This window comes from Equus przewalskii, chromosome 21, assembly GCF_037783145.1.
Source record: "Equus przewalskii isolate Varuska chromosome 21, EquPr2, whole genome shotgun sequence".
NCBI classification, from domain to species: Eukaryota; Metazoa; Chordata; class Mammalia; order Perissodactyla; family Equidae; genus Equus; species Equus przewalskii.
The window spans coordinates 35,409,961-35,480,218 of record NC_091851.1 but is presented as its reverse complement, the minus strand read 5'-3'; the positions used below and the strand labels follow the sequence as shown (position 1 = coordinate 35,480,218).

General features: G+C 50.5%; 2 protein-coding genes across 5 annotated transcripts; one reads left to right on the top strand and one right to left on the bottom strand.

The window, feature by feature from the left end:
- Positions 1-41,594: 41,594 nt before the first annotated feature.
- On the bottom strand, positions 41,595-66,662 carry SLC2A10 (solute carrier family 2 member 10). Of its 4 annotated transcripts, XM_070589357.1 has the most exons (9): positions 65,623-66,662; positions 65,310-65,417; positions 61,275-61,432; positions 60,181-60,914; positions 59,486-59,623; positions 50,305-51,588; positions 49,609-49,731; positions 47,384-47,519; positions 41,595-43,792 (listed from the first exon to the last, which is right to left on the bottom strand). In XM_070589357.1, exons 5-9 carry the CDS (start codon positions 59,508-59,510, stop codon positions 43,714-43,716), a joined length of 1,647 nt encoding a protein of 548 aa, XP_070445458.1. In that variant the 5' UTR covers positions 59,511-59,623; positions 60,181-60,914; positions 61,275-61,432; positions 65,310-65,417; positions 65,623-66,662; the 3' UTR covers positions 41,595-43,713. The 4 variants fall into 4 exon arrangements, with proteins under 4 accessions (XP_070445458.1, XP_070445456.1, XP_070445457.1 ...); XM_070589355.1 differs by lacking the exons at positions 59,486-59,623; positions 60,181-60,914; positions 61,275-61,432; positions 65,310-65,417; positions 65,623-66,662 and adding an exon at positions 59,101-59,241; XM_070589356.1 differs by lacking the exons at positions 59,486-59,623; positions 60,181-60,914; positions 61,275-61,432; positions 65,310-65,417; positions 65,623-66,662 and adding an exon at positions 55,063-55,347.
- TP53RK (TP53 regulating kinase) lies at positions 66,394-68,844 on the top strand. The gene is made up of 2 exons (XM_008542489.2): positions 66,394-66,707; positions 68,258-68,844. Exons 1-2 carry the CDS (start codon positions 66,425-66,427, stop codon positions 68,734-68,736), a joined length of 762 nt encoding a protein of 253 aa, XP_008540711.2. The 5' UTR covers positions 66,394-66,424; the 3' UTR covers positions 68,737-68,844.
- Positions 68,845-70,258: the final 1,414 nt, after the last annotated feature.

Sequence of the window (70,258 nt, the reverse complement as noted above, 5' to 3'; positions counted from 1 at the left end):
CTAAGGATTTGACTCTCGGTCTGGCTGTACTTTTCTATCTTCCTCTTTTGCTCGCTCTTTTTCTTTCTTAATCCTTTTTATACATAATTTTAGCTAATTTACATAATCTTATATAAAGGAGCACGCGTCATGATGCATACTTTTTAGTACAGTGCTGGATTCTGTGGTTTCTATCTCCTCCCACTGTCGCCGTCATCATCTCTGTTAGCCCAGTGCTGGGCGACCCACGTTAACACCGCAGAACGTATCCTTTCAAAATATTTTTATTTGTGCTTATGTTTATACCTATGTTTATATTTGTGGGGTACATACAGACCTATGCAAAGGTATTGGGGTTTTTTCAATTATTCTTTGTTTTATAAAAATGAGATTTTATTTTGGTCTCTTCTGCACTTTGTGCTTTTCTTTTATTCAGACATCTCTCATAGGAATCTCTCTAGGTCCACGGAGACAGCTGTAATTCATCCTTGCAAATGCTGATGTGATGGTCTGGGGTGAGTCCGTGCCAGGAAGGACAGCGACACTTCTCTGAGCAGAAGCAGAGGCAGTGGGTCCGAAGATGGAGGAGGAGGAAGCAGGGACCCGAAGGGAAACAGAGAAGCCACAGAGACAGGTGCCCTCCACGTCTGGGCTGGCATGAAGCCCACCTGCCTCTCAGCCTTCGCGTGTGGGAGACCCCAGAGCTTCTTTACAAGCATGTGGCTCTGTAGGGGCTGAAGCCAACTCAGTGGGTATCAGTCAGCTGTAACTACCAGTCTTAACTAATGCAGGAGACTCGGGCAGGATGCTTCACGGGTATTTGGCAGTTTTTTCAGACCTTGGGCAGTGACAGTGGGCTAACTCACCTCCTCAGTTAATGACGTGTTATCATAATTGGTCCAGACAAGCCCCAACCCTTGATTGATGTGTTCATTTGTGTCTGTTCCCCTTTATTCCATCCTCCACTTCCACCTTCCACCACTGTCAGCTGCTCACGCGTGCTTTCTGTCTTTTATTTTGTGTGATTCTGCCTAAAATAACGCAAGCATTGCTTTGTGTGCATGAATTTTAAAATTATATATGTGGCATTATGTGGTAGACTACTTTCCCTCTTTTTTGAGTTTTTGTTTGCTTGTTTTGGTTTTTACCCTGGTGCAGAAGGCTGAGTCAGTCATCCTCCTCAGCTCGTCACATCATCCTCCTGGGCTCTGCAAGGTCCTGCTCCTGTTCCATCAATCTATTTGGTTCTCTAAGCTCCATTCCCCACGCCCCTTCTTCCCACAGGCATGTTGGAGTGTTTTCTTCCATTTGTATGTGTGTTTGGCAGAACACGTACAATTGCTTTGTGGGCATCTAATTTTAACTTCTGTAAAATGGCATCGCGCTGCGCTTTTTAGACTTCTCCACACTCCCAAGTGCACATCTGGGGCGCTGTTTGTGACCATCTCATAATCTTCCGTGGTGTGCAGCTGGCACATTCTACTTACCGTCATAGGATGATTCAGAGGCGTTTAGTTGTTGGCATGCTATTTAGTTCTCATGTGAGGAAGACACACGTTCCCAGGCTGTTTCAGGGAACAAAGGCGAAACCCAGCATTTATAAGTGAGAGGAAAGAACACAAATTGCAGGCCGGCTGGAAACAGTGAATCTCGTTTTGGGGGAGATGAGTGGGATAAATGGATTATCTGGCATTTCGTGAAGAGGTCAGTTTGAAATTGTCTTTGAGTCATCGACTAGAGGAAGCAAAGACCCTTTTGTCTGTTGATGGATTTTCTGAAACCTGGAGAGCGTGAGTGCGGAGCACCCGTGGCAGGCTGTCTCTGTGTGACGGCTCTGCCTCAGTGGCTTCCGTCAGTACCTCCACGCTGCACGGTGGGTGGGCACTGTCCTCCTGAGACCTTCTCCCAAGGTCTCTGGGGAGGACCCCTAGGTTTCTCCACCTCCACCACCCTGAACTGCGCTGCCGTGAACATCCAAACACGTGTGTCCTGTGCAAGGACCTCTCTCCACCGTGCATCCTCAATGGGGATGATATTGCCCCCAAGGGGACAAGAATCAGTTCTGGAGAAGGGGGCTGGAATAACATTACTCTTTTTTAAAAATTGTGGTAAAATACGCATAGCATGGAATTTACCATCTTAACCATTTTTAGGCGTATAGTTCAGTGGCATTAAGTACATTCACATGGTTCTGCTACCATGACCATCTCCATCTCCACAAGTCTTTTCATCTTGCAAAACCGAAACTCTATACCCATGAAGCAACAACTCCCGGGCCCCCTCCCCAGCCCCAGCCCTTGTGCTTTTTATCTCTGAAGTTGGCTAGTCTAGGTACTTCCTATAAGTGGAACCGTGTAGCATCGGCCCTTTTGTGTCGGGCTTATTTCACTTAGCACGGTGTCCTCAAGGTTCATGCATGTTGTAGCACGTGTCAGAATTCCCTTCCTTTTCAAGGCTGACTGGTATTCCATCATATGTATATACTCCATTTTGTTTATCCACTCATCTGTCGATGAATCTTAAAAATCTTACTCTTTATGTATAAAGCACAGCTATACCCACAGCACATTAATAAATGTACAGTGTAGACAGTATCACTGTGGTATTGAAATTTCATTGGGGAGCAGTTAGAAAACAATGTTTAAAAAGGCTCCTTGGGGGGACAGTGATGACTATTGACATTTGGACCAGGTAATTCTCTGTTTTGGGGGCTGTCCTGTGCATTGTAGGATGTTCAGCAGCATCCCTGGCCTCCACCCACCAGATGCCAGTCGCAAGCCCCCTGTTTGGAAAATCAAAAATGCTTTGCAGACATTGCCAGGTGCCCCCTAGGGCACAAGATTGTCCTGGTTGAGAAGCACCACTCCGGGCTCTAGCCCTGGGAGTGGACTGCCCCATCAGAGAGCATGCGCACATGTAACTTTCTCTGAGCGCTGCCTCCTGCTCTCCGAGGGGCCGTCCTCCGGCCAGCAGTGCCTGAGCATCGCTGCTGGGGAGAAAGCTTTGTGGAGGAGCCCAGACCGAGGCATATGGTGGCCCTGAGACTGGAGGAGCCTCGCCAAGTTCACCACAAAAAAACTAGGATTTCTTGGCACAGAGTTCCTGTGGCCTCTGGGTTACCTCACCCAGCTGCGTGACCAGAAACGGCCAGGGCTGTCCTGTTCCTGGGCGTCAGGCTCCAGAGGGCGCCTTGAATGGACTAAGCTCTGGTGTTTGCAACTAACAATACCCCGCCACTCCTCCCCAGCCACATTCTCAGCCTCCTGAGCACACCCGCCGGTTCACACCCCCGTGCCTTGGTATATGGCCATTCCTTTCATTGACAAGGATTTATTGAGCATCTATTCAGTGCCAAGTTCGGAGCTGGGCTCTGAGATATGATCGTGAATGGGATCGGCCAGCTCCCCACTCCAGCCCCACCGAAAGCTTTCGGAAGGCTGTGGGCATGTGGACAGCTGCACCTCCTCCGGCTTGGGCAGACAGGGAGGGAATTCTGGAGAAGGGACAAGGAAGCTGAAACCTCAAGGGCGGGTCCAACCTGCTCCCACAAGCTCTGAACAGTAGCAACAGTTACAACCACAGCGGCGGTCACCCTTACTTATCATAAGCTGCTGCTGCTTTCCCCACCTCTCCAGCGGGGCTCTGAGTGCTGGAGGAGAAGCCGGGGTCCTCAGTGACTTCTGAAGTCGTCCGTCATCTGCCCCTGCCCTCACTTCTCTCCAACTCATCTTCTAGCACTTTCCCTTCACTGGCTCCACTCCAGCCATGCTGGTCTCCTGGCCGACCTTTCACGTCCAGCAGGCCTGCTTCTGCTGCGGGTCTCTCATGCGCTTCTCAGGCCCCTGCAATGCGTCTTTCCTCACCCCCACCAGGCCGTTGCTCCAGTGTCACCTCTTGTCATTCTACGTACTGTCATAATCCTTCTCCCTGCCAGTTCCCGTCTGGGAGCCCTGCTCTGGTTTTCTCTTTTGTGCTCATCCTGTCTAACAAATCCCCTAGTTTACACCTGTATCTTGTCTGTCTGTCTCTCCCCGTTAGAAGGTACATCCCACAATGGCTGGGATTTATCTGTCATGGTCACTGCTGTACTCCCAGCATTTGCCACAGAGCCTGGCACACAGCAAGTGCTCAATAAATATGTGTTGAATCAATGAATTGCATGTACTCCTCACAAAAGTCCTGGGAGCCTGATCGATAATTCTCCAAGTTTAACATGCGCGTGAATCACTTGGAGGTCTTGTGAAAACACAGCTCCTGGATCAGTCGGTCCAGGGTGATTCTGAGATTCTGCATTTCCACACGCTCCCAGGGGATGCTGATGCTGCTGGTCGTGGGCCACACTCTGAGCAGCCAGCACGCAGCTACAACGACCAGCATCCGTTTCACAGACAAGTAAAACCAGCTTGGAAAGGTTGATTAAACTGCTAAAGCCCAAGCTTTAAGCGCTGCGCTGGGTTTGAAGCCTGTCAGACTCCAGAGTCGATGCTGATGTTGATGACCACCCTGCCGTGCTGCAGACCCCCAGGCTGAACAGTGTCCCCTAGGAGCTTGCAAACCTGAACTTTCCACATCAGAAAATCACGGTGCCCACTCCGGACCAGCCCCGTGGGGCCTGTTGCGCAGAGCCATCCCCAGCCCGAACCGAGATCCTTTGCCTACGCACTCCCGTGCTCTCTCTCAGCTCTCTCCTGTGCTGGGATATGGAGGGTGTGTGTGCTGGAACCTTCCAAAGGGCTTTCTTAGCTTATTGACAATGAAGGGAGCTCTCTCTGAGCCAAATCTTGCACTTGGTGAGGGTGAGCTGGTAAACTTGATAAGCAAATAGGGGGAAATTTGCAGCATCTTCTCACTAGAAGGTCAAGGGCCTTGGTCTTCTCCCTCTTACCCGCTCCCAGAGCTCCATCGAAACCCCAAAGAGAACTGCACAGGTGGCTCTTTTATCCAGAGGCTTCTGATTCCGTGCTGCCATCTGAACTCAATATCGCACAGACAGAGTTTCAACGAGAAGTACTCACATTCCCACTCAGCCAGCTAATTACTGAGGCCGCTATTCCCAAATTGAACTACCTTCCCCCACGATCAAAGCACAGTCTCGCCCACTCGGGCAGATCTATACCGCAGCCCGCCCGGCCGCCCCCACCCCGCTGCGGCCGCCAAGCCCACTGGCCAGCACTGCTTTTCCGTTTCTCAGATATTGACCACCCTCTGAGCTCCTCCCCCAAGCCCGAGGACGCAAGCCTGGAGGCAGGTGAAGCCTGGACGACCTGAGAGGTCATGAACCCGATGCCCAAGGGGGCCAGGTGGGTCATGTAAATAAGACGGATGGGTGAGAGAGAGGGTGGTCCCTGGAGGGCTCAGGCCAGCTTCTGAAGACATCCGACGCCACAGCTCCTGCAGGCTGGCTGAGAGCCACCCTGGGGAAGGCCCCCCCCACCGTGTGGCTGGATCTAGACTTCTACGCCACCTCCCACCTGCACGCACCCTCCCGATGGTCAAAGGTCGTGGGCTGCAGTCAGGCCTCACTTAGCAACGGGGACATGTTCTGAGAAAGGCGTTGTTAGGCGACACTGTCGTGCGAACATCACAGAGCGCCCTTACAGAAACCTAGACGGTGCAGCCCGCTGCACACCCAGGCAATGTGGTACTGATCTTGTGGGACCACCATTGTGTATGTGGTCTGTTGTTGACTGAAACGTCGTTATGCGGTGCATGATTGTAATTTGAAAGAATGTTTGATCGCTGCCTGGATCAATGCAGCACGTGTGACAGCCAACTTCAACCCACGGGGGCCACCAATGTTGGCTTAGAAAGCTGAGGAAAGAGTAAATGTGAGTTAACAGGGGTCTGTATCAGTTAGGGTCCAAGGAAGAAACAGGGAGGCAATTAAATGGGGTCATTTGAAGGGCGTTTTCTATTTACAAAGTATGGGAAGCCAGAAGGAGTAGTGCCCCGAACACAGGGCCTCTGTTATCGCCCCAAGGCCTGGAGGTGTGAGGAGAAGAGAAGTTACAGGAGCCTGGATAGAGAGCACAGGGAGAGGCCACTTCCAGAGCCTGACCTCAGCTGGAGGGAGACAGCCAGCACAGGCCGCGCTCAGGGCGGGGCCAGGGACAAAGCTCCCTGCTCACTCGCCCGTCTCCCTCCAGGCCTGCGAAAGCTCCCCATTGGCAGACCCCAACCCGACCCCACCCGGGCCTGGGAGCCTGCTGGCAGGTCTGCGCGGTGGGCCTCCTGGGGAGAGAGCAGGGTGGAGAAAGGCAGGAGGTGAATGGAAGACGCCCAGCCAAGACCCCACGCCAAGGTCACACCTGGCAATTACCATACCACCCAGTGGGCCACCTTCCACCAACTGAATAGAGGCCCCTGCGTCAACCTCACCTCTGGGTGTCCCTGTATTATTTACCCACCCCTTGCCAGCCTGATCTTGTCCCTCGGATCGGGCACATCCTGGGTCTTCCTGGCTATGAACCTGGATCCTTTTGACCTCAAGTCTGATTTTTAAGGTGATATAGAAATAGATATAAGCCTTGATGTCTGCCATCCTGAGTTTGAACATTTGGCCCTGCTGCTCGCCGGCTGTGTGATGCTGGGTGAATCCATTAGCCTCTCTGAGCCTCAATTTCCACCTCAGTCACAATACTAAGGGAGGATAATGATCCTACCCTTAGAGGGTTATGAAAGGCTTAGAGATGATGGTCATATGGTAATAGTTCAGTGCTGGGCACTTCACAGGCACTCAGTAAATTTAGAGGCTGTTATGTTTAATATTATTAGGATTCACTCTCCAATTTAGATCTTCGTTAACATCATCTTTCTTTACCCCATACGCCCCCCAGCTTCCCCTAGTGGTCAGATTGCCTCTTTTCATTTCTTCCTGGCATCCCTCTCCATGGAATGCCCTCCTAACTAGAGGGCACACTTTCCAGCTGCAACCCCCACCCCTACTTCCAGGACAAAATTATCTTCTTGCAATTGCTCACTTTGTCAGATTACTGACTGATTACCTGGGCTCCCCCTGGCGGAAATCTCCCTGATTTTGACCCAAGGAAAGAGCCTGAAATCCAATAAGAGTATTATACACGGAGATGTTCATTTCTGTGTTATTTATCACTGTGAAAAATTAGAAATAATCTCAGTATACAAGAACATGGGATGGGCTGAGCAGGATACAGGACGAGGGCATGTCCTGATGGCAGATTACGTAGCCTTTAGAGATGATATTTACAAAGGTTCATAATAACATGGGAAATGAATACAATGCAGTTAAGGGAAAAAGCAGGGTTCAAAATTACTTTATCTGGTATGACGGGAGCTGTATACAGGGAGTTGTCTATGTGCCCATTACATGCATGTAAACTTACTTATATTCTCTTGATCAAAAACATCTGAAACAGAGAGAAAAAAGTCACTTAAACAGTGCACGTAACTCCTCCAATTTATTGACAACTTGCCACTGATGGAGCGTGGAGCGGGCGGCGAGAGTCTGGGGAGCATCTTTGGGTCACAGTTCTTCGGCGAGCACCTCACCTGCTGAGTTAGCATCCCCCTCTGGCATCTCAAGACATGTAATTTCCATGCAACATGGAAGCCAGCTCCTCTGTGTGTCGACCAAGCCATCTGGGAGCAATTTAGCAGGCTTTCCTGGGCATTTTTGCAGTTTCTCCCCAGAGGCGTTTATCTTTATAACCTAACCCCTGTGTATGGGATGACTCCACTGTAGAAATAAACACAAAACTCTCTGTATAGAAAAAAGATAAGCAAATGCACAAAAAATTCAACCAGTGGTTGAATATGAAGGAGGAGTGTGGGTGATTTTTTCCTGCCGCCTTCTTTCGTTCATTGACGAATATTTATTGAGTAGCTACTGAGTGCCAGATGCTATTCTATGCATTGAAGAAAAAGCAGTGAGTAAAAAAATTGCAAAACTCCCTGGTGGGTGGAGACAGACAGTAAACATCTAAATAAGTAACCTGCAGAGCAGGTTGGGGATTGACATGTGCTTGGGAGAACCACATAAAGCCAGGCGGCGGGGAGGGAGGGCCAGGCTTGGGGGCGGGGCTTGCAAGGTCAGGTAGGGCGATGGGAAGGCCTCATTGAGGAGGTGACAGCTGAGCAACGACTGGAAGGAGAGGAGGCAGTGAGGATATTGGGGGGAAGAAGGTTCTGGTCCAGGAGTGTGTAGGAAGCAGCAAGGTGGCCAGTGGGGCTGGAGCAGAAAGAGGAAGGGGACAGTGGCTTGCTGCGCCCTCTGTGTTTTCTCTAAAGAGAGTATAGCCCTGGTATAGTGGAAATAAAAGCCTTTCATTAACTTGAAAGGAAGAGAAAAGGAGAGTGGAAGGGAGAGGGCGAGGGAAGAAGTCTCCTCCTTTCTGGCTCATGTGGAGCTGATGGTTTTCCCTCCTTGCTGCACCGTGACTGGCTTCCTGGAAGACCTGAACATCCCTTCAAGTCTGCCCTTCCCTGGGTCATCGCGTGGTCAGCGTGAGAGACGCCACTCCCCAAGGGTTTGCTGCGGAGTGGCCTGTGGTCTCAGGACCGTGGGCTGCACTTTCTCCTTCCTGCCACCCGCCGCCCAGGGAGCAGAGAGAAATGTGAGCAAACCACGCTGACCACCGGCGCCTCCCAAGGGCCCCTGGGGTGATGCTAGCCCTGGGAAGGAGTCACCAATAAAGATCGCAGGCGCTAACAAGGAGGTGTCAATCCATTAACTTCACCCGAAGGGAAGAAAAAAAATTTCAATTACGGGTAACGGGAAACAAAATAGTGGGAAATCACAAATGACAAACTTTTTAAGACAGCCCTGGGGCCGTTTCCAGCTGACCCTGTGCATTAACCTGGTAGGGAAATTTTTTACTCTGCTTCTCCCTCCAGTGTCCTTAATAGCATAAAATAAAAAGATTTTAGATAAGATTTCATTCTGTGAATCAATTGGCAAACCACACTAGGCTTCGCAGGGCATTCTGGCCTCAATCTAATGGAAATTATTATTTTTAAATGAGAATATCAATACTAAATTGGATCTTATAGCAGAAAGCATATACAAAGAATTTTATTTCAACTGGAAATCTCTGGCTACTTCTGAGCTTTTCTTAACCCAGTACCTGCCAGCGTCTCAAGCAAAGGATGAGAAAATCTGGTGGGAGGACAAAATCCAAAATCCTTGCCACGAGAGCACAGCCAGAAAGTTTGCGCCCCTCGCTAGTTTTCCACATTGGTCTTTGTTCTGTCCCTCAGACAGACCAAGTGCACCCCTGGACCTTTGCACATGCCGTGACCTCTGCCTGCAGTGCTTTTTCCTGTTGTCCTCCCCTGGCTTTCTTAGCCTTCGACTTCAAAAATCTTCACTTTAAAAATCACTTCCTCAGGGAAACTGGGCTTGACCACAACCCTCTGCTATTATTCATTCTCTCAACATCCTTCGTGACCCAGCACAAGTGTAATTACATGAAAATTTCTTTAATGTTTCTGCTACTTCTGCAGAGACAGGGAGGCATAAACGTATTAATTAATTTCAATCTCCACTTTAGCGGTGGCCAGTGGTTCGCACCAGGAATTTATTCTCCATGAGTGATCCCCTATTATGGGATCAGAGGGACCACACTCCGGAGGCGGTGACATCATCGGCCCTACCAACTTTATGTTTGGTCAACACCGGAGGCTTTGCTAATTGGCACAACGAACGTCAGACATAAGTGGTCATTGGTGAGAGTCACGGCCGGTGATGAGCAAAGCATGTGTCAGAAATGCATTCTCTTCAGTGACTTCAGGGCTATTCAAGATAAGTGGACGGGAGAAAATATTTTAGAGCTGGTCTCTGCCCTCGCACGAGCAGGGTTTAATAATCTAGGGCCGTCTTTATACAGTAGCCACAACCACATGGTGGCTATTTCAATTTCAGTGTAAATTAACCAAAATTAAAATAGGTAATTCAGTTGCTCAGTCAATTGAATTTCAAGTGTTCAATATCCACGTGTGGCTGGAGGCTAGTGTATCGGACAGCCCGAGGAGAACATTCATCGTTGCAGAGAGTTCTGCTGGACAGAGCTGACCTGGGGAGGGTGCCCTTTACCCTGAGGGATCACGCCCTAGGCTTGATCCTAAATGGCTCGGTCTTGCCCTCCATGGGTGTTAGACAAAGCCTGCTGCTGGAATGTTGTTGCCTTTGCCCCAGTGAGGCTTCTGTGTACAGCATTTTCTGAGCCTCAAAAAGGACAGGGAAGGCCAGCAGGGTGGCGCAGCAGTTAAGTTTGCATGTTCCGCTTCGGCGGCCTGGGGTTCACCAGTTCAGATCCCGGGTGTGGACATGGCACCGCTTGGCACACCATGCTGTGGCAGGCGTCCCACATATAAAGTAGAGGAAGATGGGTACGGATGTTAGCTCAGGGCCAGTCTTCCTCAGCAAAAAGAGGAGGATTGGCGACAGATGTTAGCTCAGGGCTAATCTTCCTAAAATAAAATTAAAAAAAAGGATAGGGAGCTGGCAGTCCATGGAGCTTCCAGACCGGCTTGTGTGGCCGTTTTCTGCTGCCTGTTAATACATGTCCATTTGTGGAAACTGGGTGTGGTCTGAGACTCGCTTTCATCAAAACCTGGATGCCAGCTGCCAGCTGCTCCCTTTACTCTTGTATTCACTCAGTAAAGGCTTATTGAACACCTACTATGCACCAGACACCTTTCTGGGTGCTGGGGACGCCGCAGCGCACAGTACACTGAAGTCATCACTCGCAGGCAGATTACATTTTGGGTACAGTGTGGGGGAGGGGGGAGGACAGACATCAGGGAAACAAACTAGTGAATGTGCTCTTGTCAGCAGCGACAAGAGCTGTGAAGACCATCAGGCGGCGGGTGCAACAAGGGGTGGCTTGGCCGGGCATTTAACTGAGCAGACAGAACACTACAGGGAAATCGCTGTCCTGGACGCTGGAGCTCCTCCTTTCGAAGGCTCCCTGCTGCCCCCTGGACTCAGGCTCCCAGATGTCTACACTGGGAGGAAGTGGAAGTTCCTCTGTCCTGGCTCTGCCACTAACTTGCTGTGTGACCTTGGCAAGATCATCAGCCCACCTTGGGTCTCCCTCAGTTTCCCCATCCGTAAACTGAAGGTGTTAGGCCTCTGATTTTCAGACTGTGAGCTGTGACCCATTAAATGGGTCATGCAATCAAGTTGGTGGGTTGTGACCATCGTTTTAACAAATGAGACAGAAAAAAATAGAAAACAGCAGAGTGCATTGCACGAAGAAGGGCGAGTCAGTTTCCTGTAACTTGCGTGTGTGTGTGTGCGCGCGCACACACGCATGTGCTTGTGCGTTACTGGGTCACCGTGTAAACTGCGGTTCTTATCGTGGGCGGCCGTCAAAAGCTCTGGAAAGCTCTGCGCTGGATCACCTCCCTGGGCCTTCCGATTCCAGCATACTACGAGTCTATCGGTCTCCACCCGTGGGAGCAGACAGTTTAACAACACGCTCGTGAGCAGAGTGGAAATTGAATCGGGGAGTCTGTTCTGAGCAGACATCGCCTACATTTTATTACTCCCAATACGCACAAATCACATTCAGGCTCCATTTAAAAACCGGGAATGGTGCAGGAGGCCTGGTATTTCCTGGGGATCTGTTCCTACGTTTCCACCGCAAGGTCTGAGACCCTGCAGTCCCTCTCTTGGGAGGCCGGCCTCTCGGCCCCCTTCACTCCTGTTCTCTCACCCCGTGGCTCTGCTCACCATTCTACCCATTCGTTCACTCACTCACTCATTTATTCCATCACTGAACACCTACTTCTTTTTTTTTTTTTTGAGGAAGATTAGCCCTGAGCTAACGTCTGCTGCCAATCCTCCTCTTTTTGCTGAGGAAGACTGGCCCTGAGCTGACATCCATGCCCACCTTCCTCTACTCTATATGTGGACGCCTGCCACAGCATGGCTTGACAAGTGGTGCCATATCCACACCTGGGATCTGAACTGGCGAACCCCAGGCCACTGAGAAGCGGAACGTGCGAACTTAACCACTGTGCCACCGGGCCGGCACCTACTTCTTGAGCACCTGCTATGGGCCAAACATCCTTCAGGTGCTGGAGATTCAGGTGCCGAACGAAACAGCGAGGGCTCGTTCTCGTGGAGTTTATGGTCGGGCTTGGTGGGGGAGGGGTGGCTGGTAGAAGGTGAGCAGACGAGAAACAGGACCGCAAATCAGTGACGACTTTCAGATGGTGATGGGAGCTGTGACAGAAATGACAGGATGATGGAGGAGAGGATGACAGGAGGGGCGGGGGCTGCTGCAGATGGAGTGACCAGGGAGGACCTCACCTTGTTAAGGAGCCGACATTTGACTTGAGACCCGAACGACCAGAAGGGGTGCGGGAGAGGAGACAGCAAGTGCAAAGGCCCTGAAGCAGCCCCTACTCCTCCCGCCCGGCTCCCCCACTTCCTAGGAGCTTTGTGTTGACCTCATCTGCCTTTGCACCTGGACTAGACCCCCAGAAAGTCTTCTTAAAGATGGAACTCAGTGGTCCTGACCGCCCCCCCCCACCGCCCCGCTTCCTGTGACCTTCGGGACACTTGACATATGTTATCTCATTAATCTTATTAACAACCCTGAGAAGCACCTACTATTTATCCCCATTTTCCAGATGTAGAAACTGAGGCTCAGAGAGGATAGTTGACTTGTCCAAGATCACACAGCTTATATAGTGGTGGAACCAGGGTTTAAGCCAAACTCAGTCTGATTTAGAAGCCCACAGATAGGTTTCAGCTGGAAGCTCGGGGCTGTTTGACAATTCCCTGGTCTCCTCCTCTTGAATCCCTCTGGTCATTGGGTTTATCTCCTTTGCCCGCTCTGACTGATCCCTCTGGCTGCTGGGAGCTCACCACTGACAAGAAACCGCATTCATTCATTCAACAAAGATGTATTAGGCCCCTACTGTGTGCCAGACTCTGTTTTCAGCACTGAGCTTTCACCGGCAAACAAACAGCCCTCATGGAGCTGACATGCCAATGAAAAGAGACCAACGATAAACAAAATAAATAGGGAAACCAGGGACTATGTCAGAAGGGGAGAAGTGCAGTAAGCATGGAAGGGCGATGACTGCAGTTTTAAATACAATAGTTAAACCCGATTCTTCCCCTGGCCGGCTCCTCCTCACCTGTTAAATCCCAGCTCAAATGTCCCCTCCTCCAGGAAGCCTTCCCTGACTGCCTAATGTTGCCTGCCCCCTTCCCACACTGTCTGCCTTTACCTGGTTTTATTTTCTTGCCCTTATCTGACATAATCTATGTATTTGTTTATTGTGTGTACATGAATTAGAACAGGGACCTTGTTCACTGCCGTATTCCCAGGGCCTAACTTATGGGCATATAATTTGTGGGCCGGGTTACTGTCATTTCTGCTGGCTCCCTCCTCGCCCAGGACTTTCTGGTTTCTTTACCATGCACAGGACCAAATGCCCCACCAGTGCTGCAGACCACTCCCTCTGGGGCCACTGGGCTTCATGCTAATTCAGGGGAGTTTGGGACCCACGGGGCTACCGAGAACCTCTCAGCTCATGGAAGACGAGCATCCTTGGTGGCCCAGCACAGCCTTGTTCCTCCAGGGCGGTGCAGCTTCCAGCAGGCCACCAGCCCATCGGAAGTAGGAAACTGAGGACACTGGGGGACTGGCTTTGGAGTTGGGTCCTTTCATAGATGGCCGCCGTCTTTGGCGGAAGGAGGGAGGTGGGTCACGGGAGACAGGATGGGGTACGGTGGTTAAATTGATGGTTAAGCCTGAAAGGTTGAGTCTGAAGAATCCCAAAGCCCTCACTTCCTGGTTGTGTGTGACCTTCAGAAGCTTCCTTAACCTCGACGAGCCTCAGTTTCCTCATCTGTAAAATAGGATAATAACGCCCCTTCTGCGTTAGTCCTCCTGTCCTTGAGCATCTGTTCAGTGGCAGACGCAGTGCTGGGCACACAGCCCGGAACATCCCTGCCCTCGGGGGGCCACTTTCTAGAGGGAGCGAGGGGGATTTTTAAAAGAATCAAAGTAAATTATTAGGATATTACGAGGAGACAAGTGCTGGGAATGTGGGAAACACCAGAGGACAACCAGCCCAGATTCTTCAACAATGAACTGCAAGGAAAAAAGAAGAAACACACAAAAAAGGTGGGAACTTTTAGATTACAGAAGACTGAAGGGACAGATCAACTGTTTGCAATATCTGGGCCTTTTTTTGCATACGAGTTTGAGCAAATAAACTGTAAAACTAAGTTGGACTATCAGAGAGATTTGAACACTGACTGGATTTTTGGTGCCACTACAGAATTACTGGTAATTTTTTTTTTTTAAAGATTGGCACCTGAGCTAACATCTGTTGCCAATCTTCTTTTTTTTCCTTCTTCTTCTTCTCCCCAAAGCCCCCTGGTACATAGTTGTGTATATTTTAGTTGTGGGTCCTTCTAGTTGTGGCATGTGGGACGCCGCCTCAGCATGGCCTGATGAGTGGTCCCACATCCACGCCCAGGATCCGAACCAGTGACACCCTGGGCCCCTGATTTTTGTCTTTTTATTCCCTGCTGCACCCTCAGCACCTAGAAGAGTGACTAGCGCATAGTAGGTGCTCAAAAAAACCTTTTGAATGAATGAATGAGGCACAGAAACAGATATTGATAAAGATATTAGTATAAAGGAAAACTCTAAAAAGCTTCTGAGGGTCTCTGGATCATGGCCCCACTACTCCCCTTTGTGCTGATCTATGTTTTACAAATGTTGCTACAGTGGCTGGTGATTATTTCTGCAATGGGAAAGAGCAAACGATCATCTTTCAAAACGAAATGCAAGGGATTCCTACTTTTACTAGAACAAAACTGAGTCTTTATCCTCCTCTTTCAGCACCACTGCTCTTTATTCTCACTAAGGAAGCAGAAAAACAGAATGTCCTCCTTGGGGACCGGCCAGCGAGCTCTGGGCTCGGGAGCGGGGTGAGCAGGGCAGGCCATGGTGGCTCTTCCTCTCCAGTCTCTGTATAGGGCACCACCATCCCCTGGAGGCACAGAGAAGAAAGCCCTCACTTTACCCCACTTCCCACGTCCCATCCCTCGCCAAGTCCCAGGGATTTTTCTCCAAAACGGGTCCTGAATTTGATCCCACCTCTGTTCACCCTCCTGACCTGGCCGGGCCACGGTCTCTCTTGTTCGACAACCAAAACAGCTCCCGCTGGACTCCTCCTGCAGCTCCCCAGCCCCAAGGAAAAACGTAAAGAGCACGTCACTGCTGTGCATGACCCCCCAGAGACATGCCACTGCTCTTAGAATGGATACTGATGTCCCCTCTGTGGCCACCCACGGGGCTCCCCTGGGCTGGCTGCTGCCCACTCTCTCCTCTTCACCGGTCTCCAGCCAGGCGCCCCCTTCCCAGCCTGTTCTTCAAACGTGCCGGGCACGTTCCTGGCAAAAGCACCGGTCTTGAAGCTCCTTCTCCACCAGCTGACTCCTTATCATCATCCAGGTGTTGGTTCAAATGTCCTGACCCCCGAGGGGCTGTCCCGCGGACCACCCCCCGGGAGCTCCCATCACATCACCTTGGGTGTGTCCTGCCTCCCCGCGGCACTGCTCTGGATCTGAAATGACCCTGGGTATCGTCTCGCTCCCCAGACCTTGGTCTTCTTGCTTGTCACACTCGCCCCACTGTGCACAACACAGCCTGGCATGTGGCGGGAGCCTAAAACACGGCTGTCGAATGGATGCGGACCCCGGCGCCACAGCCATCACTCAGTGACTACAGGTGGTAGGAAGAGGGTGTTAGACAACGGGAAAACCTCCTGATGTAACGTTATGTGAAAATCCAGGCCACAAAATCGCGTGTCTGGGACGAGTACACCTGTGTTGGAAAACTAACAAAACAAAAAAAAAACGTAAACAACTTGGCCTGGGAAAAGGCAGGAAGACATTACTCACTGTTTAAATTTCGAGCTGTCCCTGGGGGCGGGACTCTGGGCGGTTTATGTTTCTTTGTTCAGCTCTTTTGTATTTTCCGCATTTTTTTTAAGGCACACCTATTTCCTTTATAATGAAAAAGCCATAAATGAAGAGGCAGCGAAGGGACTCCTGCGCCCTCTGCTGCTCATCACCTGGTACTGCAGCGCAGCTCCGGGGTTTGCCCCAAGAGGAGCACCTGGGGGTGATGGGGAAAGGAGCCCCGCCGCGTTTGGAAGCGGGTTTTCCCTGTACTAGAAGTGGATGAGAGGCGGGATCATGACAGATTCCCCCACCCCCTGGGCATCTTTCCAGATTCTCCAGTCCCCTCATCCTCGATGGAAGATCCCCAGGACTCCACCCCCACAGCCCATGCCTTCCCATCTTCATGAGCCCCTCCCTGCCAGCCCCCCACCTCCCACCCCCCTAAGAGCTCCAGCAGTGGGAGGCACAGGAGGACAGCAGCGGCGGGCTTTCTGGGCTGAAATTCTGGGCCTGACCCTTCGTGCCTGTGGACTGGAGACGCTCCTCAGCTGCCCTGGACCTGCCTCCTCAGGTGTCCTATAGGGTTGCAATGAATCAGGGTTTCTCAGCCTCAGCACTGTTGACGTTCCGGGCCAGACAACTCTGCGGTGGGGCCGTCCTGTGCGTTGTAGGAAGTTTAGCAGCATCCCTGGCCTCCACCCACGAGATGCTGGCAGCACACCATCCCCTAGTCATGACAACCCAGAGGGTCTCCACATATTGCCAACGTCCCCTGGGGGGCGCAGTCGCCCCTGGTTGAGAACACGGCTCTCTCGGTTTCTGTTACTACACCCCGCACCTCGCTGCAGGTTTCTGCTGGTAGAAGGTGCTCAGAAAACGCCAACATGAATTACTGAGGAGTAATTTAGGGATTATCTGCTCTGATAAGACAAGGCGGGAAGAAGGAAGAGTGGGAATTGAAAGGGAGCCTGACCCCCCTCCTTGCTGGCTGCTGCCCGCATGCAAGGTGACCTGCAGTCCTGGTCCTCAGAAGTGTCCTCGTGCCCCTGCCTGAGCGCCCCGGGCTGCAGAGGTGGGGTGGGCCCCCCAGGCTGCCTTCACGCTGGGCCTGTTGTGCTTGGCGCTCTCTGCCGGCCTCCACAGCCGGGGGAACGTAGTCAATGAACCTAGAAAAGCAACAGCAGTAAGGGTGGGAGTTACTGTAAAAAGAAAGGGTGGTGAGAGAGTCTGGCAAATGGCCCCCCAGTGGGGTGGATAGAGGAGGCCAAATGGCTTGGCTAAACTGGGAGAACCTCAGTGGCGTGGGGTCATTGGTGTCCCCTCGAGGGGACAGGGCCAGCTGGGAAAACAGAGACTTGCTCCATTCCTCGGCCAGTGGGCCTCCCATCCTCGAGTGTGGAGACCCGGAGAATACAGTGGCATCCAGGGCCCTGGGCTCCTCCTCGGCTGGGGCAAGGGAGCCACGAGACCGGCTCGGAAAGTGCCTGCAGGTTTGCGGGTCCTGCTAGGGAGAGGGGAGTCTTACGTCCTCAGTTCCTGGGGAGACAAGACCTTTCTTCAGGGAGCCAGAGATCAGAACAGAGGAAGCTTCTGCTAGAGCTCCTCCCGCTGCGGGGGGAGCTGGGGACACCGCCCCAGGGCCGTGCCCTCTGACGTTGACAACGACACTCAGATCCTGAGTGTATGTTAAGGGCTGGACACTGCTTACAAACTTTATCCCATTAATCCTCATCATCACCTGGTGTGATAGCCTTGTAGGGGACCAGAATTGGCCACCCTAAATGTGTCTCCTTGGCTTGATTATTTTTAAGGACAAAAGACTCTGAAAGAAACTTTGATCTTCCCCCTAACTGCCTGAAAGAATTCCAGATAGAAGGCCTGTCCCAGGAAGGAGCTGTCCCCGTGGGATAACTGCAATGTCGGTAAACTCGGTGTGCAGACAGGAGGCACTAGCAGGCCGTTTTTATCACAGTTCTCCTTCGGGTCTCACCGCCTATAGATGGCTCAAGAAACACGGTTATCGAGCACTTGCTTTTCCATCTCCCTGTAAATTGCCTTCCTCCCCTTTGAAGTCCCAAACCACTGCCCCCAACATCTCCTTTGTCTTTAGCTGAAGATGGTATTTAAGGTGATGGCTTCACCCATTCTGGGGAGTTACTCAGTTTTCCTGGATTTCTCCCACGTATACATGTTATTAAACTTTGTTTGATTTTCTCCTGTTATTCTTTCTCATATCAATTTAATTCTTAGAACAGCCAGAAGGACCTAGAGAGGGTAGAGGAATTGTCTTCCTCCCCTACAGCCTCTAGTCATCATTTATTCATTCAGCAAATATTTGTTAAGCACCTACTGTGTGCATATTTGTTGAGTACCTACTGGGTGCCAGGCTCTGTGCTGGGTGGTAGAGATAGAACGGTGAGAACACAGATGAGAGGGTGCCGAGCAACTGTTAGCCTCCCACGTTGCTGGTGGGGATGTGGGCGGGTGCAGCCTCTTGTAAAGGTAAACACACACTCACCACGCGACCCAGCGGTCCCATTCCTGGGTGTTCGACCTGCAGAAATGAAGACCTATGTTTATGCAAAAAACTGTCCGTGAAGGTTTAAAGCAGCTTATTCATAACCACAAAGTGGAAACAGCTCAGATGTCCCTCCCCTGGGGATGGATGAACACACGGTGGCACATCCACACAGTGGCCTGAGACTCAGCAGGGAATAAACGATGGATAGACGCAGAAACATGGATGAACCTCAAAGCATCGTGCTGAGCGGAAGAAGCCAGTCTCCAGAGGCTGTATACTATGTCGCTCATTTCTCTGACATTCCACAAAAGGCAAACCTCAGGGGCAGAGAAAAGATCAGTGGTTGCCAATGGGCGGGCTGGGAGGAGGGTTTGGCAAAGGGGGAGCTTGAAGCTGTTGGGGAGGCGATGGACCTGCTCTGTCTCCTGACTGCAGCGGGGGTTCCACAGCTCTATGCATTTATCAAAACTGGTAGAACTGAACCACAAAAAGAGTGAATTTTACTCTATGTAAATTAAAAAGGAAAAGAGAGAGTGAGAGATGGAGGCTGCCATCGTGGAGATTACCTTCAAATAGAGAGAGGGAAAATAAACAAATAGGCAAACACATAACACCCTTCTCAAGGCGGGATAAGGAGAAGCACAAGGCAGTGTAAGGGGACAGGGGCAGTTGGGTGGGGGGTGGGTTACTAGGTGAGCAATCAGGGTGGGCCTCATCGAGGAGGTGACATTTTAGCAGACGCTGGAAGAAGGCGAGGGAGGGAGCCTCATGACTCTCTGGGGAAGACCCGTCCAGGCAGAAGGCGGAAGCTTGCCTGGAGTGTTTAAGGAGAGTGTGTGCGGTGTGGAGTGAGCTGAGGTCAGAAGCCCCCAGGAAGCCAGACCTGTGAGAGCCTTGAAGGCCACTGCAGGATTTCAGCTCCGACACTGGTGAGGTGGGAGCTGTGCAGGGGCTGAGCAGAGGAGCGATAGGATATACCCTTCTTTTACCAGGATCCCTCCGGCCGTGTGGGAAGCACAGAGTGTCCAGGTGAGGGTGGAGGCACAGACCATGGGGGAGGGGACACGATGCTAGCCTGGACCAGGATGGTAGCAACGGAGGCCATGAGAAGTGGTCTGACTCTGGGCGCATTTGGAAGGTAGAACCAACAGGTTTTTCAGACAGAATGTAGGGTGTGAGTGAAGGAGAGCTCACTAAGGGGGCTCAAGTATATGGGGCTCAACTTCTGGAAGAATGGGGCTGCACAAACAAAGACAGAAAACTGGTGGAGAAACAGGCGTGAGGAGAAAACCAGGAGTCCTTTTATCCTCCCCAATTTATAGATGAGGAAGCTGAGGTCCACAGATATTGACTCCTTTTCCCAAGGTCCCACAGCCATTGTGGGATGTGGATGAGATTTGAAACACACCTGCCTGGCTCTGAGCTTTCCCCAATTGGCAGGCTCCTGCTCTAGATGAAGAAAGAGCTGAGACCCACGCTACTGTTAGAAAGGCAGGCTTCTTGGGTTCTGCCCAAGGAGGCATTTGGCGTGTGCCTCATGCTGTTCACAATGAGCATCACTGTGAGCATCATTGTATCATCAGCTGTGCTTTTGGCTGCAAGTAACAAATCATTTAAAAGAGGTTTAAACTCTAAGTTTCCTGGAAAGTGTGTCCTATAACAGGAAGTCATGAATTAGTTACAAGGTTGGCTAATTCAGCAGCTCAATTATGTTGGACATGAAGGTGGGGGCCTCTGCAATTCTCTTGCTTTTCTCCTTGTGGTCACAAGATGGCTGCTGCAGCTCCAGACATTCTGACTACTTTCAAAGATAGGACAGACAGAAGAGAAGTTTCTCAAGGGCCTCTACTCTATCACACAGGAAAATCTCTCCCAGGAGACACCCACTTACATCTCACTGGACAGAACCAGGGCATCTACCCATCTATAAAGCAATTGCTGCCAAAAGGGAGTGGTTTAGACCAACAACACCTGGCCCCCTGGGACTGGGGGTGGAGCATCTCTCCATTGAGCACATTGCCGGCTGCTCTATGCTGGAACACGGGGGCGTTCTCTCAGCCAGGAAGGAGGGAGGAGGGCAATCTGTCCACTGCAGGCCTCCGCGCCGGCCTGAGTGTATTGTCTTCAAATCAGCTTATCCCCAGTCAGGGGGAAGCTCCGCCAGGATCCACAGCGGAGGACATCATGGACAATCCTTAAACTTGGGTCCCACTATTGGACTGTCTCTGCCTCTAACTAGTACCGTTAGGTTGTGTTGTATGTGTGTGTGTGTGTGTGTCAGAGCCATGAGTTTTAAAACCCAACCCTATAAAAGTGACTTCAATTTTGATAACTCTATTTTGGGCTTTTTTTCTTTTCTCCACTCCCCGCCCCCCCCCCGCCCCGCCCCAAGATAGAACTAGCTCAGGCTTCTTTTGCTCTCTGAGGGTCCCTGCTTCATCCTGGCAACAGCCCCGCGAGCTGGGTTTACGACCCTGTTGCGTAGACGAGAACGCTAGGTCCGGGGGTGGGAGGAGCTCCGGAGGTCCGGGGGTGGGAGGAGCTCCGGGGCGGCGCTCCCCTTCGCCGGCCCCCTCCCCACGACCCCCGGAGAACGGACTCTCCCCCTGGTTTCCATTAGGAAAGCATTCAGGAAACGAGCCCTGGTATTCCGTCGAGGAGGCTGGCCGACTGGACCAAGGTGGAGCCACGAATCGCCCTTGTCCCCTGTAGTACCCCCAAGATTGTTTTCCCCACCGCCCCTGTTCTCTCAAAATTACAGCCTCCCAGGGCAGCCGCTCCGCAAACATTTGTTTCATAGCTGCCTCGTGCGCCCTCCTGTGCCTCTATGGTGTAATAACATCGTAGGGTTTTCAAAACTACTTCTTTAAAAATAGCAACAACAATGGCTGATGTGCCAAGCAATGTATTAAGAAATTTAAACTCACTGTTTTAATATAAAGATTTTCTTTGAAATAAGTTATATATGACTATGGTAGAAAGAAAAAAATCGCATAGCACACAAAGGTAGACAGGTAAAAGTTGTCTGCCTCTCACCCCACCCCCTATAATGTGAAAGGTGCCCCCTCGTGTTGGGCAGTGCACAACCTGCCCAACCTTGCGCCATGGCCCTGATGTGGGTCTATGTGCAAATGGATCTGTGGGATAAACTATTAGAGAATTGCATGTGTCTTCAGTCCTTTCTTTGAATCGCACCAGCACTGCTTGCAGTGGCAGACAGTTTTCCCAATGCTTTCTTCACTCAATAAACTACTGTTGAGCAACTACGGGATACAAGGCATTGCGTCCCCTGAGAGACTCCAGGATGAATGAGACGCACAGGGCCACACAGGTGTGATCTGAAGGCCGTCTAGCAGGTAGAGAGGTGGCCGCTCGCCTCTGCCTTGACAGGCCTTGTCAACCCCCTGGGGTGGCCCAGCCTGCGCCCCACCGCTCGGGGAGCTCACTCGTGGAATGTGATCCAGTGATCGCACACCCAGAGTGGGCTGGTAACGCAGCCCCTCTCCGAGCTGCTGGTGCAGGCCAATGGGAAAGCAAGGGCTCTGGAGCCGGACACACACCGGGGCAGACCCCACTCTGCCATTCCAGTGTGCGACACCAGGCAGGTGTCGTGTCCTCGCTGACGCCTGAATTCCCTTACCTACAAAATCTGGATAATAATCCTGACTTTGGCGGTGTCAGGGAAATCGGGTGCTTCGATATACCTGTTGAATGAGTGAATTGATAAAATCTTGATGGGAATTAGATTAAGGAGACATTTAAGACCAGGCGTGTCTCATTAAACGCTTAGCCATTTCTCCTCCTGGAATACGCTTCCTCCTCTTTATCAGCCAGGTCTCTTGAATACAAGTGAAAGACAAGATAATATGAAGCGGCTTAAAAGAACAAAAAGAAATTTACTGATTCACGCATCTAAAGCGTCCGTGGAGGGGTCTGACTTTGGACATGAGACGCTCGAATGACGTCATCAGGAATCTATTTCTCTCTCTCTCCTCGCTCTGCCTTCCTCTGTCTGGGCTTCATCCTCAACCGGGTGCTCCTTGCTGGTAGCACGAAGGCGCACCCGGCTCTAGGCTTACATCCTATTCCCTCAGCAGCCCCGCAAAAACAGAGGGTCTCTCATCAGATTTAAAAATCATTCCCAGGATGCAGTATCGTTGGCTCTGATTGGCTTAGCTTTGGTCACGCCCCGTTCTTGAACCAATCGCTGTAGCCAGGGAGGTGAGAGATGGAATGCTCTCATTGGTCAGGCGGGAGGAGGGGGCGGGTCCCCAAGGAGAACATCCTCCAGAACTTTGAAGGTGAATAGAAGTGGTCGGTGTCCAAACAGCAGATGTCCGCTTCTGCTACTGTCCCCTTCCCAGAAACGAAACGTCTGCTGGACTCTCTGCCTTGTTTGAGTGATGCTTTCAGAAAGGGGCAAGAGAATCAAAAGAAAATGGAGCTGCTTCCCGTGCCGGTGCTGATGCAGGCTGGAGACCACAGCTGCCAAAGCTGCAGGCAGAGCAGACAGTGAGGGGCGGAGCCCGAGGATCCAGGCGAGCGTTGAAGGGAGAGACGAACGCACCGGGGTGCGAGAACGGGACTCTGCCTCCAGTTTGCGGGGAGCCCCAAAGGCCAACAGTAACCCAACGGAGCAAGCGCCCTCCCCTCCGCCTCCGCCGGAATTGCGAAGGGGACGGTCACAGTTGGTTTTGAGACCCCATAGCTCAGCACCTACCTTGAGGAGGTTGGAGAGGCTGAAAGAAAGGACTGTTTGGGGAGACCCTGCTTTGGAGAAATTTCCTGGAGTGCTGTGGGGTTTCCTCGCGGTCAGCACCCCAGCCCTGTGGTGGCGAGAAGGATGCGCCAGCTCTTCACTGAAGCCAAGTCAGAGAGATGTGGGGGAGGTCCTGGAGCATTTGCCCTGTGTCTCCTGCACAGACCCAGGCCTAGGAAAGTCTAGAAGTTCGAGATGGAGGCTGCTCAGCTTCTGCACGATGTTGGATTACTGCCAGCTGCAACAGGCAGTGGCTCTCGAGTGGGTGAGAGGTGCGAGTTTCTTCCAGGGACTGGTTCTGAACCCCACAGGAGCAGCTGGCCTGGGATCGCTTGGGATTCCCAGTAGCAGGACTACCTGGAAACGTGAGGGATCCAGGTAGGGGTGCCGGACTGCGGGATGCCACGAATCTGTGGGCAAAACGAAGAGTGGTCAGCCAGAAGGAACATATCACTTGAATCTGAGAGTAGATTCAGAGGTGCCCAGTGGGAGAATTGCCAAGAACCCCCTACACACACACACGCACACACACACACGCACCCTACCAAGAGAAGGAAACACCCGCTGATCCTAGAAAGCACGATGCCACGTCCTACTAGCGCCGGCCGCTTAAGGCCTTCATGTCCGCTTCCCTCTTCAGAGTCTGGTAGGGGGTGGGGAGGAGAAGGAAGAGTGGGGCGGGGGGAGAAGTGTAACATGAATGAAGTTTGGAGTTTTGACACGACTACACATTTTAATTACTGAATTTGGACCGTTGTTACACTTGGAAGTGACTGGAAGACGTTTTATTGTTATCATCATCATATCATTATCAGTCACTAAGAGGGAGCAGAGAAGCTGTGGGATCTGCCCGATAGATCACGCGAGGCCAGGTAAAGAACTCTCCCATGGAGTGTGTGCGTGGGTGCTGGGCGGGAAGACAGGGTTGATGGTTGCACCTTCTGACTCCCACTCTTTCCGCGGACTGGAAGCTCAAAGATCCCGTGATGGCAGGCGGGCAGGTAGATCTGGGTTTACCCCTGCTTGTGCGGAATGAGGCGTCAGAGCAGGTTACAGAAAGGGTGACCCTGGAAGGCTGGAAATCTCAGGTGCTAACATGGGAGTCACAGTGTCATTGTCTTCAAAAATTAGCTCACAATGGAATTAGAGAAGAAGTTAGTATGCCATTGGTACTACAACGTGAGAAAGCTTTAACTGCTGCTCAGATTGGAAGATGTTGATCAAGAGGGCAATGCAGAGTTGACCTGGAGCAAAAATGTTCTCTCTCCTGCCAAGAGCTACCTGATCTGGTTTCAACTGTCAAGGATGTAGTGAAAACTTATTTTGTGCCAAAATAAGTTATCTTATTTAAGTTAGCCTGCATACGTTCTCTTATTTTGTGCAGATGCATTCAGGGAGAAGGCAGTGCCCTCTGGCTTCCAAACACAGCGTACCTGCCAAATTCTCCCACCTCGTGAGCTGACATCTGATTGAGAGGTGGCCTCAGAGAGAGCTTTTTGGATTCTATCTCCACAACCACCAACCCAGCCTGTCAAACCAAGAGATTTAGGATGGCATCAGACCCCAAAATCTGGAAGAACTTAGCCACTTCATGGTGCCAAATCTAGGGGGAAAATATGCACACAGAGAAACCCGAAGGGTGTAGAATGATGGGGAGAAAGAAAGAAAGAAAATGAAAACACTCTGTTTCCACTGGCAGAAAGCACTTTTTGCCGGGGAAACTGGAATGTTGACTTGGTATGCACATAATTCAATTTTCTACACACTCAGAAGTAAAGAAAAAGCCAGACACTGGGAGAAATTGCTGATGCAATTTTTAACGTGAGCGAGGGCAATGTGGATATGAACTCAGGCTTGTGGAAGATATTTGATAATCGAAAAAGGTAAATGCTGGAACCTTTTCCATACAGTGGTCTCAATGAAGGGAAATCTCTCTCTCTCCAGATAGCGGTCTTCACTTGTAACTGGCTTGATTTATTGTCATAGATAAAAGATTAGATGAATATACACCAAAATGTTGTTAGTCACTGGTAGGGCAGTTTTTATTTTTGATCTTTATATTTTTCAGAGTATTGAAATTTTTCTAAAGTGAAAAATGTACTTCTAAATAATTTTTTACCTAACTAGTGCCTTTGTTATAGAAACAAGACACAGGGACCTGAACTCATGTGCACCCACACACAGCATGGAAGGCTCTAAATGGGGAGCTACTCTCTTCTCCCAACTTCCCAGGACTCCCAGGCCCCACCGCCTTGAGGTAACTACTGTTAGAACTTTTTGTTTCTATTTTCTTTTAGAAATATTTATAGCAGGAATGAAAAGCTGAGCCGGGTCTGTAACCAATCGAGGGTTCAAGCCACGTGTTGCGGGAGGAGCGGATGCTCTGCGCCCTCTGGTGGCTGGACTTCAGAAGGCAGGCCCAGTGCAGCCCAATCTATTTCAAGAGAAGGCAGAAATACGGAGTCATACGTGAAATAGCCCAAATTTCAAAGGTAGCCACTAACTTGAAAAGTTTAAAAGCAATGTCTGTGCCAAATAGAATACATATTAGGACCAGATTCCAGAGCATTGAGTCCTCTGCTTTAAGAAATAAACGTGGAGGGGCTGTTTCTTAATTTATCTGCTCTAAACAATGCCTAGGCCTAAGAGAGGTGAGGAAATTTGTTCACGCGCATCCCCTCCACTGCCGCGTCTTCCTTTCACCTCCTTGTTTTTATTAATTGTATTATTGCTTGTTCTGCCAGTGCTCTTTATGACTTTATATATATATTTATGCTCCATTTAAAAATTTATATCAGCTTTTTACAGCATCTACAATGTAAGAAGAAGAAAGCATCTTTCTTTTCTTTTTCTTTTTCTTTATTTATTTTTGAGGAAGATTAGCCCTGAGCTAACACCAGCTGTCAATCCTCCTCTTTTTGCTGAGGAAGACTGGCCCTGAGCTAACAGCTGTGCCCATCTTCCTCTACGTTATACGTGGGACGCCTACCACAGCAGGGCTTGCCAAGCAGTGCCATGTCTGCACCCACAGTGTGAACCGGCGAACCCCGGGCTGCCAAGAAGCAGAATGTGCGAATTTAACTGCTGTGCCACCAGGCCGGTCCTGAAAGCATCTTTCTTTAGCCTCTTTGATGTGAATGATTACCCTTTATTATGTATCTGCAACACTCCAGGCACCTTACATTCACTCATCTACTCATTCATTCAACAAATATTTATCAACTGTCTGCTTATGTGCCAGGCACTGTTCTAGTCAATGGAAATAAAGTGGTAAAAAAAAAACCCGGGCAAAATGCCCTGCCTTTGGGGAACATGTGTCCTAGCAGAGGATAAGGATAATGAATTAACAACAAGTGAGACGTATAGTGTGTTCGAGTGTGTCAAAGGCCAAGGAGGAGCAATGAGGCAGGGAAGGAGGAATGTGAAGTATCAGTGTGTGTGCGTGTGTGCACACATACGTACGTGCACATACATGTGCATGCATGTGTGAGTGTGACATTTTAGCTAGGGTATCCAGGAAAGGCCTTCCGGAGAAGACGACTTTTGAGTGACAGATGGAAGGAGGCAAGGGAGTGGGTCACACGAGAACCTGCCGTGTGCACCTTCCTTCCACAGGGCACAGAAAGAGCCGAGGACGGGAGGCCGAGTGTGTCGGGGGAACAGTGAAAAAGCTGGTGCTGACCGAGCAAGGAGGGGATTGAGAGAAGATGAGGTCAGAGAGGAAAGGTTGGCAGCCCATGGAGGGCCTGAGAGGTCGTGATGAGCACTCCCCTGAGTAAGAGGGGAGCCATGGGGAGGTCGGATGGGAAGAGTAACATGGGCTGGCTCGCGTTACTAAAAGGTCCTCTGGCTGCTGTGTGGGGAACAGATGAGGCAGCGAGAACAGAAGCAAGGAGACCGTTATGAGGCTGTTGTGATGTTCTAGGTGAGAGATGCTGGCAGTGGTGGTGATGGTGATGGAGGAGGTGGTGAGAAAGACGGAATTCTGCAGAGCCTGCGGGGTTTGCTGACAGACTGGATGTGAGAGAGAAAGCGAGGAGTCAGGGATGCCTCCCAGTTCTGATTGGAATGATTAGAAGGACGAGGCTGCCTTCTATCGATCTTCCTAACTCGCTCCGTGTGTCATCAGAGGTAAGAGGTTAGGTGGAGAGACACCAGGATGCTCCTAGTGACTGTGTTTCAGTGGTAGGGCATGGTGGTTTTATTTCTCTCTCTGTTTTTTAGTATTTTGTATTTTTGAAAGCAAAGATTGTATTATTATTATTATTAATTTTAGGGTTTTCAGGTTTGCCAAAGGTGTACTCAGTGGATGAGGTGAAAACACTGCTAGCTGGTTGGTTTTTGTATCAGTCAGCATTTGCTGCATAACAAACAAGCTCAGAATCTTCAGTGAGCGTTTCCTTCTCAGGTTTTTATGCAAGTTGGCTGGGACAGCCCTGCTTCAGGCGGTGGCTCGGGTCCAGATCTGCAACAGGTTTCTCATTCTGCCGCCCAGGCTGATGGGCTGGGGCATGTTGGTGACAGATGCGGGAAGTTCCCAGAGGAGCGAGGAAACACCCAACGCCTCTGAAGGTCGAGGCTGGGAACTGGCACCTGGCAGCTTCAGCCCACACCCTACCGGCCAGAGCAGTCACGTGGCCAAGCTCAGCATCAGCGAGGCCACAAAGTACACTCAGCTGAGAGTGGGGAGGGAGTGACTGTTCCATGAAAAATAATCGAATCTACCAGAACTTCACTTTGATCTTATGGTTCGTAGTAATTTTTATTGAGGTTCTTTTAAAATTTTATCACAAATTTTATATGTTTGTTGTTGAAAATTTTGACAATACAGAAAAGCATAGTCAACTGAATTGAAATTTCTTCTTATTCCCCTATCTAGAGATGAACACTGTTAATATTTTGAAGAATATTTATTCAGAGTAGGAAATTCACATAGATGCAGGTTTGCTGGTGGCTGTGGCATTCAGACAATAATGGCCATTTCGCCTTAAGTTCAGCTTTAGCTTTTGCAAAGTCAGAGACGAACTCCCACTTTATAGTTATTTCTGGCATCCCTGAATCTGTGTGTCACCAATGGTTCTGTATTCGGGATGCTTTGTCCATCTAATCAATGAAATACACAAGGCATGTTATTTACCTTCTACACATAGATGGGAGGTTTAAAAAAAGCTCCTTATTGCTTTAGATGTTCTAATTGTACTGATCAGCTTAAAAATAAATGTAATATTTATTATTGCCAGAATAACATGCTACAGAGAGAGCTTTTGGGATCACATCTCAGTAACCACCAATCCAGCCTTTCAGATCAGAAGAGCTGGGATGGCAACAGAGCCCAAATCTGGAAGAACTTAGCAATTTTGTAGTGCCAAATCCAGTGGAAAAAACGCACACAGATTGTGAAAGCTATTGGCTTCATGTGCAATCACGATCGTTAAAGATTCTCAAATCCTCTAACAAAAAAGAAAGAATGCATATGAATATTGAGAGACCCTATTAAGTAAATAATTTAGGAAGACCTAAATTTGAGTCAACAAATGTTTTATACAATTTTAGTATAAAGGGGAGCTAAATAGATTAGATTCTATAATAATCTGGAAATCTGTATAATATTTTGGTGTGCCACCATTCATAACATTAAATAAGATAGTTTTTAAGAAATACATTTGACTTCATTATTTAATTTCATTTAGAATATGAAGTTTTCAACGTAACTAACAACTTACTTGGGAACTTTTTGCATCTTGTGAGGATCAATTAAAAGCAGATTGTGAGCTTTTCCACTTTAAAATTTCACGAGGATGGAAAACTCCAAAACCATACGTGAAACCACCCACGATAATTCTTTTCTATCCTGGACAGGTCCCAGCATGGGGGGTCTGGAAACACTTTCAGAGCGTGGCTCTGTGACAATTTTGTGTCTCACATCAAAATTCCATCCTCCTCCTATGCCACAGATGAAAAACATATTTGTGCTGGAAAGCAAAATAAACAAAGACGGAAACTGAGTCTGGGACTGGATCAGAGCAGGGGCAGGGGGCAGCCCGTGGGTGGGAGGGGAAGTCCTGCCCACTTCTGGGGGACAGTTTTGCAGAACCCCACTCTGTATGGGTGCACTGCCCTTTACAGCTTGGAAAGTGATTTGCCATCTGGTATCTCAACCCATACCTTTGAGATAGAGCCTTCTGCTGCCCCCATTTTACAGATGAGGAAACTGAGGCTCATCGAGACAAAACTAGCAAGTAGCCGAGGCAGAACTCAATTCTGTCTCCTAACTGCACATGTTGTGCACTTTCTGGGCCCTCCCTCTTGGCCAGGTCACCTCCTCTCTAAGGACCCCACTCCCACTCCTGCAACTCCTTTCAGGTCAGCTTTGTGCCACGGAACCCCATGATCCTTGATCAAATCATAACCAAGACAGTAAATAAAACCTAGGGTGAACATCAGGGCAGGGCCACCTGTGCTTCACCCCTCCGTGCGACAGGCTGCCTCGTTCAGTAGTGACCCCCTCATCTGTGGGGGTGTGCAAACAGAGAGGGACACACAGGTGGCTAGGATGTTGTGTTGAGAAATGTGCTGAGTGATAACTGGCATCTCGTCCTCTTCTCTGGCCAAGGGTAACCTGACATTCCTTTGGGTGTTCACCTCTCCCCCTCTCAGCCATAGGGTCTGGGGTGACCGACTTCTGTACTGGGTGGAATAGTGTCCCTCAAAATTCATGTCCACCCAGAACCTGTGAATGTGACCTTCTTTGGAAATAAGGTCTTTGCTGCTGTAATCAAGTTAAGCTGAGACCATAATGGATTAGCGTGGGCCTCAATCCAATGAGTAGAGTCCTTATAAGAAGAGGGAAGTTTAACCCAGAGACACAGAGGGCAGAGGGCCGTGTGCAGAGGGAGGCAGAAATGAGAGTGATACAGCTACAGGCCAAGGAAGGCCAAGGGCTTCTGGCAACCACCGGAAGCTGGAGGCGGCAAGGAAGGATTTGTCCGCTGAACCTTCCAGAGGGAGCTTGGCCCAGCTGACAGCTTGATTTCAGACTTCTGGCCTCAAGAACTGTGAGAGAGTCCATTTCTACTGTTTTAAGCTGCTTAATTAGTGGTACTTCATTAGAGCAGCCCGAGGACACTGAAACAACCCCATCTGCAGCTCCTGCTCCATCCAAGCTATTTTGTGTCTCCCAGCTCCCTGCCTACCAGGGCTGGCTCAGAAACGGACGTTTAACCCAAGCAGAACCAATACGATGCTAGGAGGGGGTTGCTAACATTTAGCCAGGAATAGTTTTCTTTCTCCTCCTCACCCGATGTGAACCTGGAAAGACACAGTCAGAGTTGCCGCTGGAAGAGGAGACTTTGTGATAGAGAAAAACTGAGAACAGGGGCAAAAAGTAGCATCGTGTGACGTCATCCGAGACCTGGACCAAGCTGAGTCTGCTTGAAGCTAGAACCCCAGTGAACTTTAGAACACAAATTCCCTGGTAACTTACACCTGTTTTGTTTTGGTTTCTGTCTAAAAGATTTCTAATTACTACAGGGAATCCAGCACAGGATGGGTATGTGGCCCATACAGCCTCCAAGATGTGGTTTTTCTTCACTCATCTCTCTTAATGAGCCTAGAAATAAGTTCTGGATTCTTCTGGCCATTCCCCAACCCAGCTAAAGAGGGCAAATAACTGAGAAAGTGATGTTACAAACACATATTCAAGACTTAGCAGTTAATCCTAGTTCACCCCCGCTCGGGAGCAAGGGCTGAGGGATGGAAATGGAGGAGTGATTTGATGGAAGGAAGTGTAAGGGCCCCTCCTGTCAACTTAAAAAGCAAACTTGCCCTTACTTTATCGCAAAACCAGTTTACTGGGGCAACAGCCAAAAGAATTGCAACTCGAATGTGCATGCTGTTGCCAACCACAGGCAAATCCAACAAACAGGGAAGGGGAGCTGCTTTCACAGAGGAAAAGGGGGAGAGGGAGGGGCTGTTCTAAAGGAAAGTTCATTGGGGCAAAGTAACAGTTCAGGGCGGCAATGCCTTCTCATTGGCTGAGCTGAGGCATTTCTCATTGACTGGGCTGAGGCATTTCTCATTGACCAGGCTGAGGCATTTCTCATTGGCTGGGCTGCGGCATTTCTCATTGGCTGGGCTGCGGCATTTCTCATTGGCTGGGCTGTGGCATTTCTCATTGACTGGGCTGAGGCATTTCTCATTGACCAGGCTGAGGCATTTCTCATTGGCTGGGCTGCGGCATTTCTCATTGGCTGGGCTGCGGCATTTCTCATTGGCTGGGCTGCGGCATTTCTCATTGGCTGGGCTGAGGCATTTCTCATTGGCTGGGCTGCGGCATTTCTCATTGGCTGGGCTGCGGAATTTCTCATTGGCTGGGCTGCGGCATTTCTCATTGGCTGAGCTGCAGCACTTCTCATGGGCTGAACTGTGATGTTTCTCTTGGCTGAGCTGTTGCCCAGTGGGGAGAGAAATCTTCCTTCAGCTGCAAAGTAGTCTTCCTTCCTGTCTAAGATGCCAGTGTCCATTCCTTCCTGTTTGATGTAATTGACATGTATGATAGGGGTGACAGCTCCCCCTACAGGCCTTCCAGACTCCAATTTAGTTGAGGTTTCTTTTGTTAATTTCCATACCTCTATGCAGAAAAACTAAGATTCAGGGGCCCTGATATATCCATGGGATGATATTTTGGAAGAGACCTCTTGCCCAGCCTTGGAGGGCACAAAGGTGGTCACGAGAGCCAGCCCTGTGGCTGAGCTCTGGGGTTTGGCTATTCCAGCTGGATCCTGAGGCAGCCAGTGGTGGGAGGGAGGGCAAGGGGCTCCAGGGACTGGAGAGCACAGCTGGCAGCTCCTCTCCCATCCTTTGCTCTGGCACCTTTCTTGCCAGCCCGGGCTTATTCAATTTCAGGGGCTCTCATTAAGAAAAAATAAATAAAACTATAATCACAAAATTAGGTATGGAATGAATCTTTATTTAAAGTGAAAAAAGAGATCACAACAAATTGCATATGTTAAAAAGCTGGCAAATACCACAAAAACGCCAAAATCAGAAAAAATACCACGTTTTCAATAATGTTGTTATCTGCTTGATGCTCCTCTGTTATTCTTGTTTTATTACATGTTTGGTACATACTCTCTTCTTATGACAACAATATCATAAGATCTTTTTCTGTACAGACAATAAAAAGATAATGAAATTTTTCTTTAGCATGGTGGCTTGAAACTCGGTTTTTGTTACTGACATTGTGGAAAAGTTTCCTTCTGATTCACCACTTACCGAACTGCGGCATCTGTCACTTCCTCAGTTGGGCTCCGGGGTGCTTCTTTCCCAGGGCAAGTGCAGGGAGCCTCCAGCCCTTTGATCTCCATGTGAAGCTGCCCCTTTCTCTCCTCCAGCTCTGCTGTTCTCTCCCCAGCACTGGTTTCATCTCCCTCCTGGCCTAGTCTGGGGGACAGGGCTCGGGTAGGGTGGCCTTGAAGACCTTGGTAGAGAAGCCCCAGCAGGAAGTGGAGAATCGTTCTGCTCTGATCCTTCCCTTTGAAGCCAAAGATAATGTTCCCCAAGGGCAGAGGGTGCTGGGTGCATGGCGGATGTGGAGGTAGTGCTGGTAGCTCACTGGTCCTGCCCATAGTACACGACCAGGGTGCAGAAGCTGACCCCTAACATGTGCTCTTGGAATGGACATGTGACCAAAGCCTGGCGAAGCAGAGTCACAGTGATGAGTTCAGAGACAGCATTTAACTCAATCCAGGGGAATGTAAGTCAGCCCCTGGGGGCTCTTTCCTTTGGGGCTGCTAAGTCAGTAGGATGTCAGCCTGAAGCTGCTGAGGCTATCTTTGCCACCTTGTGGCAAGGGCTCACCTTACAAAAACGGTGCCATAGCAGAAAGCAGAGGCAGTAGATGAAGAGAGTCAGATTCTTGGTGACATAACTTAAGGTGCTAGATCAAGCCGAGCCTGAAGTCTATGAAGGGACTCTTATCTATGTGAGCCAATAAATTCATCTTTTTCTTGTGACTGTTGGATTAGGCTTCTGTCATAGTGAAAAAAAGTGATGTCAGATGGGAAGGCTTTGTAAACTAGGAAAGGAACAGAAAGGGAATTCCAGGTGGAAGGTACTACCTGAGCAGAGAAAGCCCAGGCCAAACCACCCAAGGGTACGGGAAAGGGACTGGATCTCCCTTACACACAGGCCGGATCTCTCCATTTCCTGCCTGTCTGTTCCTGCTTGGCAATACCTAGATCATTCTCTTCCCCCCTCCCCATTCATCCACATTTTGGATCCCTTGATCTCTAATGTCCGCCTCTGCTAATGCTAACAAGTAGACCTTAAGGAAAGAGCAAAGGCACTGATGGAAATGGTCTCCACCCCACAATTGTCACTGGCTCTCCCAAACTCACCCAGGAGTGAACGTTTGTCACTCTACAGGGCTGCCCAGCATCTCTGGACACTTTCCTGTTTTGGGGTATTTTCCATCTTATGAACCTGTACCTTGCCCAGGTGGAAGACAGAATTGTGCTTTCCCAGCATCCCTTGCAGCTAGGATGCAGTCATGTGACACAGCTCCACGAATCAAGTGCATCCACGCAAGTCTTTGATTCAAGAACTGGCGTTGCAGAGAAGCAGGTGCAGTGGGTGGCCATCTCTGGCAGGAGCATCTGGCTTGCTGAGGCGGCACTGACAGAGGTTCCAGCATGGCATCCACTGCCCGTCAGCAGGTGAAGCTGCACTGTCTTGGCCCAGTGGTGGCAGCAGAGGGATCTCCACTGGACAGTCTTGCTATTTGGGGCATCGCTCCTGACTCCAACTTCTAAGCCTGATTCTCTGCCCCTGCCCCAAGAAACACTGTTTGCCACTGAGAATCTTGACTGAAAGAAACCTGAGCATACTCAGCTTGGATTGTTTGAGGAAAATTTAATAGAGACTCCATTTACAAAGTGGTAGTCAGGACATAGGAAACCACAAGGGGTAGTTCAGTGCTCCAGGACGAGTAATTGAGGGAGTGTTACCACCATTAGTCTTTTCTTTTCTTTTCTTTTGCTGAGGAAGATTCACCCTGAGCTGCCAATCTTCCTCTTTTTTTTTTTTTTTTTTTGTATGTGCGCCACTGCCACAGCATGGCCACTGACAGACAAGTGGTATAGGTCCTCACCTGGGAAGTAAATCTGGGTCACCAAAGCAGAGCTTGCTGAACTTAACTGCTAGGCCACTGGGGCTGGGCCAACCACTATTTGTCTTTTTTTTTTTTTTTTTAAAGATTGGCACCTGAACTAACGTCTGTTGCCAATCTTTTTTCCCCTTCTTCTTCTCCCCAAAGCCCTGCAGTACATAGTTGTATATTCTAGTTGTAGGTCCTTCTGGCAGTGCCATGTGGGATGCTGCCTCAGCATGGCCTGGTGAGCGGTGCCATGTCCGTGCCCAGGATTCAAACCTGCAAAACCCTGGGCCACCGAAGTGGAGCGCACGAACTTAACCACTCAGCCACAGGGCCGGCCCCCACCATTAGTCTTGACGGGACATGAGGTGGAAGGAATTCTGTGAACCTGGAGAGAGAGGCTGTAGGGAGAGCCTCTCCTGAGAAGGGCTGTGACCTAGGGAGGCAGCTGGGGAAGAAATAGGCCCCTTCATTCTCCCCCTTCCCTACAACCGGCTACTGGTCCTCCAAACCCAACCAGAAGCCAGAAGCATGAGGTGGCCCGTTGATGGGGCCCACACAAGCCGCCTGTGAATGCAGAGCAGGTGGAGAGAGATGGAGGTTGAATTCCTGCAGGCAAACAGAATAACTGGCTCAAATCCTCATTCCCAATCAAATTACTTTTGGAAAGGAGGATTGGAGGAAGAAGAAGGAAGGGAAAGCAGGATGGAGGAATTTTAACTCTAATTCTAGTACACAGACACTTGAAAAAATAAATAATTAGAAGGCAAAGTAAGTGCCATGGAGGAAATAAATAAGGGGCTCGGAATGGCCCAACAGGAAGTGAGGCTGATAATTAGGGCATAGAGGAGCGCACCAAAGGTCACGTGGGCATGGTATCTGCCCCACAGTTCATGTAAAGGGATCTCTGTGGTAGAAGGAGAGAGAAGGAGAAGATGGGGATAAAGATAGAAAGCAAGTCTGTAAATTTGGGAGCTGCCCTCTGATTGGTCAGGCTGAGTTTGTAAGTAATGGATATATGAAACAACAGTGGCTTAAACAAGATAAAGGTTATTTCTCTGTCACCTAAAACTCTGAGTTAGTGCAGCAGCTCTGCTCTGTGAAGTCATCAGGGATCCAGGCTCCTTACAACTTGAAGCCCCACCATCCCTAGAATGTTGTGCCTTTTCTGCACAGTCTAGGGTGGTCCCTAACATGTCCTCATTTCCGTCAATGGGAATGGGAGAAGGCTAAGGGGAGGCACGTCCGTTCCATTCAAGGACATGTATTAATTAAGTCACAGGCTATGGTGCTGCCAAAAAGGGACCCTAAAACAGGTGGCTTGAATAAGATAGAAGCTCACTCCTCTCTCGTGTCCAGTGGTGGGTGTTGAAATAGGGCCAGCGGGTGAATTAGTTCTCCAAAGTTACCCGTGGACTCAGGTACCTTCCATCTTGTCATTCTACCAGCCCCTGGTCTTTGCCTGGTGGAAGCTGACCACCACATACTCGTTCTGGCTCACGGAAATGGGAGAGAGTGTGTCTATTGAGTGCAAGCAGTTCCCTCTGAAGGACATGACCAGAAAATGCACACATCACTTCTGCTCACATCCTATTGGCCAGAACTTAGTCACATGACCCCTTCTCCTGAAAGGGAAGCTGGGAAATGTCATCTTTAGCTGGATGGCCACATATCCAGCTAAAATAAAGGGATTTCTATTGCTAAAAGGAAAAAAGAAAGGGTGGATTTGGGGGACAATTAGTCTTCTCAGCCACAAGCCTTGCCAGGACAGTGTACACATCCCTTCTTCTTACTCACGTTGGCCTGAACTTGGTCACATGACCACATCTGGCTGCAAAGGAGTCTGGGAAATGTAGTGTTTGGTCTGGGTGGCCATGTTCCCAGTTAAACATCAGGGCTCTATTGCAATGCATAGAGATAACAGATATTAGGAGGCAGCCTCTGTCCCACTTCTGAGAACGTCTGTTTGTTCAGTGAAGGGTGAGGCAAGGTTAGCAACTGAGAGTGAGGGAGATAAAAGGGCCCGGAGAGGTTCAACCAAGGAGACAACACAGAATCGCTAAGTCAGGGAGCAGGGAAGTGTGCCGTGGGAACATTTGTGGGTTTTTTTGGTTTGAGGGGATCTTTTTCTTTCAACTTTATTGAGGAGTAATTGAGAAATATAGCTGTATATATTTAAAGTGTACAATGTGATGATTTGATAAACATATGCACTGTGGAACTGATACCAAGCAATGGGCTTGCTCTGCTGGCTTCATGCAATCTGAACCAATTAATCACAATGAGTTAGAGATCAAGAAAGGAAGTTTAATTAGATTAGCTGGCAAATCAGAAGATGAGTGACTAATGTCTCAAAAACCCATCCTCAAGGATTACAGAATCTTGAGGCAGTTATATAGGGAAAACGGTCAGTAAGGAGGGGGTCCAGGGATGTTGGTCTCCAGGCATGATGGGCTCCAGGCATCACATTGTTCCATTCTTCTGTCAGCTGTGATGGATACCTTGCAGGTGTGTTTCTCGCCTGTGGTCAGCCTGTTCCTGGAGAGAAACTCATAGAACAAAGTTTTAATTTATCAAACTATCGGGGAGTACATATGTAAGCGGAGGCCATAAATCAGGAGAACGTGTGAAGTTTTTTAGAGTACGTGCAGAACAGTGAATAGTCACACAGAGGAGGGGCTGGGGCCATTCAGCGAAACAAGATGGCCCTGCTTTTGCTCACTTATAGAGTGATTAGCAACATCAAGATAATTAATACATCCATCACCTCACATAGTTAACGCTTGTGTGTGTGTTTGTGGTGATAATGCCTAAGATCTGCTCTCAGCAATTTTCAAGCATACAGTACCATATTATCAACTATAGTCACCATGCTGTCCATTAGGTACTCAGAACTTACTCTTCTTAGAACTAAAAGTTTGTACCGTTGACCTATATCTCCCCATTTCCCCTCCCCCTAGCCCCTGACAACCACCATTTATTCTCTGTTTCTATGAAATTCGCTTCTTTTTTTTTAGATTCTACATATAACTGATACCATAAAGTATTTGTCTTTCTCTGTCTGACTTATTTCATTTAGCATAATGCCCTCAAGATTCATCCATATTGTTGCAAATGGCAGGATTTCCTTCTTTTCTATGGCTGTATAATATTTCATTGTATATATAGTTTCTTTATCTACTCACCTATCAAAGGACACTTAGGTTGTTTCTATATCTCGGTTATTGTGAATAACGCTGCAATGCATGTGGGGGTGCAGGTATCTCTTTAAGACACTGATTTCATTCCCTTTGGATATGTACCCAGAAATGGGATTGCTGGATTGTATGGAGGCTCTGTTTTTAATTCTTTGAGGAACCTCCATACTGGTTTCCGTAGTGGCTGTACCAGTTTACCTTCCCACCAACAGTGCACAGGGTTCCCTTTTCTCCACATCCTCACCAACACTTGATAGCTGTTACTTTCTTTTTTTCTTTTTAAAGATTGGCAACTGAGCTAACAACAGTTGCCAATCTTCTTTCTTTTTCTTTTCTGCTTTTTCTCCCCAAATCCCCCCAGTACATAGTTGTATATTTTAGTTGTGGGTCCTTCTAGTTGTGGCATGTGGGATGTCACCTCAACATGGCCTAATGAGTGGTGCCATGTCCACGCCCAGGATCCAAACTGGGGAAACCCGGGGCCACTGAAGCTGAGCGCACAAACTTAACCACTTGGCCACAGGGCCGGCCCCTGTTGCTTTCTTGATAATCGCCATCCTAAGAAGTGTGAGGTGATCCCTCATAGTGGTTTTGGTTTGCATTTCCCTCTTTCTGTAGGTTACCTTTTCAGTTTATTGACTGTTTCCTTTGCTGTGCAGATGGAGCATTTGGGGGGTGAGTCTGAGGTTGGAGTTCATGGATTTCAAGTGAAACCTGTTTGTCAGGTCATATGACTTTTCTCCTACAACATTCTCTGCAGAGAGAGGATAGGTGTGTAAATTAATACAGGATTAGCATGATTACGTCTACAAGAGGGTGTTTGCAAGGACTGATGATAAGGTTGGGGGGTGGGATATAGGTTGGACAAGAGGGAGAGTGAAGCCCATGGAGAGTGAACCTCTTCATGGATGCTGGAAAGGCAGTGGGTTTAGAGGTCGGCATTTAGAGGTCCAAGGTCTTGATGAGGTCAGAGAACTGTTGTCATGGGCAGCATTGCAGTATTAGCAGAAACGTCAGGACACGGGAGCAGGAACTGGGGTGTTTGATTTAAAACCTCTAAAGTGAGCAGCGTTTGAGGTTTATCGTGTTCAAGGTGGAGGAGGCGAAGTGGAGCTTGAGGCCCCCGGGACTGCACAGTGCAGGAACCAGGAGAGGCCACACGGACGAGGGGTCATCCAGCGGATGTGAGGTCCCTGGCAGGAGCTGGAGAGGAAGGGGTCAGTCATCTGCCTCCTCAGCCTCAGTTTCCTTTCTCTGCAAGACAGGGATGGCAGCTCCGCTCCCAGGTCTGGTGACCTCAGGTGTGGGAGGTGGTTGGTGTCACATCTTGTCCCTTCTCTTACTCCTCCCCTCTCCCTCTGGATGGCCAGCCCTTCAGAAGCAGCAGGAAGATGTAACTGCGACTACACAGCCTTCTCCTCTACTGGAGGAACCCGTTCCTCCACCTCCTTCCTTCACTCCTTCCCCCCAGGACATTTGCTGTGGGGACCTTGCTCTCAACTGGCTCCACGCTGGCGGTGCCAACGCTCCTCTCCGGGAGGCTGCGACACAGGACTAACAAAGGCCACCTGTCTCTTTCTTGATGCTTATGACTTCTTGATCCTTGGTATTTACAAAGAGTGGGAAGCATGTTACCTGAAGCATTTAAACGATTTTAGGTGGGTCACAAACGTCATATAAATATGCTGAATCACAGCATTGTTCCTTCACTCCACATGCAGAAAGTCTTAGGTTGGTGCTGCTGTGTCTTGAACGCCTGTCTCACGCCTGGTATGCTCCCTTTTTCGACATGGAGGAGGCCTTGAGTTCAGAGCCCTGAGTAGACAACAGAATTTAGTGAAACTGTGTTGCTTTCATAGTATTTTTATGGTTTCTTCCTATTTCTGTAATTGACACTCATTTTCTGCAGTCACCAACATCATCAATGATGAGTATTTTACGGCATTAAGTCAAATCGTGTCAGTCCACTGTTCAGCATCCTCCAGTGACATCCCAGTACATTTAGAACAAATCTGAAATGCTGTCTGTGGTCTGGAAGATTCTTCACCATCTGACCCCTGCTGACCTTCCTCCGCTTCTGCCGTCACTCTACCCTTCACTCACTCTTCCTTAGAGTTCCTCCAAAATGAGGAGCTCAGTCTTACCCCAGGGCCTTTGTGCCTGCTGGGCCATCTGCCTGGGACGCTCTTCCCCTAGCTCTTGCCATGGCTCACTCTAGTCCTTCATGCTGGTCTCTGCTCGGATGCCACCACCTCAAAGAGGCTCTCTCTGCCTACCCTAGCTAAAACAGCATGCAGATGTCCCCACCTGCCTCCCACTTCCCATCTCTCTTTAGCCCCTTATCTCTTCTTAGTGCTCCTCACTAACCGACATGCATCCATCAATCTATCATCTATGTATCCATCCATCCATCCATCCATCCATCTATCTATCCATCTACCTACTTTTCCTTCCTTCCTCCCTTCCTTCTTTCCTCCTCTTTTTTCTCCTTCCTCTCCTCATCCTCCTCCTCTCCCCCACTCCCCTGCCCCCCCCTCTCATTTCTTGTGTCTAATTTATCTCCCCCGCTAGAACGTGAGCCTTGTGAGGACAGCTCCTTGTCTTGGCCACTGCTCTGCCCCGGCCTCTGGAACAGTGCCTGGCGCACAGTAGAAACACAATGAATATGTATTTGAGAGAAAAAATAAATTAACCTAGTTTCCCCTTAAAATGCATTTATTTAAGTTGAAAAGCAGATCACTTCAAAGCAAAGCATTCGTCAGTGGTCTGTGTAGCGCAGTTTGTCCGATGACAGTAAGGTGCTCAGCGCTGGGCACACATCACGAAAGGGCTGTGCATAGGACTGCGGTTTGGGAGATGCTTCCCTGAAGCCGTTTTGGGGATATTTGGGAGAAGGAGAAGAATTTCCCACCACCTGCTCTGCAGATCAACAAACAGAACCACATCTCTTTTCTGGTTGGTGCTAAAGAACCTCTGAGCACCTGTTAGGTACCCCGAACTTCTAGATTTCTTTGAAGCACCCCCCAAATTCTGAACTGCCACCTGATCCTTGCCCTCACTATCCCCCTCACCCAGGGCCAGATGCCCCTGGAGGCTGCTGGGACAGTCGCTCAGTCATTTTTAAGCACCTGCTATGAGCCCAGCCTTGACCTAAGTGATTGAGATGTGTCACCTCTAAATGGTCAGTAGTATCATCCCCATTATAAGATGAGCAATTACTCAAGTCATACACCTCATTGGGCCAGTGCATTATGTTTGTGACGTGAACTACTTTTTCCCTCCAGGTCTCTTTTCCTGCACATTCATGACACCCCCTCCCTCCTTTTCAATTCAGGCTCTCTGGCTACCTAGCTTGCTTGGCACTGACTTCCAAGAGCCACGATTTCTTAAGGAGACTAAGCTGGGAGCCTCAAAGACCCAGAGGAAAGGAGCGTTTCAGAGGGAAAGGCATCAAGAACTGAGGCACAGACCAAAGGCTATCATTTAGCCACACTGTGTTTTGTTGAGCTTAAAAGCTATTTTTCAATTAAGAATCAATTGCCACTATTAAAGAATCAGGAAATTTTAGACCCAAGTTTGAATTTCTTGAAAATTCAGATGGTCAGGCCACATAGGGGCTACATTCCTATATGGCGGCCACCAGCTGGAGTTAAGTGTCAGTCATCCCATCCATTTTAGAGAGGGCCTGCGTTTGCCCATTTCCACAGACCTCACTATTCCCTATTGTCTTACTACAAAGGGCTTCACTCACTTACATTCCCTGCCTGATCTATGAGTTTATGACCTTGATCAAAAAAGGGGAGAATCTACTCTAAGACTAGAAGAGCATTCTCCTAGGCTCACAGGAGAGAAAGGACGATTGAGAGAGGTTTGGAGGTCTCTGGAGAAAGAATTGGACCTGATGGGGCCACGGGACAGGTATAAGCATTGGTGTGCTGGTAAATGTTTAATAATTGCTCTCCAGGAAAAAAAAATGTGTGTGTGTTTACGTGTACATATGTGTACATTTTACTTGGATGAAGGATGTGTTTGTTGCACAAAAAAATTTACAAATTTACAAATAAACATTTCATTGTAAATATTCTTTATTATAAATTCCATAGAGCCAAATAATTCTCACAGAATGTTTTAGCTCATTTTTTGCCAATCTCTTGAGGCCAAAACCCACTATTGCTGCAATTTAGCCACGATTTGACAAAATCTGACTACCGATGAATGGCTGACAACAAGACAACTTGGCAAAGAAGTCACTCAGATCGCTGAAGGACAGGTGTAGCTCTGACACGAATGTGGGCCGCAACTTTTGTTTACGTTAATGAGTAAGACGAAAGTAAAACAATGAAGATGTACAACAGAGCTCCTTCATCCCGTACAGGAGCAACGTGTTTGCTGAACTGGGTAAGTGTTCGAACCCTGGAACAATATTCTCTCCATCTTTTGTGCCATTCACAAGGTATTGGCTACAGACACACTTTTAAGTTTAATTGAACGTTTTATCCATCCCAACCTTCTTAAGACTGGAAAATCAAGAAACCAAGCCCTGATGTGTAGTGTTCCTTAGTCCCCGTGGTGCAAATACACTCCCCACGGCCAGTTTCCAGTGACCCACGTGACGTCATTGAACGCGTAAGATATAATAGACACAAATAACCTCAAGAGCACGGATAATAGTAAAATGTAGTAAGATAAGGAAGTGATGAGTTTTTAGTTTTTAATACCTTTGTTTTCAATATAATTTATTTAATTATAAGTTTAAATAATTTAATTTTTTCAATGGCTGTGTTTAACCACCAGTTTGCAAAAATCCTGAAAATTCAACCATCAGCTCTCAGGAGCCAGCATGAGCCAGCTGTAGTACAGCACTGGATATGAGGGAAGCATCTAGACACGAGAGGAGAGGAGAAGTCGAGGGGCCACGGTCCTGTGCGGGCTGCATCACGCCCACGGGAGCAGGCCGGGTGACGCCAGCACCCTGGATCTGCGCCAGCTCTTCAGTCTCGTCAGCATCCAGGAACTCCTTCCCGCCAGTCTGCCTTTAGTGACCTCTGGCCTCAATCTCCACTTGACTCACCCCTTGGGGGACGACCCTTTACAATGTCCCAAAGGTGAGGACCTGGGTAACAGGGCGAGCAGAGATCCCCCATGCCCTGGCTAGCCAAATGGGACCAGCTGAAGACCCTCCTGAAGGGAGACAGGGGTTAAATACACCCACAGCGGCAAAACCATCCCCATTCTGCAGATGCCGAAACTGAGGCTTGAGGGAGTCATTACTTACCCAAGGTCAACAGCTGCCAAGAGGTGGAGGCCACATGGGCAAGCAGGTAGGTCTGCCACCAAACCCACCTCCTCTGTGCAAAGCCCTCCCACACCATCCTGGGAACAGCTCCCGCATGCACTGTGATGGCTCCTGGATTTTAGTGCACCCAACTTTGGAATCCCATTTACTTCTCCCCTAATTAAAACATATATCCCCCAAAGAGATGACCAGCAATCGGAAAGCAGGACCTATGTTGGCTATTTGTTGTATTACCAGCATTTAGAATTCCGGCTCACTGGCGTCAGAAGAGATCTTAAGAACTGCTTGGTCCAGGTCGCCCATTGTACATACGGGGGAAACTGAGGCCCATGGTCATAGAGCAATAACACCAGCAGAATCAGAACTAGAACTCAGTCTGAGTTGCTGGTGGATGATAAATATTCTGGGAATGAGAATTAGAGGCGTTGACCAAAACTGAGAACTAAGAACCAAAACGCAGGTTTCCTTCTCACCAAAAAGTCCCAGGAAGGTGGAAAAAAGAGAGCGGAGTAATATGGTACCCTCAGCTGGATCTAGAAGTGATCCCAGGAGAGACTTCCTGCCGGGGTTGGCACCCCAGAGACCCTCTGAGAAAGCCATGGAGCAACAGGGGCTCCATGAGATGTTCTCCTTATAAGTACTGCGGGGAGGCACCGTCATCGGGGAAACTGAGGCAAGAAAGTGGATCCTCAGCAACCCTCAGAGCCCGAGACTCAAAATGAAGGCTTGTGGGTTCTCAGACTTTCATCCCAGCAATAAAAGCCTCTTCTGAAGCACAGACAGCTTTTGAAGGACCACGTGGAACTTGTACTCCGGGGCCTCGGTGAGCCGGAAGCTGGAGACTGTCTGCCAAAGCCGTGCTTCCAGCATCTTCCAGGCAGACGGGCTCGTCAGGAGCCCGCCGAGACCTCGATGCGGCTGTACTGGACGCCAGCGGCGCTCTGCCTGTGGCCCAAGCTCAGGGCGAACCTGTCAAGCAGAGTGAGGTGGTCAGAGGGTGTACCCCACCCCGCCCACCCCCACTCCTGCCCTGCCCCTTCCTGCTTCTTGCCTTAGCAGTGAGCGTTTCCATCTTCTGGACTGCTCTTGCCTGGTCTCCCTTGTCCGCCCTCGCCCCCACAGCCTGCACTCCCATCATAGCTGCAGGGACCTTTCTAAGCACAGAGACCAGCTCCCTGTCACTCCTGCTTAGAAGGAGCCCTCATCATGCCCAGCCTAACATCCAGGCCCCTCTCCGCGGCCAGCTTCTCCCACTTCCACCTCCTTCCACTCCCACTTGTTCATCACACCCTGGCCACATGGGTCTCCTGTCACTCTCCAAAACACCCCTCTTGTCCCACCCCAGGGCCTTTGCTCTTGCTGTTCTCTCCCCTAGAACACTTTCTTCCAGCTCTTGGAAAGGTTGGCTTTTTCTCATCATTCAAATCTCAGCTCAACTGCTGCCTCCTCAGGGAGGCCTTCCTTGAGCATCCTTTCATTCATTCAACAGAGACAGATTCAGATTCATTGATGACGTGTGATGTGCCGGGCACTGCCCGAGGCCCTGGGAACAGAGCAGTAAATGAAATAGGTACGCAGAAATATCCCCGCGATCGTGAATAGTTTACAGTAAATTTGGATCATGAATGTCCCTATGGTATACCTGTACTCCAGCTAAAGAAGCCATGCCCCTCCCCAGATCCACTTTCTGGTGGCTCACTTTCTAATAGGTTAACCCACCTTATTTTCCTCATACTATAAACGCCACTCTGAAGTCATCTTATTCATGCATCTAAGTATTTTGTAGTCTCTCTCTCCCCCTTACATTAACATGTACATTCCCCCTAAGGGCAGAGAAAGGGTCTCTCTTGGGCACGGGTCTATCCCCAGAGCCTAGTACAGTGCCTGGCTCCTAGTTGGCCCTAGAAAATATTTGCTGAAAGTGAATAAATGGACTCCTGAGAAATTGGGATTAAAGAGGGATTTCTGAAAGTCCTTTTTTGTGATCCTATCATCTTGGGAATGGATGGGTCCCTTCTAAACCTAAGTCACCTGATTAGAAAGAGAAATGAACAAACTTACGGTGCCCACGGACCACAGACTGAAGAGGGTCTGAGCCCCTTGGTTACTAATGCCTCTCTAAAGGAACTGAGGAAGTGGACCGATACGATGCAGATCCCTGTTTCCAACAAGTCCGTATGAGGCGTGAGGACGTGAATAGATTTAAGCCCCATAGCAGTGGATGTTGGCTCTATCCAGCACCCATTCTCCCGTTTCCTTGGGGAATGAGGTTGCATGTGGTCTTGGTAGGATTGTCAGTCAAGGAGCTTTGCCCTATCCTGGCCAAGCTGGGGGTTGGAGGTGGGCACAAAAACTAGGCTTGGCCAATCAGACTTTCTCCTGGGAATGTGACTCTTGTAGGGAGCCACAAAGCACTGAGAACAGTTGATGCTGAAAAGACTGTCCCGTTAGTGCCAGCTGTCAACAGCCCGGGGACTTCCTTCCCTGTGGTCTCCGGGGGCAAATTTCCTTCTCTCTCTCTCTGTGGCCTCTGAATTAGGGGCCCCTTGAACTACAGGAACTGGGGTCATGACTCCCCTAAACTCAGACCTGCCTCTGGACCCAGCCAAAGCCCCTAACTTCCTGTCTCCTCCAGAGGTCACAGCTGACCCAGCCTCCTTTCCCCCAGGGCTGGCCCAGGCTCCCCTGTGGGACACTGTGCCCCCAGGTCTGGCCTGACGCTCTCCTCAGCTGCAATCATGTGCTGCCCTACCCCAAAGCTGGCTCCCACCTGCCTCTCTGCCTACTTTGTTCTTTGTCCCAGAGGAGGGGTCTGGAATCTTCTCCCAAGGAGGCCAGTATGGCAGAGATTCCAGGTGGTTCGTGGTACCTGTACCTCCCTTATGTCTAGTAACAGCACCCTTGACTTTCAGCTGGGCACATGACTACTCAGATGAAAGGTAATGTTTCTGAGCCGCCCCTGCTTGGAGTCGTAGCCAAGTTCTTTCCAAAGGGACGTGGGTGGAAGTGACGTGTGCATCCTTCAGGTCGTGTCCTCCTCTCCCCTGTCCCTCTTGCAGGAATGTGGTGGCTCACCATCACGGGCCACGTGGAAAAGGTAATACTGAAGAGACGGCAAAGTGACAAGAGAGAAGAAGCCTGGGACCCTGGATGACCTGTTGGAGCACAGCCCTGGACCCCTGGCATCTGGACTATTCCAAGCAGCCAAATCTATTCCTTAACTACCAGGTCTGGGCTGCTGAGGGGCCTGCAGCAGGTGCCACCCAATAACTGGGAGTGTTCAGCTGGCACAGCACACTCTGGGGTGGGTGGACCAGGCGAGAGGTTTTTACTCTGGACTAGTTCTGCATCCCTGCAGGGGCCAGGCTGGGGTGGGACACGGCAGGCAGCTGCACGGAGGCAATTTCCAATTCAATATTAGGATGATTTCTTTTTTAATCTTTTAGGACCTCCCAGGAATAGAATGGCGGTGGGGAGCTGGTGACCCCCTTTATTACAATCAGTAACCGGAGGCATTTGCCAAGGATGCTTAGGACTACAGTACTCTCAAGTCCCTTCCGATCCCCTGCTCCTCTCTTCTCTTATTTGAATAGCCCAAGGTCCTGTGAAGCTAAGATTCTGAACTCCTCTCCAGGAACTAAAGATCTTACGTGATCTACCTCCTACCCACTTGGCTGATCTGATCTTCTACCCCTCCTCCCTCCCTCTGGTCCAGCCATACTAGCTTCCTTGCTGTTCCGTGCACATGTAGATATACTCCCGACCTCAGGCCCTTTGCACTTGCTCTTCTCTCTGCCTAGAACTCTCCTCCCCCTCATCTTTACATGGCTCCCTCCTTCTCACTAACTTAAATATTGCCTCCTCAGAGAGGCCTTCCCTCTCTGACCACCCACTCTAATTTAGCCACACTCCCAGTCCCTCTGTCCCCCTCTCCACCAACCGGGCCCTCTCAATGAATTTCACTCCTTTTCATTTTCTTCCAACTACACACGACTCACTGAAATGCTGTTGCTGATGCCTTTGTTGGCTTGTTTATTTATAACCCCTCCTCCACTAGAATGGAAGCTCGATGAGGACAAGAACCTTCTCCGTCTTAATCTCGGCCACATTTCCTACAGCCCAGAACACTGCCTGGCATGTAGCACGGACTTGATAAATGTCCACCAAGTGAGCAGATTAAGCCACAGTTCTTTGTGTGTGATTTTAAAGGGCCACGGCTGTAACGTTCGGCTTCTCCAGGCTGCCACGACTCTAAGACCCTGTGGTTCCAGGACCGTGCTGTTCTAGCCTCCTGTGATCCCATAACTGGGTGATTTTAAAATTCCTGTGAGCTGGCCCTTAAAGTCACGTGAGACTCTGTTGTAGGAAGAAACAAAACAACTCGAGGAGAACAGCCCGTGTGTAAAGACAGGGCAAAACTCACAGTGTCCAGGCAGGAGAAGAGACGGGAAGAGAAGGAAGAGGCTCTCTTGCAAAGGGCAAGTACGAGGACTAAAACGCAGAAGCGAAGTCCTCAGGTTTGCTGCGGCTCTGTCCCCAGGCCGGCCCTGCCCCACTTACCGTCTCCTCTGGAACTGCTGGTCTATCTCTGCCAGTGACTGGCCTTTCGTTTCAGGGACAAATAAATAGATGAAGCCCAGGCCGAGGACGGCGGTCAGCCCATAGAGCAGGAAGGTCCAGGACAAGCCGATGGTGCCTGAGAACAGGAGGGCGGAGTGTGGGCGGGGGTGTGGCCTGGGCCCATGGGCTGGTTCACCCAAAGCGGATTCTCCAGGCGGTTGACTTGCAGAATGACCAAGTTGTCAGATAAGACCCTTAGAGCAGGAGGAGGGCTGGTTGTCCCAGAGGCAGGCAAGGGCCAGGGCCCAAACACAGACAAGGGCATCTTGTCTTTATGAGAAAGCCCACTCCCCCGCCCCCACATCTAAAACACTAACCAGTGAGGTGCCCTGCATCTGAAAACGTGAATGGGGGAAGACGACATGGACCTCAGCAGCAAAACAGCTGCAGGGCGCAGCCTCGGCAAAGCCCAGCTCCGGGAGAAAACCCTCGGAAAGCCCATGAATTGGTTATTCAGTGAATTGAGCTTTCAGGGAATCGAGTTTCAGCCAACTCTGTGTGATTGGTCCGGGGGGAAGGACAGAAACCTCAGCACGCCAGCCCCTCCCCCTTCCTGGAGCCTCGTGTGGAGGCCAGGGTCTCAGGGTGAGCAACCAGGACCCCTGGGATGACCCTGACTCCTCTGAAGTCAATCAGCCCAAGGCAGAGAGAGGAGGCTGTGAAGGACGGGACTTTGTTGAGGCAGAAGCACAAATTATGTTTCAGACGCCATCGCCATCTTCACCTCTAACAGCCATGGCCACACCTCCTCTGAGCAGCCTCCCCTGACCAGCTTGCCCTCCACTTAATTCTTATAAGAGCAGGGAGAGAGCTGGGCTGGGGGCCGGGAGGGCTGGGTTCTAGTCTTCTCACTACCTGGCCGGTCTTGGGACGGGCATATTTCCCCATCTGTGAAATGGGGATGAGAAGGACATGATACAATTCTCATAAGCCCCTCTTTTCCTCCCTCCTTCCCCCTTCCTTTTCTCCTTCCTTCCCCTCTCTCACTCATTCATTCCACATAAAGGGAATGCTTGAAGACTGAGGCCGTAGGAAGAAGCTTGGGCTCCCCAGGACTGGGGGTGGGAGACAAGCTCGGTGGATGAGATCTTCCAGTGTCTTTCCCACAGTCCCCCAGGGGTGGCTGTGCCTTTGAGGAGGAAATGCTTGGCTGCAGGAAATGGGAAAACAACTGAACCCTAAGAACTGAGCCTTGGGGCCCACAGTGAAGGAGCCCCGCTCACTTTGGTCCTGATAACCAGTGGCTTTGGGCCACGAGCATCTCAGCATCTCGGAGACGCTCCCCTGGTGTTCTGGGCCCATATAATTCCCGCCCCGCCCCATCACCAATTAGACTGGGTTTGAATGCTAGGTAAGAAGAGAGGATGTCACCCCAACTAATCTGAGAAGACCTTCCGGCTGGCAGGAGGGCATGAGTCAGTTTGAGCTGTTTTAGGACAAAAAGCAAAGGCTGTGGTTTCTGCACCCACTGGTCTCAGACAAGTTGTCACCAGTGCTGGCATAGATTCAGTCATATCTTCTGTTGTCTTTGTCCCCCAGTCTCTCTTCCCCCTTTATCTGATATCAGGCCCTCAATTTTCCTTTGGGTAACCATCCCCCCCATCCCAGTCCATGAGGTTGGGTGACACTGTCCCCAGCCCCTGGCTCTAGGCTGGGTACATGCCCCAGGCCTGGGCATCCAAATAGTCCAGCCCTCCAGCCACAGTGATTGGTTCAGGGATGGGCATGTGACCTTGCTGAGCCAATGAGAGTCAGTCCCCAGACTTGAGCAAGAGCCACTGGGAGAGAAATGCTCTCCTTCCACAGGGCTGCCAAGCTGGAGGTCTGCTGGCGGCCCTCTTTGCCACCATGAGGGGATCTGCCTGAGAACGAAGCCCACGGCGTGGGCGGCGGAGCCGAGAGAGTGGAGGATGCCACATAGTTTGGTTGGAGGCATCAAACACATGGCTCCGACATTTGCTGGAGCCTCTGGCTCAGCCATGCGTAAAGCTGACCACCCTCTGTTTTTGGGTGATTTCAGATAAAAATAGTACCTTTTGATCATCGTTTGCATTGGGTTTTCTGTCACTTAGACCCTGAAGGATACGGAAGCCCTGGCTCTGTCTAGAGAAAATTATTCCCAATCTGGAAGGAACCAGGCCAAGGAATTAGGTGTAAGGACTCACCGATGAGGTCGAGGAAGGAGAGGCTGATGAAGAGGTTGGCGGCCCAGTTGAAGCTGTTGCAGAAGGCGAAGGCCCTCCCTCGGATCTCCACCGGGTAAATCTCACTGAGGACAAGCCAGGTCACTAGGGCAGGAGAGCAGGGAGGGCGTCTAGGCTGCGGCCAGGCCCCAGGGCCCGGCACCGATGGTCCAGCAGGCAGTCCCCCCGCAATGTGATTCCAGCGGAATGCAGGCTCCTGATGCCTGGTCTCCCCGGCTGATCCCCACACCGCTGTAAGAATCCCCTTCGAGAGACCGGCAGCCTCGGTTTGCCCAGGACTGAGGGGTTTCCTGGGACAAGACACTTTCAGTGTCCTGGGCAAACTCAGATGGTTGGTCACCCTATTCATTAAATTCCTTTCAAAGAAACCCTCTTGAGTGAGCTATCCAGGGGCACATTCGGGTTTTATGAGGCCTAAAGCTTAAATGATTTGGGGCTTTTATAAGAAAAAGAAATCACAAACAAAAAAATCAGGCCGCTGCCCTCACAGGGAGTGCCTGCAAGTCAGCGGGGAGCCCTGAAGCTTACACTCCCCTGGCTTCATGCTCAAGCCACCTCTAGTGTCCCTCCGAGAGACCCTGTCTGATTCGGTCCCCAGGCTTGCCGCCAGGAGGGGTGGAAGTGTCCAGGGTTACCTGCAAGAAGACTCCCACCTACCTGGTCCGAACCCAAAGGAGAAGGCGCTCACAAAGACCATCATGCAGAGCAGCGCGGTCCAGTGCAGCAGGACCCACTCCGGAGCAGGAGACGGGGGCATGGGGAAGGTGGTGCCTAGGGCTGGCAGGGGAGGGGTTGTGGGGTTCCCAGCTCCAGCACGAGGCTTGGTCTTCTCAGAGGTTGACCAGACTGGCTCCCCTCGTCTCTTGCCGGTTGTTGGCAGTGGAGGTGGCGATATGCCCCTTGGCAGGCCAGAGTCTCCAGGGAGGCCTGGGAGCCTGGTGGCATTGGGCATGGCCAGGCAACTTGGGCCTGAGTCCATGGGCACAGCAAAGCTGACAAGACCCATGCCGCTGACTGACAGGGCCATGAGGGCACAGCCAGCTAGCAACAGGGCCCTGCGGCCCGCTCGGTCCACCAGCCCCATGGCGACCAGGGTAGCTGCCACCTTCACCGCGCCAAGCCCCACGGAGGCCAGCACAGCTGAGGATCCCCCACGGAAGCCGACAGAACGGAAGATGGTGGAGGCGTAGCACAGCACGTTGGGCTGCCCTGTTAGCTGCTGGAAAAGCACCAGCCCCAGCCCTACTGTGGTCCGGCCTCGCATGTTATCCCGTGCCCTGAAGAGGTCCAGAAAAGAGTATCTTGGCCTCCCCAGGCCCAGCTTGGTGGCCTCACCTCCCTGGAGAGGGATGAGGTCCTTGTGGGCTGCAGCCTCATCTGTACCAGCAGGGAGAAAGAGGAGGCTGACGGATTGCAGGAGAGCAGGTGCAGCAGCCCAGCCGAACATACGCCTCCAGCCCCAGGGGGCACCGGCCAGTGCATAGTTGAGCGCGTAGGAAAGCAGGATGCCCAGGGTGATGCCTGCCTCGTAGAGGGACACCAGCACTCCCCGCTGCCGTGGCCCCACCAGCTCTGACACGTAGATACAGCAGGCCATGGAGGAGAGGGAGATGGCGAAGCCAGCTGCTGAGCGGCCCAGAACCAGCCAGGTCAGAGAGCCAGCCAGGCCCAGGCTCAGGCTGCCTGCCAACAGCACCAAGTTGCTCCCGAGGATGGCCTGTTTCCTGCCATAGCGATCGATGAGGAAGCCCCCTACCAGGGAGGCGAGGAGAGCCCCCAGGAGCAGGCTGCCTACCAGGAGCTCCTGCTCCAAGCAGCTTAGCGCAAAGTCAAGCTGCAGGGGCAGCAGGGCGCCTGATATGACTGCCAGTTCATAACCAAAGGTCAGGCCACCTAGCAAAGACACGGAGGCACACAAGGGCAGGAGCGGTAGGGGGCGGCCTGGAAAATAAAAGTGACGGGGCAGAGTTCAGGATGGTTCCTTGCCAGAGCATCCATCCATCCACCATCCTCATCTGTCAACCCTTCCATCTATCCATCCAGCTACTCCATCTATTTACCTATCTATTCATCCATCCCTCTACTCCATCCAACCATCCATTCATTTACTGATCCATCCATCCAGCTATCCTTCATCCATCCGTCTAATTCTTCCTTCATCCATCCACTCTCCATCCATCCACTCCATCCATCCACCCTCCATCCATCCACTCCATCCATCCACCCTCCATCCATCCACTCCATCCATCCACCCTCCATCCATCCACTCCATCCATCCACTCTCCATCCATCCACTCCATCCATCCACCCTCCATCCATCCACTCCATCCATCCACCCTCCATCCATCCACTCCATCCATCCACCCTCCATCCATCCACTCCATCCATCCACCCTCCATCCATCCACTCCATCCATCCACCCTCCATCCATCCACTCCATCCATCCACTCTCCATCCATCCACTCCATCCATCCACTCCATCCATCCACTCCATCCATTCACCCACCCATCCATCTACCCATGCATGCATGCATCCATCTGTCCACTTCTTCCTTCATCCATCTCTCCCTCCATCCCACCATCCATCTACTTCATTCATTCACCCATCCATCTATCTCCCATACATCCATCCACTCCTTCCTTCATCTACCCACCCCTCCATCCATCTACCCTATCCATTCACCCATCTATCCATTTATTCATCCATTCATCTATCTGTCCATCCATCCATCCACCCTTCATCCATCCATTCCTTCCTTCCTTCATCCATCCACTCCATCCATTTGCTCATCTATTTATTCATCAATCTATCCATCTATCCCTTTATTATCCACTCCTTCATCCATCCATCTACTCCATCCACTACATATTCTTCCATCCGTCTGTCTATCTATCCCTTAATTCACCTAGCCATCCATCCACTTATTGATCCATCTATCTACAAAGACATCCATTCATCCACCCATGTTTGTATTCCATCCCTTATGTACCCACCCACATATCCACCCATCCATCCATGCACCCATCTATCCATCTGTCCATCCATCTATCCATCCAACCATCCATCCATCTATTCATCTATCCATCCAATCATTCAAAAACTTATTTATCTAGCATCTACAAGATGCCAGGCAGTGTTCTGGGGGCTGGCAATACAGTGGTGTTGTCAAGGACCTGACATTCTAGTAGAAAAAGGCAGATGATAAATAAACATATGACATTACTTCAGGTGGTGATAGGAGGCATTAAAAAAAAGCATAGGAAGTGGATTGAGAATGATGGAGGAGTTCTATTTCAAACAGGGTAGTCAGCTAAAGCCTCTCTGAAGAGGGAAAGTTTGAACAGAGATCTGATTGAAGTGAGGGTGAAAGCCATGTAAAATCTGGAAGAACATTCTAGACAGAGGGAACAGCAAGAACAAAGGCCCTGAGGCAGGACACTTTTTGGTATGTTTCAACAATAGCTATTAATATTAATAGCTCGTGCTTATATGGCACTTACTAAGGTCCTGTTTTAAGAGCTTTACACGTATTACCCATTTAATTCTTATAACAACCCTATAACAGATCATTATTAGCATCCTTCTCCAAGGTGCAGAGAGGTTAAGAGACTTCCTCATGGTCACACAGCAAGTAAGTAGCAGAGCTGATGTGGCTACAGAGTGCAGGCTTTGAATCACTGTGCTATTCCACAAGGAGTCCAGAGTGGCCGGAGCCAGTGAGTGAGTGACAGGAGATGATGAGGTGGGAGAATGAGGCAGGGGCCAGATCACGTGGAGCTCTGCAGGTCATGAGGACAATGATGAGTTTCCTTCTCAGTGGCTGGAAGCCTTTGAAGCTGGGAGAGAGATGATCCACGGTAGTCAGGAGCACATGTGGAGACTGAGCCCTTAAAATGTGGCTAATGTGATTGAGAAACTGAATTTCTAATTTTATCTAATTTTAATTAATATAAATGTGAAAACAGCCACATGTGGCTAGTGGCCACCATATTGGCAGTGCGGTTGTACAGTTACTCTTAATTGTTAATTCACATACTTAAATATTTCTGAAAGCATCTAGAGTAATCCAGTAGCATCCATCTCACCCACCCCACTCTGGACCTGACAAGAACACTCACAATACTAGAGCCAGTGGTTTCTCTGGATTGGGCATTGCTTTGAATGCTTGAAGTGCAATAACTCATTTAATCCTCCCCACAACTTTATGAGGTGGGCTTCTGTATTATTTATGCATGAATAAACTGATCGTCAGAGAGGTGAAGTGACTCGCCTAAGGTCAAAAGTACTAAGGAGCTGGGCCCAGATTCAGAGCCAGGCGGTCCGGCTCCACAGTCTATACCCTTGACCACTCCATTATAAAACCTGGGCACGATGCCACTCTGTTCTCTTCTGCCTCGTCCCATCTCTGTTAGGCAACTTCTGTGCAGGGGAGGAGTTTCATGGCTGGAGGAATCTTTCTCCCCTTTCTGTTCATCCTTCTCCCTACCACCCCCACCCCGCAGGGAAATAACCCCCCACCATTCCCTGGCTGGCCTGGTCCTTTCTGCTCATGACCATCAATAAACACCCGGGAAGATTATGCTGCCCGGGTCCTGCCCCGTCTTCACCTCCCCGGGCCCCGCCTCCCCCGGTTCCTGGAGTTTACAACGTTCTTCCAGGCCACATGAGGCAATCAAGTGAAAACACAGAACTTGTTTGCCATTTCCTCAGGTCCTCTCGAGGTGAAAGGGCACCCAGCCAAGGGGCACCGAGGCAAAGTCGACTGTCCACAGATTCTGCTGGAAAAACGCTTCGGGCAGATTTGGGTTGCAGCGGTAAGAACAGAACTGCAAAAATTAAATAGTAACAATAACAGGGGCCATGTACTGAGCATCTCCTCTATGCAAAGACCCTAGGTGCCTTCTCTCAATTCATCTTCATAACAACCCTCGATGGTACTGCTACAAGTATCCCCATTCTACAGATGGGGAAACGAAGGCTCAGAGTGTTCTCATAGCCGGGAAGCAACAGGATCAGGACTCAAACGCTGACCCTCTGACTCCCAAAGCCAGGGACTTGAGAGCTTTGCTGAACTGACTTCAAGCAAGAAGAGCCAATCAGAGATAGGTGGGGCGTGAGAAAGAGCAGGGTGCAGGGGAAAGAAAGCTCTTGGGAAAACTCCAAGTCACAAAGCATGGGGAAAGGACACTGTCACGGGAGCTCTGAACAACAGCCTCCAAGGAGTCGGGGCCGTTAGAAAGACAGGCCCTTCCTTAAGTTTTCCAAGGCTCCCTAGCTCCTTAGCATGACCTCCCAGGCCCTTCACGAGCTGGTGGCCCAGCCAAACTCCTCAGCCACCTCTCCTCGCCACTCCCGGTCCCCGCTCCCTGCCTTCCTTCCACACACACCCTGCAAACGCTTGTTCTGGCACGCACCGCAGATTTTCATGCTGCTCTGCCTCTGCCTGTGCTCGTCCATCTGCTTGAACCGCCTGCGTTCCCAAATGCCCACTCAGCCTCTCGGGTCCCAGCTCGCGGGTCACCTCCCGAAGGGCCTCCAGTTAACACGTCTGTTACTTGGCATTCATCCCCGTTCTCTGTTGGGGAGCTGCCCTTCCCTGTCCTCTGTCTCTCAGTCTCCAGATCTGGGGAGAAAGGACCATCCCCACGCGGACCGCCACCGCCCAGCTCCAGGGTTGTGTCTGTGACCCAGATCTGACCAACCAGCGGGTTCCTGGGCCCTGGGCAGCAGTGAGGGCCACGTGGCTGAACCTGGGCCAGGGAGGGTTGGCTCAGCCCTGGGGGCATTAGCTCACTGAGGGTGCTAAGCTGGTGGTTCACCTGCCTGGAGCAGCGGGGGGCCGTCTTCCTCCATGAGGGATTCCTGACAACACTGCTTGAGCCCCTAGATCCAACCATGCCTGACGCCATGGACTTTTTGGTGACCAAAAATACTTTTTTTTGGGTAAGCTAGTTTAAGACAGCCCCTAATTCCCATACATCTTCCTCAACTTTCCAAACCACATTTTTCTCTTCCAACCAACTCTGCCTTCTCCTTCATTTGCTCACACCGTATCACGAGTTCGTCAACGTGTCGCCTTATTAAACTGGGCGGGGCAGGGATGGAGACTCACTGTCTCTGTGCCCCAGGGCCCCGGCCCCACTCTGACACGCAAGACGGGCTCAACGAGCCCAATGAACCAAGGACTGGGTCGGGGACCAGGATGGTATCACCACGTGGCATTCCGGGGGTGGTGTCAGATACAGCTGAGCCTGAAAAAAAGCTACCCAGCAGCCAGAGGGATCCAGTGACAGCCTAAGCAGCCCATGTCACTCTGCTCAGAGCCCCCCAGGCTCCCACTTCACTCTGAAAAACGCCACAGTCCTTCCAGTGGCCTTCAGGGCCCTGCAGGGCCTGCATCCTCTCACGCCGCTCCGGCCACACCAGCCTCCGTGCTGTTCCTCCTCGCTCCAAGGGCATCTCGACTCAAGGCTTTGTACCAGCTGTCACCTCTGCTGGGGCAGCCCTCCCCCTCCATGCCAATGTGTGCCCCCGCCTCCCCTGGATCTTCACTCAAACCTCAGCTTCTCGGGAGGCCTTCCCTGGCCCTCTACTCAAAGGTGCCACCTCCCCACAGCATCCAGCACTTCGAATCCCCCTCCCCTGCTTGTTTTTCTCCACCGCACTTATCACCATCTGAAATACCTATATATTCTATGTATTTGTTGGTCTCCCTGACCAGAATGTCAGCCCCGAAGGAACAGGAACTGTCTGTTTGTTTAGCTGTCTGCCTGATGCTGAGGCTATTTCCTGGCAGATGGCAGGCACTCAGTAAATAATTGTTGAATAAACCGACGATTGAAGGCAGGAATGAACTCTGGGGACGTAGGGAATCCAGAAAGAAAGGATGGTAGCCCTTGAGCATCTGGGGGGGTTCAGGCCTGGAAGTGGCCATGCACAGGACGTGGAGTAAATCCTAGCCCCCAAATTAGGACAGCCTGGCCCGGGTTTAGGAACTGCTCTCCCTTTCTGTGACTTACCAGTCCAAATATAGATTGTAGTGAAGCTGTCTCACACTAGAGGAGGTCCCTTAATCCTCTAAGCCCCTCACGGTGGAGGGAGGGAGAAGGAGGGGGCAGGTGGAGAGGAAAGAACCCAGGTTTGGGGTTCACGTATCACCAGCTGCAAGTCCCAGGATGCCTTCTGTCGGTGACACTAGAGCAGCCTCTCAACCAGCAGTCACGATGCATTGGGTCCCTCCCCCACCAGAGACCTGCCATGGCTTCCCCCGAAGCTCCAGGGAGAAGCTGGGATGAAACCCAACTATGCAAACATCCTCACCCCGAAGGCTGGCTTCCAAACGTCCCAACACAGCTAACAGCACAGAGCACTCCGGACAGCCAGCCGCCCCCTCCTCTTCCAGAAGCCATGCCTGTACCACTGGCTTAGTCCCTGTAGCAACTCTATGACATGGCACTGTTGTCATTCCCATTTTACAGATGAAGCAACTGAGGCTCAGAGGGGCGAAGACATTTGCCCAAGGTGACAGTTTGCAAGTGAGAGAGCAGAGATCTGAACTCGACAGTCTGACCCCAATGTTGGGTGTGATTAAAAAACAAAAGCTCACATTAACTGACCATTTATCACGTGCAGGTGGTGAGCGGAGCACGTTACATTCCTTTTCTCATGTCCTTCTCATGGCCACCCTGTGAGAGGGTACTCTATAGTGGCCGTTTCATGGATGAGGAAATAAAGTCAGAGAGGTTGACTAAATGCATCTGGGAAGTGGAAGGATGGGGGCTGGAACCCAGGTCTTTCTGACCCCAAATCTGTAAACAGGCCCAATCTCCGGACCTGCCATGAAGAAAGCAGCCTGGGAACCCTGGGGAGGATGGAGCCTAGTGCCAGTTATTTTGTTCCCCCCTGCAACTACCACCCAGCCCCAGCTCTGCCCATAGTAAATGCTCAGTAAGCAGCTGCTGAGTTAACTTAGGAGGCAGCAAAGGAATAGGGGACAGGTGCAACGGGCCAGGGCCAAGTTCAGTGTCCTTGGGAGGACCTTGACCTCTCTGGGCCTCCCTTTTCCTCAGGCTCTGTGGCAGAGTGCCTTGGCGATTAAGAGCACCAAGCAGCCAGAGCTGGAGTTGGTCACCAGCTGTACCATTACCCTGTGCAGGAGAGGCTGGGTGGTACAGTGGTTAGGAATGCAGACTGGAGCCAGAGGGCTGGGGTTCTATCTCCATAGCTGTGTGACGTTGGGCAGCTCACTTAACCTCTCTGAGCCTCCCCATCTATAAATGGGGCTAATAGTCATACTTACCTCATATGCCTGCCTACCTTACAGCCACTGTTAGCTATTATGATTCGCCACAGAACAATCTAGAATGAGTTTTTAAAACACAGTTCAGGCCATGTCCCACCCCAGCTTAAAACCTTTCTCCAGCCTCCCATGTCATTTGGAATAAAATCCAAACTTCTCACTATGGCCTCCCAAGCCCTGCACAATCTAGCCCCTACCTATCTCTCTGACCTCCCTTTCACTTCTCTCCCCCTACACTGATCATGACCACACCAGCTCACTCCTGTCTCAGGGCCTTTGCACTTGCTATTCCTGCCACATGGAAGCTCTTTTCTAGATCTTAGCAAGCCCACCTCTTGTGAGTAACGATATCTCAGCTCCAATGCCTCCTACTCCGAGAGGCCCTCCCTGCCTACCTATCTAAAGAAGCTGCCTTCCCATCACTTTCTATCACAGCACTGTATTATACGTGTTCCACAGCATCTTATCACACTCTCAGATTCTTTTATTCATTTACTTGTTTATCTTCTCAACTAGAATGTCAGCTCTATGAGAGAGAGGTTTATTATCTATTTTGTTCACCCTGAGCCCCCAAGCCTTAAATCAACGTCTGCCACACAGTAGGTGGATGAATGAATGAATGGCCCTTTGAGGCTTCTGAATCCAGAGAGAAAAACAGAAAGCTTGATGCCCCGTAGCAACAAAGAAATTCCTATTCCCCCACAATTCTGCATTCTCCTCTGTCTCCCCTCCACTGAGTATCTCAAGAGCCGAGGTTCGCCGTCTGGTTCACGGCGGCATCCTCAGGCCTGGCGCACGGAAGCGCTCAGCAAGTTGACAACGAATTTGCTCCTCTGCGTGCCCCTATTTCTTCATCTGCACAGGAGGACGATTTCAGTCGCCTGGGGGTGGCCGTCAGGCTGGAAGCGGTCAGCCGAGAGCCCGGCCCCGAGTAAGCGCGCAATTTCGAGCAAGGAGCACGCTCAGGGCACTTTTTTCTGGGCAGAAAGGAGTGTGGCAGGAAGGGTGCCAAGTCCCTTCCCAGCCCCCCGCCGAGGCCTGCGTCCGGGGCTCGCGACCGAGCGGGCGGGATCTGGCCGGGCGCGCAGCGGGGCGGGGTCGCGCACGGACCGGGCCGCGGGGGTCCCTCGCCCGCAGCGCCCGCGCGACTTACCCATGGCGAGCGGGACTCCGAGGCGCGCTGCGGGCCTGGGGGGCCGGGCGCGCATCCCCGGCCCGAGTCCCCGCCGCGGCCGCCCGCCCGACAAACTTTCCGGCCCGCCTCCCGCCTCCGTCCCTCCCTCGCCGCCTGCCCGCCGGCGGCGCCGCCGCCACGTCGGCCGGCTCTAGCCCCCGCTGCTGGAGGCGGGACCGAGGGGCCCCCCAGCCACCGTCATCCCAGCTGGGAGGGGAACTCACGTGCTGTCCTCCCCTGTCCTTTCCGCAGGGAGGGGACACCCCAATCACTGCAGTCCACACTAGTGCGGTCTCCCCAGCCAGCCTGTGTACACACACACGCTCATGCATCTACTCTGCCCGGGACACTCACACATACCTACTTGCGCCCCTCAGACGCTCTCCCATGGATCCCTCATCCGTTCACCGGACTGGGCCGAAGGGCCCACAGGCGCTGTGCTGAGCCTTGGGAGGGGCTGAGAGAACAAGACAGATGTTTTTGTTCTCATGCAGTTTGCTTTCTAGTGGGAGAAGAAGAAAAATAAACGACTAAATGAGCTGGCGAAATAGCAGCAGGTGATAACGGCTAGGCAGAGCATTCAACTAGGGTGATGGGGTAGGCAGGCACAGGTGGCCGGCTTGGCCTTAGCTCAGGGGTCCGGGAAGGCTGCTCGCAGGAGGGGATATTTGAGCTGAGACCTCAGGTTCCAGGGAGAAGGAAGAGCGAAGGCAAAGGCCCCAGGGGGAGGGAGCTGGTGGAGTATAAAGAACAATGGAAATGAGCGCAGTGTCTGGAGCACAGGGGCTGACAGGATGGAGGGAGATGGAGCCCAAGGGAGGGGTGGGCAAGGGCCAGATCATTCAAGGCCTTGGAAGGCCAGGGTCAGGAATGCAGATGTTATTCCAGCTGACACAAGAAGTCACTGGGGAGTTCTAGGTTACAGGGAGCAAGAGCGGAAAGAGGGGGACCACTCGGGAGGCTGTTGCAAGGTGTGAGATGCAGGTAATTTGGACTAAGGTCACAGCAGGGGGGATGGAGAAAAGGAGGCAGATCAGAGAGAGACTGATAAGGACTTACAGGCTGGGAGAGGAGCAGCTTGGGGCAGAGGAAGGAGGTCTCCAGTTGTTCTGGCTCTGTGACGTTTAAGGTGCTCATTAGGCGTCCACGTGGAAAGAGGTGGCAGTTCGCTCTAAGAGCTTGGAGTTCCGGAATGTACGAGTTCAGCACTTGTGGTCATGGGCTTATCCAACCGCTTGTTGCGTGTTCACCCACAGACACATTCATTCACATGCATCACGAGCCATACCCTCGCCCAGCAGGAATCGTGCGCCACACACGCAAACAGGCACCTCGGCACAGAAGACAGCATGGACAAGACCTTCCGAGCCAGGGAGCCTTGTAGAGTTCCGAAAATAATAAGAGCTGGGGCAGTTTGAGAACATGGCTCCAAAAATTCTTTGTTCCCTTCCTTGAAATCTAGGTGGGCTTGTGACTGCTTCAACCAGTAGGTTGCACAGAGTGGCACTGTGTGACTTCTGAGGCTGAGTCACTGGGACACTGGCCCCTGGAGCCCTGAGCCTCTAAGAAGTCTGACTACCCTAGGCCACCAGGCTGTGAGGAAGCCCAAGGCACATAGAGAGCCCACGTGTGGATGCTCCAGTGGGTGGTCCTCGCCTCTGAAGTCAGCCTGGCACTGGCTCCAGGATGAGCCTTCAGATGATTCCAGCTCCCAGCCATCACATCTTTCCAGCTGAGGCCCCAGACATTGTGGGGCGGAGACAAGCCATCCCTTCGGCTCCCAGTCTGGATTCCTGACACACAAATTCCATGAGTATAATGAAATGGTTGTTTTAAGGTGCAAAGTTTTGGAGTAAATTGCTTTGCAGCAACAATAACTGGAATAACAGTTTAAACTATTGAATGATAATTATATCCGTTGCTTTAAGCACTTCACATGTGTTAGCTCACTGTTAACCCTCACAACTGCGTAATGAGATCGGGACTGTTACAATTTACCCCCATTGTATGAATGAGGAAACTGAGGCAAAGGGAGGTGAAGAAACTCGCTTGCATAATAAACAAATAAATAAGATATACAGTGCTCAAGGACACACACTAAAATATAGCTGGGCTGGGAGTCAAGCCCAGTTATAGGGAAATTCGGCTCTTACCCATCACGCTCTACTGCCTTTCTGGCACGGAGAAGAGCCCAAGGGGGCCTCTTGGCCATCGCCACGTGACAATTCCTCCTTCGTCTGTGAGTATCTGGAATCGTCACCAGGAGGCCTTGTACAGGAAGGCCTGGGCTGTTCCATTGCTGGGAGATAACCTGTAGAAGTTATTGATGGAAAAGGACGTGAAGTTCCCAGGCGTTCTTTGACCTCCATGGTGGCACTAAGTCATAAGGTTGTTTGCGTGCCTGCTGCCAGGTTTTGTCTCTCTTAGAGAATAGAGAACCCCTCCTCATTTGTTGCCCCAAATGAGAAAGGAAAAGTTCTAATTGGGCATTTCAGTAGGCAACTTCACAAATGGCTTCCCTTGAGGGTGGGCAGGACCTGTTGACTCATTTCTAACAAATACAGTACAGCAGAAATGAGGGTATCATCTTAGAGATTAGGTTATAAAAGACTGGGATTTTCGTCTTGTTCACCCTCTCCTGATCTCTCACCCACTCGCTCTGATTCAGCCACCCGCCATGCTGGGTGCTGCCCAATGGGGAGGCCCACGTGGCAAGAACTGGGGGTGGCCTCCAGGCAACAGCCAGCAAGGAAGGAAGGTCCTCAGGTCAAACAGCCCATGAGGAACCACATCCTGCCACTAATCAAAGAGTGATACAAACAAACAAGACAGTCTGTGATAATGCAAAAGAGGGACACCAGAGCTTGGAAAAGTTGGATTTGCTCTCCTCTGAGAAAGTCAGGGAGGGCTTCCCTGAGGAATTGATATTTGAGTTGAGAATGGAAAGATGTCTTGATGGGTCTAGGCAAGAAAGGGAGGGAAGAGCACTTCTGATGTGGGAAATAGCAGGTGCAAAGGCCCTGTGGCAAGAAGGAGCCTAGAAAGAATGAGAGATTGAGAGAAGGCAAATGTGTTTGAAGATCAGAGAGCAAAGGGGAGTTTGGTGGGAGATGAGTCTGGAAGAGGGACATAGGGATCCTGGGCAGGATCTCATGAGTCTTTATCCCGGGCACGATGAGGAGCCATTGAAAGGTTTTAAACTAGATTTCCTACCATAGAAGGGAGAACCAGTCTGACCATAGCAAGCCTGGGACTTGATATTATGTTTACACAGTGGATTTACCAAAGGAGGGGTTCAGATAGATTTGGTAACCATGGAGATGGCTATGTGGACATCAACAATTATGAAAATGAAGCCACAAACTTGGAAAACTGGGTATTATAAATAGATTTGGTTCAGAGTGAGCTTTGAGTAGTATGGGCTGATGAAAGGTGCTGGAAACTACATTATGCCAACACAAAGGGTCTGAGGTTTGAAAAGGTGACCTGCCCCGTGTATGAATGAAACGCAGGGACTGTGGAGCTGAGGGGCAGTGTCATAGCAACGCTTGGACCAAAGGGCCTTTCTTCAGTATTTCAAACAGGGTCCCAAAGATGGGGGAGGGAAAACGAACACATGAAGAGTGGATGCTACCCACCAGGCATCCTCACCAGCAGCATCTTATTTAATCTCAATAAGCAACTGCCAAAGGAAAACTCATTATCCTTGTTCTGAAGATGATGAATCTGAAACTCAGAGAAATGATGTTTGTTGCTGCCCCCCCGCAGTGTGACAGGCACTTGTGGCGCCTCCCCAGGAGCCATGCCCAGCTCCCTTCTTGCTTGCTGACAGAGCACATCTCCATCTACAGAGGCGGAAAACGCCAGATCCTTACTTTTCCAGCTTCCTCTGCAGCTAAAGCAGAGACACATGGGCCAGTTATGGCCACGTCCTATAGAGGAAGTCTGACGGGAGAGGAGAGACCTCCAGCAAAGTCTTTTCTCCCAAAGAAAGAGGCGTGGATAGGAGGTAGCACCTCTATTCTTTAGCCAGATGTTTTTGTGTCTTCGTATCATGTGTGGAACTTTGGTGGCCATCTTGTGACCATAAGGTGACAAGTGTAAGGAGGAAAGCAACCTGACAAGAAGGCAGAAAGATGGAAAGACCACTGAAATCATGAGGTGACTGAAGGACATCTGAGACCCCTTCTTAAAATTTTGTTCTGTGAGATAATCAAAGAACTTACTGTTTACCTAAGTAAGCTAATTTGTTGACTAATCTGTTACTTGCAGCTTCAAATATCAAAACTGTGGCCATCTACGAATTGTCCCCCATTATACTTCCTCCCCTACTTCCTATAATAATTCCCCAAAGTTTTAGCTGAGGCCATGGCTACCCTGCTAGAGAATACATTTCCCAGCTTCCTTTGCAGCGTCATGGGCCATGTGAGTAAGTTCCGGCCAACAGGATGTGAGTGGGAGCGACTGCGGAACTTTGGGTCAAGTCCTTAGCTGCCTGTTCACTACTGCCTCGCCCCCTCCTCCTTCTTGCCGACTCGACTGGAGAGGAGGACAATGGAATAGACCCAGAGAAAGTAGCAATGGGTTAAGAATGACAGATCTGGACTGCTACATAAAAGAGAAATAAACATCTCTCATACGTAAGCCACCATTTTTAGGTTACTTTCTTATAGCAGCTTATCCTGTAGCCTGACCAACTAATACAGTAACCAAAATGCATAGCCATTCAGTGGTGGGACAAGTCAGGGTTCTCGTTATAAGCCACACAAACTGCCTTGCTCCTGTGTCTGAACACTGGCAGCCAAGACACGGGGGAAAGGTGGGGCTTCTGTGGGGGAACGTGGCCTCAATGGTCGCCCGGGACACCACACAGTGGGTAAGGCCCCTTCCCCAGGAATACTGGTTGGATGCTGGGAGTCTGCTTACAATAGCTACTATATTAAGCCGTTCATAAATAATAATAGTTTTCATTTATGGAATGCTTACCATGTACCTGGCATAGCTCTATGTGTTTTACTTCTGGTTACTCATTTAATTCTCACGAAACTCCTCCAAGATGGGTATTATCTACAATCTTATCTTATCGACGATACACTACAGCACAGAGTGGTTAAATAACTTGCTCCTCCTCAAACATGCCAAGCACACTTCTGCCCTAAGGCCTCTGTACCTGTTATTCTCTGCCTGGAATGTCCCAGGAATCCATTCACAGGGCTCAAATGTCACCCTTTCCTTGAAGCCTTCTCAACCACCTGATTTAAAATCGTACCAGTCTCCACTCCCTCACTGCCCTCCACTCTACTACCCATGGGGTGACTACATAATTTACCACCCAAACTAGTATGCTTTTAAGAGTGAAGAGGGGACACTATTAATAGTTATGCCAGGACAACAGGTAACAATTGGGGCCGTCCCTGGCAAACTGGGATGCATGTCATCTTAGCCACCCACCTTCCCTACTTTATTTTTCTCCACAACACCTATTACCCTGGGTCAACTATACGTCAACCTTATTTATCTTTTTTGTTTTGTCTGTTTCCACCTAATAGAATGTCAGCTCCATGAGGGCAGGAGTTAGTTTCTGTTTTATTCACTGCTGTGTCCCAGAGGCTAGCACAGTGCCTGGCATAAGGTAGTCACTCAATAAATATTTGTTGAATGAATTGGTGAATAAGCAAATAAATAGGCATCTGGTGCTGGTGGGTAGGAAGTCCCCTTCAGGGCCAGCCTTAGGCTCAAAAAGGGCTAGGGCAGAAAGAAGCGCTCTCCCACCGTCCTCCACTGCTTGGCTATGGTACCCAGAGCCCGGCTGCCCATTCCGCAGCCAGTGGTAGAGGCCTTGAGGTGCCACGCCCATGCAGTCGCCCCAGACTCGCAGCACCTCCCTTCCAGCAGGAAGAGTCCTTTGGGACACTCCCTCTGCTCCTGCCCTTTCAGCTCCCAGCCTGTCCCCAGTGCCACACTGCTCCAGCCACATGGAGCTGCTGGCCTGTCTCTAACCCAGCCCTACCCTGTGTAGGTTCTCCTGTCTGGAACCTGAGCACCCTCCCACTACTCCACCTGGTCAAAGGTGGAGCCACCTGGGGAACTCAGGGAGGGAAAAGGCACAGGGACATGAGATACACACTCAGCAGGAGTGTAAACAGGCACAAAAGCTGAGAGGGCAGTTTGGCTGATGGATGGGTCACCTTTTAAAAGGCTCATCTCCTACATCCCAGCGACATCAATTTCAGAAAGACGTCCTCAGAAGCATGCACATGTTCAAGGATGTCTGGATAAGCCTGCTCATTGCAGCACTGTTTGTGAGAGAAAAAAAAAGGAGAAAAACAAAACAAAGCTGCAAACAACCGTTTAGCAACAAGGAACCGGCCGTTTAGACGGATGTGGTAGCTCTGTATGTACTGATAGGGAAACTGTCCAAGATAAACTGCTTGGGGGGAAAAAGCAAGTTGCAAAAGAATAGACAGCGTGCTCTCGTTTATACTGGGGAAAATCCCATACCTATGTGTGAGAGTGCGGGTGTATCAGAGAGAAGATCTGGAAAGAAACTTTCTACAATGGTAGGTGGTGGGCAGACTGATGACAGCGACAGGCATTCTTTGATGTTTCGTGCGTGCAAAATTCAGTATTGTAAGATTTTGTTACAGCCTGCGTTAGCTTTGCAATGAAAAATACATGCAAACCCTAAGAGTGTGCTAATCGCTCCCAGTTCACTGTTCCCTCTGGAACACTTTTTACTGCCGAATACACTTAATTAATGAACGGTCGCTACTGCTATCCTAGCACTAAAGACGATGTCGGACACACGCCTCATTGTCCATCTGCCACCCCTAGCTCTGGCTGGTGTGAGCCCCTTTTGCGGGGAATTCAGGACCCAGGGGACGAGGAGCTCCAAGAAGAACTCCCATAGATACTGCTTCCCAGGATCCCGAGGGACTCCTGCAAAAGGCGGAGATTCCGAAACGAAGTTATCCGGAAAGAGCCGAAGAGCTGGGAGGTGGGGCCACGAAAGCCGACCGCGAGAGTCACGAAGGACTTCGGGAGCCAGCCGCTCATCGAGAGTTGCCGAGGGTTTACGGAGATAGCCGAAGACCTGGGAGGCGAGGCTACAATAGCCGTTCCGAGGGGCAACGAAGGCTTCGAAAAGAACCGAAAGTTAGGAGGCGGAACCGCTTCCACAAGGCGGAAGTGCTCGCGTTCGAACAGCCGAAGAGGTCCGAGGATTTCCGGAGCGAGCCGAAGCGTCGCCGACCGTTTCCGGAAGCAGCCGACGGACTCCGAGGGGCGGTGCTGAGGCGCAATCATGGCGGCGCCCAGTGCTGCTGCGGCTGAGAAGAACGAGGAGCCGGCGCCGGAGGCCGAGGCGCTGGCCGCCGCCCGGGAGCGAAGCCGCCGCTTCCTGAGCGGCCTGGAGCTGGTGAAGCAGGGCGCCGAGGCGCGCGTGTTCCGCGGCCGCTTCCAGGGCCGCGCGGCCGTGGTGAAGCACCGCTTCCCCAAGGGCTACCGGCACCCGGCGCTCGAGGCGCGGCTTGGCCGGCGGCGGACGGTGCAGGAGGCGCGGGCGCTGCTGCGCTGCCGCCGCGCAGGTGAGGCCGTGGCGCGGGGCCTCAGTTAGCTCGCGTTTCTCCGTCGGTGCCTCTGCGGGGCCTTGCGTTAGAGAAGTCGTCCCTTCGTCCCTGTTCGCCTTCATTCCTGCTTCGGCCGCTGGCCCCGCAGCGACGAGCCTTCGTCCCGGGGCCCCCGCGCCTGTTCCCTTCCCGGACCTCGAGCGTGTTATCTGACCGCCTGAGCCTCAGTTTCCCCGTTTGCACCGTCTTTGTTCTCGGTGGTTATCTTCTCGTCCGTTCCTTTTAAGAAGCAGATGTGATGACCAGTCCGTGCCAGGAGCCAGGCTGTCTGCGTCCAGACACGGACTCCGCTGCCGCATATGCAGGCTTGCAACACGTTATTTAACCCCAGCCTCAGTTTCCTCGCTTGTACAGGGAAGGCATAGTAGCAGGAGCCATCTGATAGGGATGTTGCGACCGTTAAATGAGCTAGGTATGCCGTGTGTTAGGTTTGAATGGATTGCTGGCCCACGCCGCTCGGTAAACTTAGGTTTCGTTAAATCGTTTGCTTCTTCGTTAAGACATCCCTGTGCACCACATCCATAAGCCTTGTCCTCAGATGAGGCGCTGACGCTCAGAGAGGGGAGGGAACTTGCCGAGGTTACACAGCCAGGCTCCCAGCCCGAATCCCTCTGGCTCAGAAACACGGGCGTTTCTCTGTTACACGTTCTCCCTTTCTCTTTCGTTGGTGTTTTTTAGGGGCCTGCGGTACCCCAAGACGGTGTTAGGTGCTGGCAGATCTGGAGGAAACTCGGCAGCGAACAAGCAGACACATCTCTGCCCTTGCTCGCATTTAGTGACTTATTTGTGGGGTCATGTTTTCTGTTTTCACCCTCTTTGCGGGTTAAGTCCCGTTAAGCAGGGATCGTGGCTGCCTTGTCTCCTGCTGTATCTCCCGGCTCTGTCTCCAGGGTCTAGATAAGTGTCCTGAGCATGAGGACAGTCAATAAAGAGTCTCTGAATCTTTGGACTCAGTGAATTCATTGAATTATTGGAGGTATTGTTCTTATGTTATAGAAGCAGAAACGGAGGCTTAGAGAAGTTAAGGTGACTTCAAGTTTACGTAATTAATAAGGAAAGGAGCTGGGGCTGAAGCAGTCCTTTCTGACTGGGAAGGGGAAGCTCTGTGCCAGCACGCTGCTTGGCCTCCTGTTTGTGTCCTTGTCAGGTGGAAACGGCTCTCCCCGGCTCTGCTTTATCCTCCGGCTCCTTGTTTTGTTTTGTTTTTTAGGGACTAAGTGGGTCAATGAAGTCCAGTCACAAAGGGTGGGAAGAAGGAGGGAGCTGTGGCACTGCTGACCTCAGCTGTGGGGTGGCCAGAGGCACAGCCTGCAGAGCGTGAGCCGGGAAACTTCCAGATGAGTTTTCCAGATGAGTTAAGTTGTACCGTTCTGCAGCATTCCTAAGTCTCTCTCCTGAAATAAGCAGACATAGACTAGAAAAAACTGGTTCAGTCTTTGGAAAGCAAGCTTACCTTTAACACAAATTAAAAGCATCTAACCCAATAGCCACTTGTGTCTTGATTCCAGGGATATGTGCCCCAGTTGTCTTTTTTGTGGACTATGCTTCCAACTGCCTATACATGGAAGACATTGAAGGCTCAGTGACTGTTCGAGATTATATTCAGTCCACTATGGAGACGGAAAAGTCTCCCGAGAGTCTCTTCAGTTTAGCCAAGACAGTCGGGCAGGTTCTGGCTCGAATGCACGACGAGGACCTCATTCACGGTGATCTCACCACCTCGAACATGCTCCTGAAACCCCCTGTGGACCAGCTGCGCGTCGTGCTCATAGACTTCGGGCTGAGCTTCATCTCGGCACTGCCGGAAGATAAGGGGGTCGACCTCTACGTGCTGGAGAAGGCCTTCCTGAGCACCCATCCCCACACCGAGGCTGTGTTCGAAGCCTTTCTGCAGAGCTACTGCGCCGCCTCCAGAAAGGCCAGGCCGGTGCTGAAGAAGCTGGACGAAGTGCGCCTGAGAGGAAGAAAGCGGTCCATGGTTGGGTAGGGGAGTGTGTGTGACCGCTGCAGCCAGTTACGCTGTCTCCCTCCAAGTGAATCCGAAGGAATGCCACGAGGTTGAGATTAGACCTAAATAAAGCTGAGATATTTTTAAGTGCTGTCTGTGATCGCGCTTGTTAAGTGTCCTTATCTCTGCCGCTGACTGTTCTCAAGAGCTCACTGTGTACATGAGGCGTGTTCTAGGCAGAACTGGGTATTTAAAATACATCTCGCACCGGCGTATGCCTCAGGCGCATGGGCATGGCCTTACAAGACATCAAACCACGTAGTGAGGACAGTATTTTCTTCAGTCCGTCTGGTGAGATGAGGACAAAGTCTCAGTTGGTGACAGTATGTCTTTCTCAGCCCTCTGACCCAGCATTTTTTTGTTGTGTTCATGACATATTCCTCTTGAAATCAGTATAAGGGGGATACAACCAGCATTTTAAAAGTGAAATAGAGTCAGAAACTAGAAAATACCAGAATGCATTATATGTGATATTGTATTTTTTTATGAAACTTGTTTCAAATGTATGTATGCACAAGGGTATGTACTGCATTTTATGTAAAATATATTTCTTTTTGAGAGTAATGGTAAAAAAAGATGAAAAATGCTGCTCAACTCCAATTTCTCTCTTAAAAAAGCAGGCTCATAGCTTTCAGACAACTGAAATTTATGTAATTTTATACAATATTTTAATTTTTTTTGCTCTTTATTTTTATGGTTACTTTCTAATTAAGACAAGTGATTGATGTAAAGTTCCTTTTAGTTTATATCGGTAAAAAAGTGAGTCGATTTATATCACAGACAGTAAGTAGATTGAGCGAAAATGGTGAAGTGGCTTGGGAATGCCTGAAGGTTGATAAAGCCTAGTTTAAGAGAACTGCAGGAAAATCAAGTCAAGATGCAAAATACCACTAATTAGCTCACACTTAACCTTGCCCAGCCTCAGTTTCTTCCCCAGAGAAGGTTTGGCTATGTGGGGTGCTATGAGAAAATACCTTTCCTCCTTGTAAGCTCCAACTAGTAAGTACATATTTTGAGTGCCTTTTGTGCGCTTGGCACTGTATTGGGTACTGGGTGCACCGGTGAGCAAGACAGACGTGCCTGCTCTCATGGAGGGAACATGCTGGTGGGACTGGGACCATGTGTTTCGTTCACCACAGTCAGCGCCCTTCATGTGGCAGATGCCCAGGAATGGATGAACACTTCCCTTCCTCGGTAGGGGTGACTAGTAGAGAGAAGAACCAATATCGTTGCCTGGTCACTGCCTGTCGAGCATTGTGCCAGGAGTTTTCATATTGGATCTGAAGCAACGCTGAGTTAAGTATTGTCCCCATATTAGAGATGGAGAAACAGGTTCAAAGAGGGGAGAACTTGTTTAAGATGTCAGGTAGCAAGGGGTACTTTTACCTGGCCCCAAGCCCATATGCTTTCCAGTGATCCTTTAGGAAATGAGATACTAGATGCAACATGTCTTTATATTATTATAATATATGTTGGCTTTATATTACATTGTTTTCTAAAC

What these genes read in the sequence shown, in the direction of transcription:
- SLC2A10 (XM_070589354.1), bottom strand. Translation starts at nt 55,105, where the DNA reads ATGGACGAGCACAGGCAGAGGCAGAGCAGCATGAAAATCTGCGGTGCG. An exon ending in CTCCTTTGGGTTCGGACCAG is followed by an intron (nt 49,732 to 50,304) that starts GTAGGTGGGAGT and finishes CTCCTGCCCTAG; the next exon opens with TGACCTGGCTTGTCCTCAGT. An exon ending in CAGCAGTTCCAGAGGAGACG is followed by an intron (nt 43,793 to 47,383) that starts GTAAGTGGGGCA and finishes TCTGCTTGACAG; the next exon opens with GTTCGCCCTGAGCTTGGGCC.
- TP53RK (XM_008542489.2), top strand. Translation starts at nt 66,425, where the DNA reads ATGGCGGCGCCCAGTGCTGCTGCGGCTGAGAAGAACGAGGAGCCGGCG. An exon ending in GCTGCGCTGCCGCCGCGCAG is followed by an intron (nt 66,708 to 68,257) that starts GTGAGGCCGTGG and finishes TCTTGATTCCAG; the next exon opens with GGATATGTGCCCCAGTTGTC.